The sequence below is a fragment of the Miscanthus floridulus genome, chromosome 12 (assembly GCF_019320115.1).
Source record: "Miscanthus floridulus cultivar M001 chromosome 12, ASM1932011v1, whole genome shotgun sequence".
Classification (NCBI taxonomy): domain Eukaryota; kingdom Viridiplantae; phylum Streptophyta; class Magnoliopsida; order Poales; family Poaceae; genus Miscanthus; species Miscanthus floridulus.
The window spans coordinates 65211840-65283928 of record NC_089591.1 but is presented as its reverse complement, the minus strand read 5'-3'; the positions used below and the strand labels follow the sequence as shown (position 1 = coordinate 65283928).

At 46.2% G+C, this 72089-nt stretch overlaps 3 protein-coding genes across 6 annotated transcripts; 1 reads left to right on the top strand and 2 right to left on the bottom strand.

Annotated features, from left to right (window-relative positions):
* Positions 1-8674: 8674 nt before the first annotated feature.
* LOC136496012 (uncharacterized) lies at positions 8675-11200 on the bottom strand. Its single transcript, XM_066491766.1, has 4 exons — positions 10959-11200; positions 10537-10871; positions 9956-10332; positions 8675-8959 (listed from the first exon to the last, which is right to left on the bottom strand). The coding sequence occupies exons 1-4, from the start codon at positions 11198-11200 to the stop codon at positions 8675-8677; spliced, it is 1239 nt and encodes a 412-aa protein (XP_066347863.1).
* Positions 11201-29302: 18102 nt separating this feature from the next.
* Positions 29303-29710, top strand: LOC136496011 (peroxidase 45-like). Its single transcript, XM_066491765.1, has one exon. It carries the CDS (start codon positions 29303-29305, stop codon positions 29708-29710), a length of 408 nt encoding a protein of 135 aa, XP_066347862.1.
* Positions 29711-42708: 12998 nt separating this feature from the next.
* Positions 42709-56604, bottom strand: LOC136497019 (protein CHROMATIN REMODELING 19-like). 4 transcript variants are annotated; one of them, XM_066492802.1, is made up of 13 exons: positions 55110-56604; positions 54877-54994; positions 54089-54129; positions 47473-47723; positions 47205-47385; positions 45654-45839; positions 45404-45577; positions 45169-45327; positions 44553-44630; positions 44232-44368; positions 43944-44162; positions 43340-43392; positions 43091-43227 (listed from the first exon to the last, which is right to left on the bottom strand). In XM_066492802.1, the coding sequence occupies exons 1-12, from the start codon at positions 56340-56342 to the stop codon at positions 43362-43364; spliced, it is 2808 nt and encodes a 935-aa protein (XP_066348899.1). In that variant the 5' UTR covers positions 56343-56604; the 3' UTR covers positions 43091-43227; positions 43340-43361. The 4 variants fall into 4 exon arrangements, with proteins under 4 accessions (XP_066348898.1, XP_066348899.1, XP_066348901.1 ...); XM_066492804.1 differs by lacking the exon at positions 43091-43227 and adding an exon at positions 43485-43533 and having other exon boundaries at positions 43359-43392; XM_066492801.1 differs by lacking the exon at positions 43340-43392 and having other exon boundaries at positions 42709-43227.
* Positions 56605-72089: the final 15485 nt, after the last annotated feature.

The following is a 72089-nucleotide window of genomic DNA, read 5'->3' as shown; positions in this document are numbered from 1 at the left end:
TCCGCTTTGTTGAGTTTGTGTCCTAGGTCAAAGTCTTGTTGCTGGTTTAGATTATGTTCTTTTCTAGTTTATGTTGATACCTCCACCCGCCGCTATTCCATATCACCATCGGTTTGCATCTTGTGTCCACTAAATCCCTGATTCGAGCAGCTTCCTTAAAACAATCATAACTTTTGCATCCGAACTCAAAACGGGAAAAATTTTATATCTACGGAGAACGCTAGAAAATTTTAGATCTATTTTATCCCAGCATAGCTGGGTTCACAAAAATTAGATTTGCAAAATTCGATTAGAAAAATTGAGTTTCTGAGCCCACAAGTTTTAGTATGCTTTTTAGCACGGTCCTAATTTTTTATAGGCCACATCTTTTATTCAATTGAGCTCAAATTTTTTGTGGTTTATTCTTGTGTGCTCCTTGCTGAGAAAAAAATATCAAAAGAGCAAAAGCAAGAAAAAAAAGATTGGACAAAAAAATAAAAGAAAAAAAATAGTAAAAGAGAATAGAAGATATCGAAAAGGAGCACATAAGGAACACACAATAGCTCTATTGTTCGTGATACCTTTTGCCTTGTTCACATCCGTTGCTACATTTGATACTTGTTTCCTTTCATCCTTGTTTCCTCTCTTGTGTTATCACAACTGGTGATAGGAACATGTATAGGCCAGCAACTAGGACAAGTGCTCTGGACATTTATTCAATATTGCTATCTGTCACTGACTTATGTGCCACATATATATATTTGTTTTTTTCGTGCCTCCCAAGCTCCACATATATACTTCAGATCAGTACAGAAAAAAGGTCCTTGCAATCTTGGTACCACTGCCTCACAGGTATCATGAACCAGCCGCTGGTTGTACCGCCCACTGCTTGCATTGGTAAGAACTTTGTAAGAGCTTGGTAAGACGCTTCCACTTGTTGTCAAAAGTGACACCACTACAACCACGTAGTCATTTGATAGGGATAATATTTTTGTATTGTCTTTTGCTATCTTCTAACAATGACAGGTTGTTCGTATCCACCGACTTATGATGGTATAGGTGCTGATGAGTACATAGAGTGAGAAATTGCCATAGATAATATATTTGCTACTCGCTTTATGTGTCCAAGGAGGAAGGTAAAAAATGCAGCTATTGTTTTGCGACATTCTGCTTTATCTTGTGAGAGTCTTTAGCTCCTTCTAATAAACCTCAAACTTGGAATGATATGAAACTCCTTATGCGAGAAACCTTTGTTAATCCATCTCCTGTTTTGACTTCATTTGATGTGGTGCACCATTTGGAGGAAGAGTCTGTTGTTATTCCTCTTGCTATGACTAACCTTCTGCAGGATAATGTATATAAGCGAGAGGATGACATGGAAGAGAATGAGGAGCTCACAACCTCATATGCAAATTCAGAACCATCGCTTCACAATGCACCTATTACTCCTGCTGAGAACACAGGTAATGCCTATGGTGCTACACTCACGAAAGGTGAAAATTGTCTTAATGTACTAAATTTTTCCACAAACCATGCTGTCATAGAGCAATTGTTAGTGGAACCCTCTCTTGATTTATCTTTGTCCCATGATAATTTGCTTGATGTTCCTTGTGACAAAGATGAATTGGTTGAAGATGCTTCAGTTTTACATGTTTTGGAACTAAATACTTATGCTAAAAATAAACGATTGCTTCCAATTGCCACTGAACAATATGAACTAAAATTGTTGTCTTCTCTAAATACTTTGGGGTATATTGAGTTTGAGACACTATGTGCTCTGAGTAGTTTGGAGGAGAAATTTAATTGTGCAAGATTACCATGGTTATCTAGATGTACATGTCACTTTATTGACAAATATAATTGTAAAGAAGAGTATATGGTGCATCGTGTCTATATTTGTTCAACTCTAAAATCTCCTTTCATTGTGCAAAAATATGATCAACTAGAGGACACCAATAGCGATAATGTTGTCATGTCGAAATCCCCAAGTTTTGTAATGAGGCAACAGGTTAAATTTCAAGAAGGGGAGCAATGTTGGCTACTACCGACAACTTATCCACCAGCTAAGCTCAAACCGAGGATGGGTTGTTGTCAAAAAGGGGAGGATGATGAGGACATGGCACCTTCGGATACGAACACTGATTATAAGGTGCGCTCGTTCCTACATTTGCATAGTGGCTTTGGTTATAATTCACTTGGTTCCACATGTACATGTCACTATTTGATTGTAGGTTCAAATGTGTTTCATAACGGAAGTTCATCAAAGTGGAACTTTCGGTTCGTCGGCAGCCCGACAGTGCCTCATTGGGAAGGTCATAACTCATCCATCCGGAGTGCGATCGAGGTCAATGAGCACTTGATGGAAAGCTTGTTTGATAAGCTTTCAAATAGATCTGGTTCCATCTCAATATCACATCGGCAAGGCCTTCAAATCACCAATATATTCTGTCACTATTTCTGGCGGGAGCTACACTATCGTCATGGGCTTGTTAGACATCCTTGGGACCCAGGCCCAAGTTGGAGCACACCCCAAGAAGATAGAGAATGCCTAAGAGATGGCCTTGGACGTCCTCCTCCTTGGCCACCACCTTAGGAGGCCAGCAAGGACGTCCAAGCCAAGCCAGAGGTCCAGTCCAATCCAAGTTCGAGTCTGCCTCGACAGTCAGGACCAGTCTTCAATAAAACGGATGCCCAGGACGCATCCAAACTCTGTTTTCGATGATCCACATATGGATGGAAAGCTAATTTGATAAGGAAGCCAATCCAAGTGGTTTCACGTTAAAACCTCTTCGGAATCAACGGGAATCATCAAAACAAGTTGACATCCAGAATCTGTCACGGCGCTGCGTCGTCCTCTTTTGGGCCGTTGGGCCTTGTAACGTGTTGGGACACCTTTAGGACGTGAAGAGGGATCCTTGGACGTCTCTTAGGCTATATAATCAGTAGCCACCACCTACATTAGGTTTTGGGTTTTGTTGTAGATCAATCTATCATTGAACAGTCGCCGTTATTGGTTTGCAAGACCCCAACTTCGAGTGCTTAATCATTCATCTGCAATTGTCACTTTAATTGAGTTGCTTTTTATCTTGTTCTTGCTTGTGTTCTTTGATTCACAGCAGGGATTAGCCTTCTTGGCGAGATCAACCGGATTGTGACACGGTTGATAACCAGAGGAGACGTGGTGCTAAGGTTGCAGGGTTTGAGTCTTTATGATCTAAAGCCGGATCGGTGTGTCGATCTCCGAACAAATCGTTGTTATCTTGAACCTAACGGAAGATCGGGATCCCCGTTCCCATTACAATAGATCTACTCAAAATCAGACACGCCTTAACCGCACGCTATGCACGATCAAGATTGATATAAAACAGCCGATAAAACATAACTCATCATTTAAAATACAGATTAGATCAGTTTAGATTAACAAACGATATGTTAAAAAAGATATAAGACCGATCTAGATCAATCCCAATCGGGCGAAGTGATATTGCTGTAATTAAAGAAATAATGGAAGCAATAAGTAATATCGACAGCTTAATGAATCTATCCGAAGGAGCGCCACCCTTAGATAGAGCCGATAACTTGACCTTAATCTAGTTCGAGCAGTGGAGGTCGACCGGATTGATGCAGCCGTACTTAAACTAGACAAGAGTCGATAACTAACTTATACCAGAGTTGCAGTGGAGGTCGACCGGATCGATGCAGCCGTACGAAAAGAGGTATAAGCCATGACGGTACTTACAGACAAGCAGTGGAGGTCGGCCGAATCGATGCAGCCATACTTGCTGAAGAACTCGTCGAGATCTACTCTACTCCTACTCCTAAGGGGTGGCCAAAGCCGAAAAAAGTAAATAACTGGTATTTGATTGATTGTGTGTCTTTTACAATAGCTGGGCTTTGATATTTATACCCTGGACCTGTGCATGACTCATGTCTAAGCACGACTCATCACAATTTTTGACCCTAGAAAAAACATTCCTAATTTAAGATAACTTGGACTCTAATCTTTTTCTTTTTTTAGAGTCCAACATATCTCGTCCTGGCGCCGATCATAGCCTTTGTCGTTATCTGCTGGCGCTATCTGAAAAAAAACCGATTTCAGCTTTGCATTTGAATCAGCTGGTTCTGATCTGCACGCAATTGATTCATTGATGACATGATCTTGGAAGCTTTCGAGTCCCTGTAACTCTTCTTCCAAATTTTGGTGTAAACAGAAACTTTGTAGTTGACAACTTTTTGATTTGAAATCATCTTGTCAAGAAAAAATACATTTGAATTTCCAGAAATTTGAATTTTGAATTTTTTAAATGACCTTGGATGGATAAACAACGAAAAAACGAAAGTTGTAGATCTCAAAAAATTATGAAACTTTGTAGTTGATAACTTTTTGATTTGAAATTATCTTGTCATAGAAAACTACATTTGAATTTCTCAAATTTGAAATTCAAATTTTGTAAACGACCTTGGATGGGGAAACTACCAAAATAAAAGTTCTAGATCTCGAAGTTATAAAACTTTGTAGTTTTTAAATTTTTTTCATTTGAATTCGTTTAGGGTCTGAAATACTCATTTTAAAATCAGATAAACGTAAAAATGGTTAGGACGGAAATCTCATTCGGACACAAACAACTTGCAGGTGGAGTGGTTAGGGGCTGAAGACATGAAGCAGGAGGTCAGAGGTTCGAGCGCTGGTGGCCACGAAGCGTGTGATTTTCGCTTGAAAATTCGTGTGACTTGTGACTTGCGATGCCCGACCGTGTGGTTGTCGGGCCTCTCCCGAATTTAAAAAAAATCCTTATTTTTTTGCCTATTTTTTGGATTTCTAAAAACCACATCAGTGTCGGTTCATAAGAACCGACATGATGTCAACCTCACATCACTATCGGTATGCCACTGCCGTTTTAAAATCTGGTAGAGAAGGTGGATTTTGAACCGACAGTGATATCGAAAACTAGGGTAGCGAATCCAGCACATTAGGTTTAGTATTTCTAGTCCAAACCTTGCTTCACATGCAGCATGTTCGCCTTCGGAAGTAGTTGGATCTCTTGCTCAGGCTCATCTCACCTCACCTTGCCAGAAAAGTGAAATAAGCGGGGTGTTTGGTTCCTTTGCTTGCTAGCCTCATTTTTAGGGAAAAAAAAACATATATTTTGGAGCGCAGATGACGCAGCCGTTCCATAATTTTTTTTGATTCACAAGTTGTTTAGATGATCTTATCTTACAACAAAACGTAGTTCGTTGCAATATTTAGCAAATCGTTCGGTGGAATCGTCAGTTAAAGTCATATGTCAAGACGGACTTGTCGTGGAGGAGGCAACCGATGGATGCATGCGAGAGGCCGGCCGGTAAAAGCCCCGTGTCTGAAGAGTCCACGAGACTTGTAGTGGATATATACTATCTACCACCTGCACGTCCACGGAGCTTTCGATCTCCTTGCCATCGGATCCGTTAAATAATCTTCCCCGGTCGTCATCGTCTATGAAAACGACCTGAATTTCATAAATAAAGCCATATATACAGAAGTGAGCTGAGCGAGGTGCGAGCCGGCGTCGTCTTGGGTTCGACGTCCCATCATCATTGGAATAATGGCAAAAAAGGGTCCACGGAGACATGAGACGAGGGTTAGATGAGAATATGAGATCGATTGGCTTCTTGTTTATTCGATCGAGCTCCAAGTCGAAGGACCAGCAGGGGATACGTACGGTGCTGCCAATCCACGGAATGAAGTGGTTGCCGTCTCGTTTCTTTTGGGTTAAGAAAGACGAGATAGCTAGCTAGCTGCTACAGCTGGAGGAGCACAATGAAGTACGTACGTCCAGGGAGAAAAATCCGCGAACTCCAAGCGTGCGACACGATCAGTCCATGATAGTTACGTGCATAAAATAAAATAAATGAAGTTTATATATGGTGAACGACATTTACTCTCGATCGAAAGGAACCTGAACCGATGGAGACATGTGCTGTGCGCGTGGCATGGCAAGCTATGGCAGGTCGTTGCCGTCGTTCAATAACACAATTCGGTCATCTAGAAATATGTAGTCTTGTTTAAGAGAAAACGAGAGAAAAAAAAAAGGAGTGAGATGCATTGCAAATATGAGGCCAGCAGCATGCACAGTGTTACAACAGTCGTCACATGCATGAACTGGGGGGACCGACCGGATCCCTGTCCACAGTACATTTAACACCAGCAGGACAAGTCGAGGACCCATCGAGCGATCCCAATCCCACGCAGCCCGCCCAGGCAGCCCGAAAAGCAGATCCAGCAGCCGCAGGCGGGATCGATCGACATGCTGGCACGGCAAGTCACGTGTGTGCACGCTACTCCTCCTAGCTAGGTGTACACCCATCGATCGATCGGCTGGCTCAGCCTACCACTACTACTCCGTTGTCTATAGTAGGTAGCTAGCTCCAACCTGCTGCCGCGCGCGCGCGCGCCTCATGTCATGCGTGTCGCCGTAGCCCGCATGCATGGACCATTGCCAATGCATCATCCGCCGCATGCAGGCAAGGCACGCAGCGTCGCAGAGGCGGCCAGGCAGGCAGGCACAGGCAGCAGCGCGTCGCGTCGCGTTGCGCTGCGCCGCGCGCCCCCACGGCCCACGCGCACGGGCACGGTTGCTGGCCGCGCGCGGGCTGCGGCGCTACCGGCCGGCTGGTCGTCGTGATTGTTTCCTTGCGCCCTTTGCGACTCGCGCACAGTAACAGCAGGCGGGCGCGCCGTCCCATCCCGTCCAGTGTGTTACCAAGGAGGCTGGATAACAAGCTGGCTCGGCTGACTCGTTCTGGCTCGTTAAAATAATGAGCTAGCTCGGCTCGGCTCGTTATCCTAACGAGTCAGAAAGCCAGCTCGGCTCGGCTCGTTAAAAATTCGAGCTGGCTCGTTAACCTCGCAAGCCAGGTATAAAAAATACACAAAATATAATATTTGCATTTATTTAAAGTTTGAGAATAATAATAATATAAAAGAAATGCATCTAGACCAGTTACCAGTCAATTTATAGGGTCTAGATCAGTTACCAGTCAATTATAAAGTGCAAGACATGAAGTAATATAAAAACTAATATAAGTTTTGATACTTTTTTCATAGAAGCTTGGCTCGTTTAGCTCGTGAGCTAGCTCGAGTTAACTTGTTATAGCTAACGAGCTAAAATCTTAACTCAGCTCGACTCAAAGCCGAATCGAGACGAGTCAGCCACGAGCCAAACGAGCTCACGACCAATTTTTCGTCCGGCCTTAGTTACCAACAACACCTGCTCGAGACGCCCCCGCCGTAAAACGCACGGGCGGGCGGACGCGCTCGACGGCTCCGTTTCTTGCCCGAACGGCAGGGCGGCCGGGGACGGTGGAGGAGCGCAGTGTCGTGTTGTGTTGGGGAATCGCACCTGATGGGATAGCTGAACAGTTGCGCTTGCGCAGGGACGGCAGGGAGCGGAGGGTACACACGTACAGCTGCTACAACTACTAGGCGCTTGTGACTCGTGAGCCAGCACACGGACACAGCACTTGCACTACGACGAGTGCGCAGGACTGCAGTGTAGGCTGTGCCGCCGTGAATATGTCCGCTCTCGGTCTGGTCAGAGGACGGGCGGTCTGCGCCGCCTGCAAGTATCACCCTGTTCGTTTGTTGCTTTCAACCGACCTAAATTAGTCAATCAATAGTATTTTTCTCTCACAACAAATCAGCATCAGTCAGCTCAAACCAACCCAGAAACCAACCAGCGAACAGGCCGTATATGTTCTACGCTCATTTTTTTTGTGACTACTACTAGTAGTTATTTATACTTTTTTTGTGAGGGTACTCCTACTAATCTTATCTTATCTGCAGTACTTATATTTATACAGGAGTACAATTATTATGATGCATATTTTTTTACGATGCACACACATTCACCTGTATGAAATGAGCACCTCCAAAAGATTAAGACTAACGAAGTCACTATATGCGCCTCACTGTCGATGGACAGGTCGCCAACCCTAAATCCAAAAAATACGAGCACTCAGTCAAGTCGAGAACTCAAATCCAGATAGACAGATTCAACCACAAAGAACCTAACCAGCTCAGCAACTAATAAAAAATAAAAGAAGGGTTAGTAAAAATATATATTAAGAACAAGAGTTTCAACTTAACTTGAGGATAAAAAAATATGTAGCAACTAATGAAATTAATATTTTAAAATCAAAACTAGATCCATTGTGTTATAAGACACAAGCTGCAGCAAAGACCACCATAGTTTGAGCTAAGATTTCAAGTAAATACATATTCAAAATACACAGAGGTGCATTGCAAAGGAATACAAATTGATATCTGTTACTACTTAAAAAAACACGTAGAGCTTTCGTCCAAAGAAAATTGGTGTGCGTGCCTCCGAGTATACGGAGTATTGCCGTATTTGTATCTGTATCGGTGGAAACACCTTCGTCAAATTCGTTATTGTTACTACCTAAGAGCATCTCCAACCGATCCCTCACTCAGCCCCCTATCCAGCTTTTGAGAGTCAAACCATAAAAACAGCTCTCCAACCGATCCCTCATCCGACTCCCACCCGATGAGAGACCCTCATCCATCGCCTCCCATCCCTCACATGTAGGGGACCGCACGAGATCCCCCATCCACGGCGGGAGCAACCGCCGCGAGCCTGCGCGCGCTCGGACATCTCCGCTCGTGCCTACTCTGCGTTGAGAGAGTTGATTCGTTTCATCACCACGAGCGGCGCGGGCGCGGCGAGGGGAGGGCAGCCTCCGACGGCCACGGGCGTGGCGCGGGGAGGGCCACCACGAGCGGCGTGGGCGAGGCAGCCTCTGCCGGCCACCATGAGCGCACGCGGGCGAGTCCGCCTCTGGCGCGGGCGAGGCTGCCTCTGCCGGCCACCACGAGCGGCGCGGGCTCCACAGCTGCCGCCCACTGCGCCATCGTCGGTTGCGCCACTGTCAGCTGCGCAACCTCAAGCAGGTCGGATTTCCCTTCCCGCTGCAGCCGCCGCCACTTCCAATTGATGGATTTTGGCCCAGATCTGCCTCTTGCAGCGGAGCAGGCAACTCCCCGCAAGGAAATCGACCAACAAATATGTGGTAATCTCACGTGCCTTGTTCGAATTAATTCCTATATGAGTAGAACAGAAATCCCCACTCGTCACTTCTCTGGTTGACAGTGCCAAGCTTTCATTGTTTATGATTTCTCATTGTTTTCTCATGCTTATGTTACTTAGCTACTACGATCTGTTTGATGAATTGCAGTAGCACAATCTTGTAGTTCTATGTTTGAGATGTGAACTTGATTAAAATATTGTCAGCATCCTCATGTTTTGAGTAATGCTGGACATCCTTCAAATTCAGATAGCAATGCTATTTTTAGTAGCAAATTCAGATACCAGTGTTGTATGTAGTAGAAAATTCAGAAAACTTGCAATATAAATCTGAATACAATAACTTGCAATATGCTTCTACTTGCAATTTAAACAGATTTTTTGGTGTGAATCTGATGCTTGTGTGCTCCTGGATTCTTTGGCCTTTAGTTAATGTCAATTATCTTTAGCTAATGGTTGGTCAAGTAGTGAACCTGAGACTATGGTCCTTATCTGAAACTTATTAATTGTTGGTCAAGTAGTATCAAATATATGCTGTTGAAATCTGATGCATGTGTTATCTCAGTTTTAGTTAATCGTTGTTATCTGAACCTGGTGTCTTTAAATAGAAGGCACGATACATGGTGCATGCTTAATAAAACGATGAGTACAAGCCTCAATAATAAATTACATAGTACATGATTACAAGCCTGAATAAATTATATAGTGCTAAATTACATAGTAAAATGATGACTACAAGCCTCAATAAAGTACATGGTACATGATTAATACAAGTCTGCATGACGTTGCCAAAGATGCTCAATTAGGTCCTCCTTAAGCTGGTTGTGGGTTTCCATGTTTCTAATATTGTGATGAGCTTGCATGAACTCATGTAGCTCATGTGTGCGATTACGAACTTCACGCTGTGTAGGTCTCACTAACTGGCCAATACCCTCATAGTGGAAGTCGTCTTCTTCATTTCGCTCATCTTCGACTATCATGTTATGCATAATGACACAAGCTGTCATAATTTCTCTAAGTGTTTCTTTATCCCAGCTACGAGCTGGCCCACGAACAATGGCAAAACGAGCTTGTAAAACTCCAAAGGCTCGTTCCACATCCTTTCGTACTGCTTCTTGTGCCTTGGCGAAGTATTTCCTCTTATTGCCATGCGGATTAGTTATGGTCTTCACAAATGTTGCCCACTTGGGATATATACCATCTGCTAGATAATACCCCATTGTATAATTATGATCATTGATGGTAAAATTAACTTGAGGAGCCTCCCCTTCGGCTAGCTTGGAGAAAAGATGTGAACGGTGAAGAACATTGATATCATTGAGAGACCCTGGCAAACCAAAAAAAGCATGCCAAATCCAGAGATCTTTGGAAGCAACAGCTTCAAGGATGATAGTGGGCTCACGCTTATGACCGGTATATTGACCATGCCATGCCACAGGGCAGTTTTTCCATTGCCAATGCATACAATCTATGCTACCAAGCATTCCTGGAAAACCTCTGCGCTCACCTATTGCAAGTAATCTGGCAGTATCATGCTCATTTGGAGATCTTAGGTATTCACCTCCAAACACTTCGACTACAGCTATAACAAACCTTTTAAGACTCTCTAGGGCCGTACTTTCACCAATGCGAATATATTGATCCATAAAATCTGCCGGTACTCCATAACTGATCATCATCAATGCTGCAGTAACCTTCTGCAAACATGATAACCCAAGTTGTCCACATCTATCTCTTTTTTGCACAAAATAATTGTCATGTTGTTCTATAGCTTGCATTATGCGAAGAAACAGAGGACGGGCCATTCTAAACCTGAGCAAAGAAATGAGAATAAAAAAACTTACACATAGAAAAGCATGAGAAAAGAGGGCAAATGAATTGACCAAGATATTTGCAAACCTGCGTCGGAATATAGATTCCCCATAGGTTGGATGCTCCGAGAAATAGTCATTGTAGAGTCTAAAATGGCCACTTTCTCTTTCTCTATGAATATAGTTCCGGCCAGGTATAGAACCTCCCCAACGTGGACTATTCAAAGCTAGATATTGAGTGTGGGCTTGGTGTAATGCACTAAGGATGAGCTCAGGCTCATCATCATCATCCGAAGATGAGGATGAATCTAAGCGAGAGAGACGACTCATTTCTGGTGGAGAAGGAACAACAGAGCAGAGAAGGAGCAAAAAACGAATGAGTTGGTGTATGAACCAGGTGAGTGTGCAAGCATATATATAAAGATAAAATCAGGAGACATTGGAATATAGCCGTTTGGAGTAGAGCCATTTGAAATAGAGCCGTTCGAAATAGAGCCATTGGAAATAGATTTGTTTGAAATAGAGCCGTTTGAAATAGAGACGTTGCAACAAATTTGCTGGAATATGGACTTCTAAAAAGAGACGTTGAAAAAATTATCATTACAAAAAATGGCCATTGGAATGTAGCCATTAATGAAAAGTATAAACGGTGAAAATATAGCTGTTAAAAATAGTTGATTTGTTAGTTACAAGATATACATAAAATAGAGGTGGGAGAAAGTAGGGAGGCAAATATGAGGAATCGGATGGAGTTCATAGCTAAGTAGGGGATGGAATCTGGATGAGGGAGCCCTACTTTCAAGAATAGGGATTCAAAATTTGAGGGTTCGGTTGGAGATGCTCTAACATCATGCGCGCGCCTCCAAGCCTCCGACCTCCAAACAGATAGAAGATAAAGAATACGAATAGGACTGGCTTTCGTCCAGGCTAACATCGTGCGGACTCAGACTCTGCTGCCCCGCTCGTAATAATCTCCAAAGTTTATGGCGCTCCTACGGACTACACGTCTCGCTCTGCCCCGGCCGGCTCGCAGCCCACGTCCACGGCGATCCTTTCCGACACGGACTCAACCACATCCTACTCATTATATAATCAATCAACCCCACAAATATATGATTACAAGATTAAGACCCCGTTTAGATGCAAGCCAAAAACCAAAAATTTTTAAGATTCTCCGTCACATCAAATCTTGCGACACATGCATGAAGTACTAAATGTAGACGAAAAAAAACTAATTACACAGTTAGCCGAGAAATTGTGAGACGAATCTTTTAAGCCTAAATAGTCCATAATTAGATAATTTTTACCAAATACAAACGAAAGTGCTACAGTAACCAAAAGCCAAAAATTTTCGGAACTAAACGGGGCCTAACTCCAGGAGTAGTACTTCCTGCTCGACGTTGCCAATAACGGCCGCTAGAGCTTGACTCCGTCAGCTTCTCAGGACCAGAAAAAACCAGAAAGCTTCCAACCGAGTTAATACACTTTCTAAGTTGAGAGACCGGAACGACACACCCGCACAAGTTCGAGGACCAACCATGAACTTTACTCACTAAATAATATCTTTAATGTTTTATTACTCCTGTGCAACGCACGGGCATGATTCTAGTAGATACAAAAACATATAGATTAGCGATTGATAAGTTTATCACAATTGGACTGTGACTACAAGGTATCTATTATACCGATTGTGTTAGAAAATAAACAAAGATAACAACGTTCAAATTAATAGAAGTAAATTTTATTGGTCATAGGTATTAAACGGTACCATCTAATTTTTATGTCTCATAAGATTCTAACATGTGCGGGAGCACTGGTTATTGATGGACTAATGCAACTAATGCTTATGCGGATCAAATGACAGATCGTTGCCGAGATGCAAATCTTTTCTAGCGCTCACGTGACATAGCGTTCGATCCATCCATACCGATCACCGTGGATCCTGATAACACTGCCCTAGATCTGAACATCATCGTCGGTTCAAAAACTCACTTCACTGTCGGATTTTGAATCGACAGTGGCATACCGACAGTGATGGAGGTTGACATCACTGCCGGTCTTTAAAAACTGAGTGTCGCTTCCTGGCTCCACTCGGCAGTGTCCAGTTGAACAACACTGCTGGTTTGTAGTGCCAACCGACAGTGACGGTTGCTTCGAAAGTGTCGGTTATTGGCTCAAGCCAGCAGTGTTGAGTAAGCCTACACTATCGGTTCATATATCAAACCAGCAGTATTATAGTAAATATTAGTGCTGGTTCATGGATCAAACCAGCAGTGTTGTCGTAACCATCAGTGTCGGTTCATGGTCAATCCGGCAATGTTGAGCAAGCCAACACTGTAGGTTTGTTTCTAACCGACAGTGATGGTTACGACAACACTACCGGTTTGTTGCTAACCGGCGGTGCCCGTTCGTATTTTATTCTTTTATAATTTATTTTAATTTATATTTTTTCGTGGAATCGGGTTTCGCTTTATATACGCTACGTAGACGACAGGTCTATCAATATTAAACATTATAAATGTCACGGTTACAGTTCAAATGTTCTTATCAAGATCTCGATAACTCAAAACAAAAAAAAATGTTATCGGACTTCACAGATTGTGCAATACTTCTCGGACTTCTTACAATAATCTGGCGAGCCGCTCTGGGCCATACTGGTCTTTGTACTTCACGGATTATGCAATGAAAAATACACCATCTTTTTCCAATACCTCGGCTAAGATTAATTTTGCCAGCTCCGATTGTAGTGCGACGATCTCCATGTCTAGCAGCCTTTCGTGTTTATATTTCTTGCGCTAACGTTAAAAAAAAGATGATATCCAAAGAGGAACAGTAAATCATTTTATTGAATTATTAACAGACATAAATGAAATGGGGATTATACACACCAACTTATCGGCTTCTTCCGATTTTCCGCCGATGTAGCGAAGCATTGCCCACATTACATAAAATCCGCATTCATTGTTTCCCACCGGCTGTGATAGGTACTTCCCCTCTATTTCGACAAACTTGAATGGGACCGGCATCCCACCGATACGTCTTCTTCAGACACTGAGCAACATTAAAAGGAGAAATATTAAAAAGCGGTATGTGTGATTAGAAAATAATATGTTATTAGGATCGCTTACTAATTCAGCACTGCCACCAGTGCATCCAGATGATGAAATGATTTTTTCTTTGAGTCCCATACCTCGAGCAGATTTTTGGCAAGATCAACACAAATAAAGACAAAATGGTTGCTGCAATCACAGAATTCTAATTATTGAATAATCTTAACGAAAAAAGAAGCATAAAATTAAAAGCCGAGAACACATACTCGCAGTTGTAGGCTAGAAGTATGTGGGTTTTCTTCTTTATCGTGAATTCGTCGAAAACAACAATCAATTTCTGTTTCAGGTCTTCCACATCACATCCATAGAGGCCTAGACATGTCCTCTCATTGACTCATATGGGGTCCAAGAAGGTTATATAATCACATTTGCTTTTTAGAATGCAAAATTTTGTTATACACCTACATAAAATCATGGGAAGTGCTCAAAAGTTAATAATTTGTGTCTTGAGAGGGTAATTAATTGTAAAATCGTGCATAGGGTACTTACATAGTCCACAGCGTCAACATTTGAACATCGAGAGAGCATTTCTGGTATAGCTGGAACAAGCACTCCTACTCGACATCGAACTTCTCTTCTTCAGGATAATAGAAAATATATGGCGAACGGATAATAACCTCAAAACCAAAGTCATCCGTCTCTATTGCTTGAGCCATGTAATATTCATGTAACTGACGCATATATGTTGTCAGATTTTTATACTCATGATCGGGAACCAAAAGATTGCCCCTTTCATACTTCATTGCCGATGTTGTCGTCCCTTGTACATCATAATAGATGGTCACGACCTCTTCTATGGTTAATCTTGGGTTGTCTTTGACGTACTTCTATATGTTCCTTAAATCTTTATTGTGTATTTCTTCGTCTCTTGTTGTACCGTATTTATTCTGTGTTTGCCTTTTAAATTTGGACTTCAACAAAAACAAAGGTAGTGAGGCACAGAGATTGACAAAACTAACACAATCTTCCTTCGAGATGTGTGCTGTAAATTTTTCTTTCATCAAGATGGTAACGCTGCCACTGAATGGCCTTTTTCTTTTCTATTGGTCCACTTTGGGAGCATTAGCGACCGAATCCAAGGACCTTTTCTGCGACTGCGATGATGTCCTAGATCTTATTTTGGGCTGAGGTGGATGAGGAGGATGACGATGAGATTTATGTTTTCCCGACGCTGATGAAGATGGAGGAGGAGGAGGAGGAGGAGTCTCTTTTCTCAGGGCTGATGAAGATGGATTCGAACGAGGAGGGATAGAAGGAGACCTCTATCTTCTCAGGGGTGGGAAAGTAGCTATCTGCGCGCTCCGAAAGGCCTCAGCGGTGCTCTGGCGTGGGGTGGTGGACGGCATGGGAAGTGCTCCGACGTGGGGTGGTGCACGGGCGTCGGCGTCGAAGAAGAGGAGCGCGGGGCTAGGAACGGCGGTGCGGAGGGCGGTGGATGGGTGCTCTGGCGTGGGGCGATGCGCGGGCGTCGGTGACGAAGAAGAGGAGCGCGAGGCTAGAAACGGCGGCGCGGGTGGTGGTGGATGGGTGCTCCGGCGTGGGCACAGACGTCGACGTCGAAGAAGAGGAGCGCGGTGCTGGGAACGGTTGGCGTGGGGTTGAAAATTGGATAATTTCAACCCGCATCGGGCTTTTATACCAGACCTCATCACTTCCGGTTCTAATTATAAACCGACAGTGATGGGGTACATCACTGCCGGTTGTAAGCCTAAACCAACAGTGATGTAGAAATATCACTGTCGGGCCATTCTTTAAACCGACAGTGATTGTCGTGTAGCAGTTACAACATAAGTAAGTTATCTTTTCTACTTCTTTCGAATACCTCCTACTGGCTCAACGGTTAAAACCCCGCAACTTAGCCCCCGATACCCGTGTTCGAATCCCGGGCGACCCAATTTTTTGGGTTTAATTTTATAATTTATTAAGCAGTCTAAAGGTCAAAAATAAAAAAAAAACCTTGGCACACATTCTATACTAGCGTAGCGGTTAAGTCTCTGAACCTAAGGGCTGGCATATATTTTTTTAATTTTTTATATATCACTGTTGGTTTTTTAAAATAAATCGACAGTGATAACCAGCATCACTATCGGTTTCTTCTCATCAATGCTAGGTTTTTTTAACCGATAGTGATGTTTATATATATTAAAAAAAATCTTTTATATACTGAATAAATAGAAGCACATGTATTCCTATGTCGAAATGGCTTAAAATTTTTTTGGTAAGCTTGTACACTTAAATTAAGATCCCACACAGGATCTTAGGTTTTTCTAATCATTTTTTATTTATTATATTTTCTGTGTGCTGAATGAGACAAAAGAGGGTGAATTTCATCTTGGACCCAATAGATTTTTTTCATCCACCTCTATAAAATTATTATCCCTAGGGCACATTAGAGCCTATGTAAAAGTTTGACATTATTTTAGATTTTTTCGTGGGTAGACTCAGTTCAACTTATAATTAATATGTGTCGTCGCGTGGAAATTCAATTAAACCTTAGAAACTAGCAAACCATCTTCGAAAAATCTCAAACTTGGTGTTTCCTTCACACGTGGTACGTGCAAGCCTGAGAATAATTTTGAGACTAATACAACACCAGAATGCCTATGAACCATATAAACCTTGATAACCTATGTGTATAGTCATTGTTCGATGAAAAGGCAAATGTATCTCTGTGAAGCATGTATACTCCGCCTATGTTGAAATGGCTTGAAATTTTTTTAGCAAGCATGTACACCCAAATTAAGACCCCACACAGGATCTAAGGTTTTTTTTATTATTTTTTTTATTTATTATATTTTTCTCTGTGCCAAATGAGACAAAAGATGGTGAATTTCATCTTGGACCCAATAGATTTTTTCATTCACCTCCACAAAATTCTTATCCTTATGGCACATTAGAGCCTATGTAATGGTTTGGCACCATTCTGGATTTTTTCGTGGGTAGACTCAGTTCAACATATAATTAAACGATGTCATCGCGCGGAAATTCAATTAAACCTCGTGAAGTAACAAACCATCTCCGAAAAATCCTAAACTTGGTGTTTCCTTCACACGTGCCACATGCAAGCCTGAGAATAATTTTGAAACCAATACGACACCAGAATGTATATTTCTAGTTGCCCAACAAATGTTACATAAATTACATGCATGACAATAATTAAACACGCAAAGCCGTATATATTAAAATTAGAATCCAATTAAACTACAACCTTAAAACCTAGCTAAATAAACATTAATTACTATCGGAATCACAGCCAGGATCGATCGGGCCACGCACACTAACATGCCTTTATAGCCATATATGGTAATTGATGTCACGGATTATGTATCCGCTTGTATCGATGAAGTCCAATGCCCGTATGAGTGCACTCTTTCGTGCCTTACAAAATCAAAAGAATGGTCGGCCATAGATGTAATCTACTGAATGACCACTGCCTCTATTAGTAATCCTTATGCAGTAATGGCGTCCTTCTATAGTGAGCTGGCCGATGTTTCCATTATAGATGTCCCAATCGTACCCGAGTTGCTCTGTAGCTTGGCCCAGAACGGCCCACAAGCCACATGCAGCATAGGTAAGGTCCTGTAGCGCAATCTGCATGCGGAGAAAAAGAAAAAATTAGAGAATGTTATTACAATAATAACCAACAAATAACCATGACTCAGGTATAAGTGACCATTTTACCACATCCGCATGGTTGTAGCTCGCAAACCATTCGCTTGCTTGCGGGACAGAGATATCACCAGCATTCAAAACAAGTGCCTTGAAGTGCGAGAAATCAAGCACATCATAGCAAATACGTCAAAATGCCTCTAAATAGATGCGCACGACACTTAATTGCGCACTTATCATGTCCGGGCTCTGTATTCCTATCCCGTGGATATGGTTCCGATGATTTGAACCCCTCACAGGGATGAAAAAACTGAGTTCAAACGTCCATAGCCGACCACTTGCATTAGATGTGATGTTCTTGACGTTGTCCGAGATAAAGAAGAAGCTAAGTGCTGTTCACAGCCAATCTATTGGAGATATAGTCTGTGACATATATGCATGCAACAATGATATTAAACTAATTACACTTATTTGTTAGCATAAAAAAATAAAAGATGTTAGAAAATATTTCATACAATAGCTAGAACAGAGAACTGTGGAATGGCCACATTAGGAGCGAATAGCTCATCGCCAGGGTGGAAACCTGGTTCTTGTGGTGGGAGAGGTTCGTTGTTCATACCACCTGATTGATAAAATAAAAAAAATATGAACATAAAATATATGCACAAAAAATTCTTCCAAATAAAATGTGGCAACATAATTAAATATAGATCAAATGCAAGGAATAAGAATATATATAAATGTACAAAGCAAAGAAACATAAATATAAATATAGATCAAATGAATATAGATAGAATATTAGAGAAGACAACATATCAATACCATTAAAAAATGTAGGAGCCATGACCAAATCACGTAGAGAGAGTGGATGTCTTAATAAGTGAGAGTAAAACATGATAAATGAAACTGAGAGAGTTCATGGGTGTGTGGGATCAATGTATGTGGCCAACAGTTTGTTTTATATAGGGGCATGGACATCACTGCCAGTTTTTAAATAGAACCGACAGTGAAGGTGGCATCATGTGTGCACCATTTTGGTAGACTACGATGCATAACGATATATGTGGTTTGTTGTGAGAGAAAAACATTATATCACGGCAGATAAGACCTGGCTGAAACTAAAATGCATGGAGAGGCTAGCTCCTGGCCGAGGGCCATTTTATAGGGGCTAGCAGTCGTGGTACATTTTTATTTCTGAACTAAAGTTGTCGGGGTAGGTGGGAGCAGTGTTCCAACTGTTGTGGTCATGGGAGCACAGTTGGTATGCGAGGAACATCTATACATCACTGTCGGTTTTAGTTTTAAAAACGACAGTGAATTGGGCTTTCTGTGTCGGTTTGAGCAACCGACTGTGATAGAAGCTATCACTGTCGGTTTTAAAAACCAAAACCTGCAGTGAAGGGCCCTGCCGCCATCTTTTAGTAAAAAAATAAAAAAACACTATCGGTTTGGAGCCTGTCATCGCAGCCTTTTTGTAAAAAATATAAAAAAGTTTGGCCCGCCTGAGATTCGAGCGCGGGTCACGGGGTCGAGAGTGCGCGATCTTAACCGCTGTGTTAGGATAGGGAGTTCGGTTAGAATGGTTTTATTTTTTTCTTTTATCCCATTGTAATGCACTATTAAATAATAAATGCAAAATCAAAAAAGTTTGGCCCGCCTGGGATTCGAGCAGGGGTCTCAGAGTACAGAGTGCATGGCCTTAACCGCTGAGCTAGGATAGGGAATTCACTTAGTTTGCTTTTCTTTATTTATTTATTAATAGAAATAATGCAGTTAGTTTATATTCTAAAATAACATAAAAATTTGCGTCTTGATTATTTAACTCTATGATAATTAATTAATGGTCTATAATTATCAAATAATAGTATTTGTGAACATCATCTTAATATTTGATTATATAGTCAATAATTAAATTGTAGAGATACGCACAAAATATAAATTAAATATTCAATGCGAATTACTGATACAATGTCTGCATAATGATTACATAGTTAACAATAATCTAACTATCTGTAGGTGCATCAATAATGAGTGCCTCATTGTAATCAATTCGTACGTAAGCAGGTTCGTCACCCTCTTGAATGATAGGTAGGGGTACGTTCGCCCTGAATGGAGGCATTTCCTGATAGCCCCTGTAGTCTTCTTCGTTCGTCACTCTATCGACACCGACAATCTTTCTTTTCCCTTCTAGGACTACTTTTAGCCTTCCTTTTGTCTAGTTGTCCCTTGCATAGAAGACTTGCATAACATCTCTTGCAAGGACGAATGGGTCATCTCTGTATGCGGTCTTAGTGAGATCAATGGTAGTGAACCCTTCGCTGTCAGTGTTGATTTTCTCGAGCTGGACCCACTGGCAGCGAAAAAGAGCTGCCTTCAATGGACCGTAGGCTAGCTCCCATATCTCCTCTATAAAACTATAGTATGTCGCCTGCACGTTACCGTTTTCATTGTGAGCATCAAAACGAACACCACAATTTTGGTATGTGCTCTTTCCATCTTGCTTTTTTGTGTAAAATGTGAATCCATTGATCTCATACCCTTGGTACTTAGATATGTACTCGACAGTCCCTTGCCTAAGGCATCCAGTTGATTACCCAACTTTATTCCAAGCAAACGACGTCGCAACCAGCTGACAAATTCCTCCTTATGTTTTTTATCTAGCCAAGCCTGTGACCTGCTCGAATATAGAGTTTGCAGCGATTGTCTGTGCTCGTCGATGTATGACATCACACCCTTGGCTTGCTGGAGAATAGTGAATTGTGCCTGTCTAAAAGAAATAGGGTCGTCTACTATAATAGATTTCTCCCCGTTCATTCCTTTGCCACGTAGTCTCCCTCGTGATGAGATTCTAGAACTCCAACCCTTTTGATGTCCAAATAATATGTGTAGAACTCAATGGCCTCCTTCATTGACCATCCTTTAACCATGCCCCTTCTGGCCTGAATTTGTTCCTAACATACCTCCTAAAAACTTTCATCAATCTTTCGAAAGGGAACATCTGATGCAAGTATATTGGGTCAAGGGCTCTAATTTGGTCAACAAGATGAATGAGCAGATGCAATGAGATATCAAGTCAGCGGGAAATGCATCTCAAGTCTAATGAGAGTTTCAGCTATGTTCCGCTGCAGCTGCTCTAGCGTAGACACATCAATGACCTTTTTGAGATCACGTTAAAGAACGAGCAAAGCTTTATGATTGGGGCGTGGACCTTTGGGGGAGGATACCACTCAGGGCAATAGGGAGCAGCTGAGTCATAATGATATGACAGTCATGGGCCTTCATAGGGCCATAGTTGAACTTGAGTTCTCTCATGTTCACTAGCCTCTTCGGATTTACATAGTAGCCCGTCAGGACTTTGAGTTCATTGAAGAAAGAAATAAGTGCACGCTTTTCTTCCTTCTTCAATGTCCATGACGCAACCAGAAGTTCGAACTGGCCATTCTCTAGCTCCATGGGATGTAGCTCCTTCCTGATTCCCAAGTGTTGCATGTCTAGGCGTGTGGCTAGTGAATCCTTTGATGTCCCCCCCGGTGTCCATCAAGGTGTTAAGAGTGTTAGCGCACACGTTTTTAGTGATGTGCATTGGATTAAGACAATGACGTACACTTAGAAATGGCCAATAAGGTACTTTCTAGAAAATCAATTTTTTTCTTCCAAATGCTCCCATCAGGCGTTGCTACTACATTGTCCCCCTTTCCAAGGACAACCTCCAGTTTGTTGAGTTCTCGAAGTATCGCAGGACCGTCTCGATAGTACCGTTGAAATCTTTTCTGTTCCTACGGTAAGGGTGACCTTAGGTAGGAACCTACAGTGTCCCATATAAACTATCTTTGAGTTATTTGGCAGATTTATCGCATCGGTGTCATCTAAGCACTCGACACATCCAGTATAGCCTTTTGTCTTCTCTTCGAACAACGAACCTTGACCTGATAGGTCGGTGATTGTAGCGATAATTACTCCCTTGATCATGACATGTTCCTTTTTGTACTCGTCCCAAACATCCGCACACCCTTTTTAAACATCTCCACTAGTTCATCGATCACTGGTTCTAGAAACACATCGATATCATTCCCAGGTTGTCTTGGCCCTTGGATCAGTAGTGGCATCTAGATGTACGACCGCTTCATATAGACCTAAGGTGGAAGGTTGTATATATAGAGTGTCACTGGCTAGGTGCTATGATTGCTTCTAACCTGGTCAAAAGGATTCATTCCATCTGTGCTCAAAGCAAACCAAAGGTGCCTTACCTCTCCACCGATGTCATTATAGAACATAGTATTGACAGTCCTCCAGTCATGTCCATCGGCGGGGTGCCTCATCATTGTATCTTTCTTACGCTCATCGCTATGCCAGCGCAATAATTTGGCTGACTTTGCACATGCAAACAGCCTATGCACCCGGAGAGCTATAGGAAAATACCAAACGACCTTTACGGGACCTTCTCTGATCTTGGTACCCTCATCTGACGACCCTTCCTTGTACCGTGGAGCTTCACACTTAGGGCATTTATCCAAGTCTTTGTATTTTTTTCCATGGTATAATATGCAATCATTGGAACACGCGTGGATTTTTTCAACCTCGAGGCCGATGGGGCAGATCATTTGCTTGACCAAGTATGTCTTTTCTAGCAAATCATTTTTTTTCTGGGAGCATTTTCCTTATTATACCTAACAACTGATCGAAACATTTTTCGCTCAATCCGTTTGTCAATTTGAACTCTAATAGCATGATGTCAGCTTCCAATTTGCTCATTGGACAATTCCTATACAATGGTGTTTTACCATCTTGTCTTATTTTCTCTAGCTTTCTCAGTTGTCTTTCACTAAGACATCCGGTCTCTACATTACGCAGCAGCCGAGAAATACCATCGTTATCCTTGGTGTCATCAGCTAGCGTATTCCTAAACACATTATTAACTGTGGCCATAGGTTCTGTGTTGACACCGAGTTCCTCGTCAGCATCGTGGATGGCTACATCAGGCATGTCCACATCATCATTGTTTCCCTACAGAACATTCACACCAACCTTGTCATGCATAGTCCATATCATATAGTTTGGCATGAACCCCCTGGTAATCAAGTGCGATCGTATAGACTCAATTTGATAAAAGTTCATATGATTCTTGCAATCTTTGCATGGGCAGAAGACAGGGTTTCCATTCCTAGCATGGGCTTTGGCATCAGTGATAAACTGCCTGACGCCATGTATGTACCGCTTGTCCGTTCGAGACAGATGCATCCACTCTCGATCCATCTCAGCATAAAAAATACTGAGATAGTAATTACAAAGAATTAATAAAAAATCGAGCTTCATGAACAACAATTGTAGCTCGAAAGTACCATTTTTAAAAAATATTATTGTACACTAATTATTGAAAAATTAAAATTAGTAGCCCCGGCCTTATAAATTAAAAATTATAGTAAAAAATAATTATTGCACAATATTGAAGAACAACTATTCTACTCTACTTCTAAGAACTAATTATAGCATCACATACTAACAATGATGATCTTGACCATCATGGAATAATTAGCTAGGAATTTAAATGTGTTCATAGACACCAACCTTTTGAATGATGGATTCACCACAATTTGAGCCTTGCACAAATGTCCAATTGGAAAAGTGCTCTCTAGAATGGAGAAAGAACTAGAATGAGAATCAAGCAATGTAGCCATCAAAATGAAGCTAATTAAGCAACAAAATCAAAGGAGTGGATGTTTGTTACTAACCTTAAAGCAAAAAGATCAAGTCATTCTTTAAAATCCAAGCACTAGCTTCATGGTGAAGAGCAACCGCAATAATAGAGGGAAGGGTCCAAACGCGCGCCTCTGTTCTTGGGATGGAAGAGAGGAGGAAGGAGAGGACGGCTGCAGCCTTTTTGTGGTAGGCTTATCACCGTCGGTTTAAGCCACAAATCGACACTGATGTTGTCCTTCACTGCCGGTTTTAGCCCAGCCCCAATCATTTTTTTTATTTTCAAGCTCATAACCGACAGTGAAGGTACATTACTGCCGGTTCTCACAAATCCGGCAGCGATAATGCCGACAGTGATGTATAAATCTTGCGTAGTGTGATTACACGCAACGGCGTGCATGCAACTGTATATGCAAGGCAGTATAAACGTTCACATGGGTGAGCTAGACGAGAGCAACAGGAGAGACGATAAAATCTACAGTGACAAGCCGGCAGCAGGCAAGCATGTGCACGAATCCACTAGCCTAGCCCGCCTTCCAGGAGCCCAGGACGGGATCCATCGAGGGCCGCCGGGCGGGGTGTGCTGCGGCCTGCGGGCTGCGGACCAGGTACGCCCATGGACACACAGCACACACGACCCATGCACAGCGTCGCACACCACAGCATGCGTGCGTGCACGGACGGCCATGCACCGAGGTCCGAGGACGACGACGACCTTCTCTTCTCGCCTCAGTGTAGTGTTTTTACCCCGTCCCCGTGTACCTCGTGTCTCCTGAGTAACGGAAGAGGCTGTTCCATACTTCCAACACTTCGCCCTGTTCTCTGTTGCCTTGTGACTTTCGTGAGCTTGCATGCTATGACATCTGCTGGTCAGGTCAGTTACCTCCTCTCCAGATAATTTTGCCTCTTCAGGCTCGAGCACACCTTTCGCGTATGCATGCATGCATGTCCCCATGATAGCTGCGTGGCATGCAGTCCGATTGTTCAGAGCAATTGTGCTGCTGTCTCTGAGCCTGAGTTGTTTTGACTTGCTGAAAGGCTGGCGGTTAAAGACGCCGACGCCTGAGTCCTGATGACTCTAGCTAGCTAGGCAAAGTTTGCACTTTATTTGCAGAATGCAAAGGAAATCGTCGTAGTTTACTCGTATACTCCACATGGTAAACGCATGCACTTGTTGATAAATTAACCTGCCTCATCTCATTCTCATCGTCTCGTCGTCGTCTCGTTTCCATCCCGTGACTTGAGTGGTCCTCGTGTCAGTCCCTCCATCCCTTTCTTCTCTCTCCGAATCCATGTCTGTTTCCCCGAGGTCCCCCAGTCATGGCGCAGACATCGATGGCCTGACGGAGAAGGGCTGCGATCGGCTGCAGTGCCATGACTTGTGTCGGTGTGGGCAAGGGCACGGAAGGCGAAGGAAGGATCAACGGAAAGGAGGAGGGATGCATGGCCGGGCCGGAGAAATCCATTGCAAAAGCTGCCGGCGCTCTGCTTCCTGCGTTGCCTTTGCAGGTCTGCATGCATGTTGCATTGGCTTTGTGCCGTCATGTGCTTGTGCTTGGGCGCTCATTCCGAGACCAAAGCGCAGCTCAAAAGCATAAGCCTGGCGTTTTATTGCTTCAGCGCGCCGGTGCCGGTGGTGCCAGCAGGCCGCGCCGCAAGCTACATGCAGGTAGCTCCGTCGTCCAGGTCCAGGCCTTACTTGCTTGGCCATACCCGCTTGGCTCCACTCTCTTGCACGTATATGTGCACTCGATGTCGATGAGTCTTGCTAGCTAGTCATAATATGTGTAGTTAAGTACTTAAGTGTAATCTATACTATAATACCCATCTGCTTAACCAAATGGAACACGTAGTACACGCTTATGCAGATAGAAACCTACTATGCGCACGCGTACTGGTCGAAGCACTAGCTTCATGCACAGAGATATATGCTGTTTTGATTTGGGCGTGAAGAGATGCATCATGAGTTGACATCGTGTGCAATACCCACCGGAAAAAAAAAACTCATAGTACAAAAAGGATCTACAAAGCAACAAGGTTCAATATGAATACAGATACCACATTTGCATGCAATTCTTGCCCTTGTGATGTATGTATCATACATGACAACTCGATTATTGAACTATTCAATCGTTTAAAATTTCACCCGTCAGCTTATTATATCAACCGAAATGATATTGGTGTTTTTTTTAAGGGAAAAAGTTCAACAATAGTATTTCTAGGTTTTACATACATGCATATAAGTAAATTTATTGTGCTTGACAAATCCACATCAATGTCAAAGGAGTACATGAACTGTCATGGTGGAATAGCCAAATTGCTTTATAAACTTTTACCGAGCGTTGAGTTTCCACCTCCATCTTTTAAATTGCAATTCAATATCTCAACTTTCATTTAGGGCTCCTTTCAAACGTAGGAATTTCACATAATTCAGTTCATTTTCATAGGAAAAAAATCCTGCGTTCCAAAAAAGGAAGCCTTAATGGGCCAATACAATCCCTAATCCATAATGTCTTCCAGGTAGGCATGCTAAGTCAACCAAGATTCACACAGATTTTGAGTCTCTACCTAGGCAAATCCAATACGAATTCAATAGATGTCGGTGTTTCGAGTAAGCATCGGCTAGTAAATTTGTATATTGCGCGTCTGACCCAGATGGTGTGCTAAGAGGACACAATGATTATACTGGTTCGGGCCGAATGTCCCTACATCCAGTTTCGAGCTGCTCGTGTTACTAGCACTGAGTTTGTAGTAGGGGGTTACAAACTGGCGAGAGAGGGAGGTAGCTCCCAAGTCTCTAAGGTTCGGTTGCTCAGTGCTCGATGTCTGATGCGGTGAGGTGAACCGATGAGTCGATCCCCCTTAGTGGGACGCCCCGCTTTTCCTTTTATAGGTAAGGGAAAGCAGGGGTTACAACCAAAGGAAAGAGGAAAAAGGAAAGAGAAATAAGACTCCCGGAGGTGCGCCGTCCTCCTCTTCGCGTGGGTCTCGCTGACCCTGTAGATCGTGGTGGCAGTGGCGTTGTACCGGGGTCCTGTTGGCACTGTAGCCTACGTGCAAGCGTCGTGCGCCATTCTTGTCTTTCGTCCCATCCGAGCGAACGGAATGGTCAGAGGGTCCCCTGATAGAAAGCCATGCGAGGGGCTAGCGGTACAGTGCCAGTCAACTGACGCCAGTTGACTGACGTTGGACGGTGGTCAGGCAGGGAGTTGGCAGCACAGTGACCACGCGTCCGTCACTGTGGGCGACGTGAGTCCCCCGGAATGACATGTCGTGGGGACGTGTCGTGCTGAGATGTGATTGTTTCCTGCACGATGCCAAAAGTTTGACCTTGAGTGGTACTTTCTGGCCCGTAATGGTTGGCAGTGACGTGAGCTTGCGTTAGAAACCGTGTTCGAGGGATCGGGCGAGGCGGAGCCAGCCCTCAGACGTCGGCTGAGGCGGAGCCGACCCTCAGGGGTCGGCCGAGGCGGAGCCAGCCCTTGGATGTCGGGCGAGGCGGAGCCAACCTTCGGGGGTCGGACGAGCCCTTGGGAGTCAGCTGAGGTGGAGCCGACCCTAGGGGGGTCGGGCGAGGCGGAGCCAACCCTCGGGGGTCGGACGAGGCGGAGCCCATGGCCTCGGTGGTCAGACGAGGCGGAGCCTAGCAAGAGGTGTAGTCACGCTTTTGACCGCTCGGATGGATCAATCGTTGATGGTCATTAGCTCCTCCTCTTCGGGTACCCTAGCATTGGTCCCCGACAATAGATCAATAAGAAAAATGACAAACTTCAACAACAATAGGTTTCACATATCCTCAAATTCAATGCAAAATAATCAAACCCAAAATTGAATTCATAAAAAGTTTGTATATTCCCCTCCATGCCATTAGAGCCCTACTTGGCACATCAATACCTAAATCACGTAGGATTAGGGAGAAAATTGACTTAATAATAAGCAAAAGTTGAGACACTTAGACCCTTTTTAGTCACATGTCTAAAGTTTAGCCACTAAACTTTGGATCACTTTATCTCTTGATGCTCCAAACTAATGGTCTTAAATGTTGTCTAAAGTCTAGCCAACCTCACAAAAAGGCCATTAGTTTATTAGACCACACAAGTGAGCTAAAGTGGCATAAAGTTTAGTCCTTAATGGGTAGATCAAAAGGTGAGGGACGGAATTGAGCCTCTTATGAAAGTCGAAGGACCAAACTGGCAATTCTTCCAAGTCAAAATTTGAGCTTAGCTTCATTTTGCTGCTGCCCTCATATGTCCCAATCAAGCATGTATATGCTTTCAACTTCCCTCGCCAGCAGGATAGACGCAGAAGACTGAAAATAGCCACAAAAAGTTCACAATTTTGTACCTAGGGCTTGTTTGTAGGAAACCAATTAAGTATTCAAGATGTGATGGATGAGGAAAGAAGAAATTCTACCCTAGCTGTCACTCTCATACACATGAAAGCTACGTGAATATATATCATGTTGGCTTTAATAATTTCCTTTAAAAACAGTTATATTATAATATTGTCATGCGACAAAACCATGTATTGCTTTGTACCCATAAATTAAGGATGGTTGAAACATTGGGCTACCGGTTTATTTCAAGCTAAGAAATACCTATGATTTGCATACCACGCACCCTGGGGTCCGGTTTCTCCATTTTCTGTAAAATTAGAACTTGACTTTGCATCAAAACCGACATATGCATGACCAAATACCAAATACTAGCTGTTTTCAGTAGCATTAGCCATTAGCATCAGCGCATTAAGAGATGCCCATCTTGCAGCAGGTTAATTTATATAGTACAACGACCACTCATGTGCCAACAACATCTATCAAAACATTTTGCCAACGATGTAATGTGTTATTGTGTTGTGGTTATCAACATACATATCATACTTTGATATAGAGTGCGAGCATGCGATGTTAACAATGGCCGTTACAGAAAACCGGTGACGCACCGTTGTCATCTGTCTGTCCCCTGGACCATGCTTGGCCCCACAGAGGCGGACAGGCCACACAGCGACCACCCCACAGTAGATTCCCTCTCGGGTGACGCGACGACGCGGGGCCCGTACGTCAAACTGTTAGCTTACGAGATGGCAGTCCGGCGGTCCGGCGGGCCCCACATGCCGGCCGTGGCCGGGCTCTCGCAGAGTCGCGGGATGGCCCGGGCGGCCGGGGCCGTACCTCCCGGCATGTCTGCATCACTGCATGTGGCCGTGGCGCAAACTGAAACCCAAATACAGATGAAATAGCACTGCAATCTTACGATGGCATGCATGGGTATTTCTTTTACAGGAAAATAAAGCTACCTAGCTAGGGCCTGTTCGGCCAATATTCAACCTGTTTGTTTCGTCGTAAATGATTATAGATTATTTATTGCTGATTGGTTTTGTGTGGGAAAAAAATATTGTTCCAGCTTATAATCCACGATCGTATACGAGCAAGCGAACAGGCTGATTAAAGCCGGCTGATAAACCGACCTTGGCTGATTGATTGTAAAAGAAAAATACTGTAGATTCTAACTGATAAGCCGGCTGATAAGTTGAAGTGAACGGGCTACTAGCCCCAGGCGCGCGGTACGCCTGGTTCGATCGGGTGCCGTCGTCGTAGGGCCCTGTTGGTGTACGGTACAGACTACAGAGCACGCGTCTCGGCGTCTGCGTTCGTGTTTGTCCATCCGTCAACCGGCAGCCGGGCTGCTGCTTCCGTGCCAAGGCCCAATGCCCCAATGCAAGCCCAAGGGGGTAAAGTTTTCCGCTAATTCATCGATCTTTTTTTATTTTTAATATTTTTTGTAAACTAATTTTAAATCTAACATTATTTATTTTTTTCAAAACTAACACTTTTGGCCACGCCTATTGTCATGGCGCGGCGAAACGCCTGTGTCGCGCCATGCATGGTGGCGCGGCGGAAGGATTACATGGCGACGATCGGGGCGCTGACCGATAACGTGGCAGGGTCTGCCGCGCCATAGACCACGGTGCGGCACTGACGCGCCAAGGTCCACGGCACGGCACTGACGTGCCAAGGCCTATGGCGCGGCAGGACCTAGACGCAGACAGAAGACCAGCCTCAATTGTAATTGAACAGGAGTTGCTGTTGGTGAGGATCGGCAGCGACGCGACCATAGACCCCGGCTTCGCTTCGCAGCTGAACGACACCTGCAACTCCGACCCCAACGCCTTCGCCTTCCTCGACCACTCGCCGGTGGGCTTCGACAACGCCTTCTACCGGAACCTGCAGGTCGGCAAGGGCCTTTTGGGCTCCGACCAGGTGCTCTACTCCGACATGAGGTCGCGCAGCACGGTTGACTACTACGCGTCCAACCAGGGTGCCTTCTTCGGTGATTTCGTGACGGCGATGACCAAGCTCGGGAGGATCAGGGTCAAGACGTCGGCCACCAGCGACGAGATACGCCGGGACTGCCGTTTCCTAAACTAGTTGCTAGTTAATCTCGCCAGCAGTGCTGCCGCGACGCATTGAAATGAATATGAAGCAAATAAATTGAGTCCATGCACAAGTTGACAAGTTGCCACATAATATTTGTTCGACATAAGTTTCGGACGACAATATTTGTTCGACATAAGCTTGATATAACCAACTAAGTCTCAGGAGTGTAAGGATCCCTCGAACGTCTCTGTCTCTTCGGATTTGTAGGCAACACATTGGGAGTGTAGCCAATGTCGGTGCAGTCGTGTTGCCGGTGTGTACGTCTCATACCCTGCAAGTATAAGATATGCACGATTACTTATAATCTGTATGATCGTTACTTCATGGAGCCTACGTATTTAAAGAAACTACCTTTGTTACTACCTGTGAGGCTCCTTGGGTACCAAGCGGGGCACCACCTAGCTGAGACATGCCGATCTCGTCCTGCTGCCAATCGTTCCACTGGTGGTGCTGTATGCGGAAGCCTGGGGGGTCATCGTCGTCGTCGTCCTCATTTGCAGGGTCCTTCCCAGCGCTATGATGTGATGGTGTACGCACTACGGTAGCGGTACCTGTCACCGGCTAAGAAGAGCCGGCTGGTGTCCTTAAAGAGCCAGAAGACGTGCCACCCGACCGCCCCAGGTAATCGGGTTCCACCCAAGGAGTGTCCATGCAGCTCAGCTTCTGAGCTAGCTTCCTACAGCTCTTCTTCACCTTCTACATAAATAGACGTTAAAGTTAGTGCATTTCCCAAATGTATATACACTAAAGAAACATTTTTGGAATAAACAAGTTTATTTTACCTCCACAAAAGCCTCGAGAACGTCTAGCCCTGCCCTCTAGACTCGTGAAGCCGAAACGCTGCTTCGTTGGATAGCCTTGACAATTGTGTCACTTGGGTACATAAATGCGGTTGGACAGTTTTAGTACACATACTTAATACCAAATGGATAACAAATTGTACCATTCGAGTATCTTACCACGTATCTTTGAAGCGGGGCTTTCTGTAGTTGTGTGTCGTCCCTAGTGGCATCGTCGTACACATCTTCAATCACATCTTCCTCGTCGTCCTCATCAATCGCCTCCTCAGTGTATGGGGGCTTGATATGTGTCCTCGTAGACCAATGAAGCCACCACAGGTACTCGTCGAAGGTGTGCTGGTCATGTGGGGGACCCGCATCGACTAGCTACTGGTCCCTGTTCTGCCACAACTGGATGTATGCGTTGTGTGTCACGCGCCAATCCTTGGTCTTGTACCTCTTCCTATGGTCATACCTGCAATAAAACGATTGTTAGTTGTATCATACACACCTCTGAATTATAGCTTTGTTATTAATCGATAACGCACCCATGCAATTCTTGGTTGGTGCAGTAAAGCGGTGGTGGGTAGCCTGTCATTCTTCCAAACTGCCCGTAAACCTTGATGGGAAGTGAATCTCGACCACGTGGAAGAAAATAAGAGGGACGTTGCAGCGATACTCCTCTAACTCATCCCTAGTGACAGGACTGAGATAGTACTAGAGATCTGGAGCATCCCAAGGACACCAATGCACCTGAACATTTTATAATTGAGTTAGGTTGTGATATAGTGTACATCGAACAAGACACATGTATGATAGTAAAGAGAGCGTAACCTGGTGTTGTGTCAGGACGTCGAGATAGTTCGTGTACTCCCTATACTTGCGCCTCGCATTCCCTCTAACTAACTCTGCTTGCGTCCAGATATACAGAGTTGTAGGGAGTGTATCCTGCCCGTTCCAATGCTGCATTGAACACGATAATGAATTAGCCATTAATAATTTCATCATATGTAACTGTCTCGAAGAATATAGTGAACCGAAGTACTTACCGATAAACCAGTAACAAGGGGCCTCCCAATGGGCCATCGTTCCTAACACCAAACCTAGAGTAGGTAGCAGCAACCCCCAAGGTTCGCATACCCTGAGGTGCGACGGCAGGCAACACATAGCTGTTGATACGTCCATGCCAGGACTACGCTGCCCCAGCTGTACGCCGCTATGGTATCCCACGGCTGGCGTAGTATATCAAGAAAGATCCAGCTGATGGTGTTGCCCGAGGCATCTGGGATTAGGAAAGCACCCAGGAGGCGCTAGAGCCACACTTTAGCGAACCTATCGATCTGAGCCTCATCAGCCTGTGGGTCCAAGTAATCAAAGCGCTATGTGATCCACGATGACAAAACACCAAAACTTTTCCTAAAATTTACCAAAGAAAATGAGACCCAGTGGCTGCAAGAAAATGAGACCCCGACACGTGAACACGTGGGACGCTGCTGAGCCCAACACCGCCATCCTCGTCCACATTCATCAAACACTCAAGGAGGAGCCTGGCCTACATACCACCATCACCACCATAGACGACACTATAACACTGGCTTGGTCACTCGACCAAGGGATTATCGTCGACTTCGGCAGGTACTTCTACCTGCAAGCACCATCACCACCACGACTGAACTCGCTAGACTTCCTCCTTGCCATTAGGCGAATGATGAACCAGCACTTCATCGCCAAACGCTTCCACGCTACATCAACCCCGATGTTCCTCTCCACGGAAATCAGCTACATCAACACACACCACAACTCTAGAGACTGCCACCCATCATCACCATAGCTCGAGCCGAGCTTGGGCCAACATCGCCCACCAAGCCATACTACCACCTCGTCGTCGGCTACAACGGCAATCTCCATCTCCACAGCGAGCCCATCATCAACAACACTCGCAATAACACCACCAACACGACGATCAAGCTAAAGTGCTTCATCTTCAGCATACAGGCGATTACCTTTGAGGAGCCTTCCTTCTACAGCAACATCAACAACCGAGCAAGTATGCAGCGTGAGGACGCGCTACATGGAGAAGGGGGAGAGATGTCATATGTCTAATGATAGGCCCAAGGTACCCTATTGGGTCGAAAGTGGACCCAACGCGAACTGTTCATGTGGTACTGTAGCGCGCCCGCCGCCGTCGCGAGGAGTCGGTTTAGATTTGGTAGGCTTCAGAGGTGTCCAAATCTATAAGGATCTTCCTCGTTATATTACTTAAGATGCAAGTCTACTCGAGACTATAAATACAGAGGCATTATAATCATCTGGAATCAAGAAAGAACAGCCTAAAGGCTTCCCTATCCCTCTCCTCTCTCCCTCCCTCTCTCTCTCTCTCTCTAGCGTCTCCCTCTCCTCTCTCCCTGCGCCATCTCCTTCTCCTCTCTCCCCAAACCCTAGCCGCCACCTCTCCTCCACCATAGCCGCCGCCCCTAACCCTAGTCGCCGCACCCCTAGGGCCTCCCTCCAAACAGTGCTCTTACACTTTCCTTGTGTTTCTCACTTCCTGTTGCAGTGTTGCCGGACATTACAAGTTGCAGTGTGATACGACTTAAATTAACTGTCAATTGTTTGATCCGAAAACTACAGTGTCAACCTGTCAGGGATAGGACAACACACACACGCGTACTAAGGCCAGTCTCAATGGGAGTTTCATGGCTCTGTTTCCAAGACTCACTCATATCGGAAACAGTGTAAACAAGTTTCATCCCCATAAAACTCATTTTATCCCATGAAACTATTTTTATCTCTCTCTTTATTTAAACTATGCCACAACAGCTTATTTAATACGCATGAAACTCCTATTGAGACTGGCCTAAGAGCAAACAGAACTAACCCAAAAATGTCCTCTCTGAACGAAAAGAATGTGTTAGCAAGATTGTTTAGAGTGTAATTAATAAGGCAATTATATTTAAGAATTCCAACGAACGTTGTTCCTATTTCTGGGTTTCCTGAAAATGGCGGAAACTATTTTTACAGTCATCGCCGAGCTTCAGTAGCGGTTGACGGCCCGGTGATCAGCCGGCGAGGTAGGGTGCCAGTGCCACTAGCTAGGGCCGAGGGAATTTTGGCTGCGACCGGGGCCGAACAGAATGGCCTAGGCAAATTCAGATTGCCGCGGGAAAATGGGGAACCGAGACATCAAGATTGCTGCAGGAGACAGAGGGCGGCGGGCCGGCCGGAGCTACTGGGCAATATGGGCGGTGGCAACGACCAAGAGGAATGGTGCCGTCCTGTTGTCAGAATCTGAGGAAGAAAATTTGACGTGGACGCTGCCACCGCCCGTTGCATCAATTAGCAGACTAATAATAACATCATTAACAGTTAGGCCTTGTTTAGTTCCCTTCAAAATTCCAAGTTTTTTCACTCTCTTTCCATCACATCAATTTTTAGCCGCTTGCATGGAGTATTAAATGTAGGTAAAAAAATAACTAATTACACAGTTTAGTTGGAAATCACGAGATGAATTTTTTGAGCCTAGTTGGTCCACGATTGGACAATATTTGTCAAATAAGACGAAAGTGGTATTATTTATCAAGTTGAAAAAACTTTCAATCTAAACGTGGCCTTACTAATGATAGAGGGATTGTACTACGGCCTGACTATTTCGCGAATGTTCACCGGAATCGAAGGAGGCGAACAAATTTTCGACGTGCAGCTACTTCCTTTGCTACGGGAAACCGGACTTTACCGAGTGCCGGTCTTCGTCGAGTGCCAAATAAAATACATTTGGTAAAAAAAATACTCGACAAAGATGACTTTATCCAGTGTTTTTTTTTCGGCACTCGGCAAAGATGTATTTTGCCGAGTGCGATTTTTCAGCACTCGGTAAAATGCGTCTTTGCCGAGTGTCTTTTTTTTTGCACTCGGCAAAGATGTATTTTGCTGAATGCCATTTTTTGGCACTCAGCAAAATACGTCTTTGCTGAGTGTCTTTGTTTTGGCACTCGGCAAAGAGGTATTTTGCCGTGTGTATTTGTTTTGGCCCTCGGTAAATTATTTTTTCAAAGCAATTTTTTAGGCCCTAAATGAATTCAAATGAAAAACTTTTCAACTACAAAGTTGTATAACTTCTTAAGATTTACAAAGTTTATTTTGGTCATTTTTTTATTTGACAAAGCGACAATAACGTTGTTCATAAAATCTACATCTCTCTCATATTAGTTTCATGAAAGTAGAAGAGAGATATATAAGATTTGTGAACAATGTTACTACCACTATGTCGGATGAACAAATGACCAAAATAAACTTTATAAATCTTGAGAAGTTATGAAATTTTGTAGTTGGCAACATTTTGATTTGAAATCATCTTGCATGCAAAAACGACGTTTGAATTTGAAAATTTTAAAATTTGAATTTTTCAAAAGACCTCGGATGAAAAAACTTCCTAAATAAAAATTGTAGATCTCCAAAAGTTATGAAACTATGTAGTTGACAACTTTTTAATTTGAAATCATCTTATCATGCAAAACTACGTTTGAATCTCTCAAATTTAAAATTCAAAATTTTCAAACGACCTCGGATGGAAAAACTTCCTAAATGAAAATTGTAGATCTTGAAAAGTTATGAAACTTTGTAGTTGACTATTTTTTTTATTTGAATTCATTTAGGGCCTCAAACAAGTAATTTACTCTCGGTTTAGTATAATATATGATGATAGATAATGGAATCTAGACACAAGTGACAGTGTAGTGCAGTGGTAGAGCAACAGACACGCGAGGGAGAGGTCGTGAGTTCGAATCCCGCCGGTCGCGTTAGCTGTGAATTTTGCGCAAAAAATGCAGCGACTTTGATGGAGATGGACGGGCGCTGGCCGGTGGCGGCCTCCCCCGAAAAAAAATTTGCTATTATTTTTTGGTTTTTTCGTATTTTCATTTTGCCGAGTGTAAATCTTTGCCGAGTACTTTTCCGACACTCGGCAAAGGCTTTGCCGAGTGCCCGATAAAAAGCACTCGGCAAAGGCTTCTTTGCCGATTATTTTTTTGCCGAGTGCCCTTTGCCGAGTGTGGCACTCGGCAAAGCCTTTGCCGAGTGTATTTCGGACTTTGCCGAGTGCCGCAGGCACTCGTCAAAGTGCCGGTTTCCGGTAGTGCTTATTTGGAAAAAATAATTCCACCTCTTCAGATCAGCGAATCAGCTATCTAGCAGCCCAACAACTTTATTTTTTTGGAAAAAATATTTCCGTAACTTTCCCTTTTTGGAAAGTTACAAAGTTATATTCACAACTTTTACGTATAATTTGTAGAACAAACTTCACGTATAACTTATATATATGACCTCAACGTATACATTCAACGTGATAAAGTTACGTACATAACTTATACATATAACTTATTACGTGACAAAGTTATACGTATAACTTTTATGTATAATAATTTGCGGAACAAATTTATCAACATAGTTTTTTAGAAAGCTACAAAAATTATACACAAAACTTTTATGTATAACTTGTTTGTATACTTAGATATATAACTTGATGAATGACTTAGATGTAAAGGTGAACGTACAAGTTATATTCAAGAACTTAGATATACAAATTAATATCATAACATATTAGTAGAAATATGAAAAACTATGTATAAAAATAACTATGTAGTATAACTTATAAATTACATGAACAAATTTATATGTAGAAGTACGTCAACATTGATAACTTATATTATAATAATAACTTATTTGTATAACTTAGATATATAATTTGTTGAATGGCTTGGATGTAAAGTTGGACGCATAAGTTATATATAAGAACTTACATATATAAATTAATATCATAACATATTAGCAGAAATATGAGACTAAAAAGGACAAAACATGGTGCACTAATTTATATTATTCATCTGCAACTTAGTATATGGATACATATATAATCATGTAAAATAGATAGATTAATGTATAAAAAATAAAAGTAAAAAAGTATATGGATACATATATAATCATGTAAAATAGATAGATTAATGTATAAAAAATAAAAATAAAAAGATAAAAGGAGAAAGGTGGACGTACCGTGTAACAGAAAGAGACAACGGGCACTTGCACGTTTCGGTATTGAATGTCTCGGCACTGACGCACTGTGTATTAGAATGAGGCAAGGAGCAACGTGTGGTAGAAAGAGTCTTCTCGCCCAGTCGGATCATTCTCTCGATCGAAAATCAGTGAACGACCGTGGAAATGGAATTGAGGTGTACCCACCCTTTGGACATGTATATGTGCGTGATGACTCGTGTGATCAATACAAGAATCATTCCCACAATCCCTCTCTCTCTCTCTCTCTCTCTCTCTCTCTCTCTCTCTCTCTCTCTCTCTCTCTCTCTCTCTCTCTCTCTCTCTCTCTCTCTCTCCGTGTGTGTGTGTGTGTGATACAAGAATCATTTCCACAATCCCACTATACTGCTTCTGTATCTCTCTTGATTTCTACTCTTAACAGGTGGTAACAAACGTGATTTTCAAGCAACTAGTAGTAATCTCATTAGCATCTCGTGTTGTTTTACGTCTTGGTCTACGTTTCAGAGGTGGATTGCTTGCATGCATTTAGGACGACTAATAAAACGACATGGAAGACGACTTCCGCAATTTCGCATATATATTAGATTAGAGGAAGGAAATTATATAATGGAGCAAAACGAGAGCATATGTAAATAAGAGTTGACACTGAAACACACATAATCACGTAAGCCATATATACCTGCACTGTACAGAGAGGAAACGAGAGGGAGTGGGGTGATATGGACAAGACAGAGGTCCATGACATGCAAGTATATGATATATTCCAATAACAAGACCTTGCCACACAACCGCACACCACGTATGATGTCGCCTATAGCACTATACTCATGCTGCGCGCGAAATAAAAGAGAGGGCGTAGTCGCGTAGAAGAGGGTTCACGGGCGCTTCCAGCCTTCCAAACTAACCGCGCACCCCGCATGCCTCCGCCACGACCCCACGCACGCCAGTGGAGAGATTCCCGCGATGTACATGGCTGCGTGCCCATGGCAATTTTTCAAAGAGCACTAACCAGCTAGTGGTCTCAGAAACACTCATGGGACTATGAGAAGGAGATGGACGCACGCATCCAAGTTGCAAGTTAATGGCAAGTTACACCGGTCGTACATGTGTGCCGCCGATTCGCGGGAGATGTGTATATTGGTCCAAAAAACAGACATGTGGTGCATGCCATCGTATGCGTCGCTTACAAGGACCGCGACACATATCCATGTGACCCGTACATTTCATTTCATCCTCTTCTCGTCCTGCAGGTCCACAGGTGAAAACATGCCTTTTGTACGTATCATGGTTGGAGGAGAGGTATACAACTTTTCTTCGCGTAAAGAATTTAAGATCCGACATTATAATTGGACTATTCACGTGCACCACCAAACTATGCGAGGTGTAGCTAGGCAAGACGACAACGACAAGCATCAATGTGATATTTGCTGGGCGAATGCGCGCAAGCAGTAACACGCCACCGTAAGAAGTTGGAAAGCTAGGTGCCCTTCGTTTGGCTGATAAGCAAAAGTATGACTTATAAGCCAAACGATCACGGTGAAGGTCTTGAAAAAATTTAAACACATCGCACAAGAGAATGTACGAAGCTAGTAGATTCAGGCAAGCAGCACGCAGCAGCAGCAGAAACACTGGACATTCAAGAATGTCCTGCGACCTAAGGCGAGGTCCTCCCGTCGTTACGACAAATAGGACGATTAGCCGATTACTGAAAAGGAGACATTCTGACCCGCACCCGCACACCACTAGGTACACGAGGCTCATGGCCGTTTCCCCATGTCGCTTATGCACAGCATCGCTGAAGTACTGCCAAAGAGAAAAGGCTCGGGCCATTTCCAAAACACCCGGACTGAGAGGGGGTATCAGAAATTCATAAGCCCAACTTTACCCATCAGCGATCAACGACCAAATCACGTCCCTCCACAAGTACAGTTCCATGGTCGGGGGACAATGCTCATTCCATCAATGATGCATGCCAACTGCAACTTACCCAGAGCGTGCTAAGACCTTTTCCTTCATGGAAGAGCACCAGGATGCCGTGCCTCCACGTAACAGTGTTTGTTGTCAGTTCTGGGCTTCTTGTCACTTAGCCAGAATGGCTTCTCGCCTTCTCGGGACAGAGCCATGCTTGGAGGTATGCTATCATGTGCACGGCTAATTTCAAACAGTTGAAACTTATCAGATTCTAATGTATCTACAGAAGTGCGGAAATCATTTTACACAAATGGCCGGTAAAAGTAATTTCATTAATGTTGTACACAAGAACAATCGGCTCACATGAATACATACATTTCTCTTTCTCCCAACAACAACAACAACAACAACAAAGCCTTTAAGTCCCAAACAAGTTGGGGTAGGCTAGAGTTGAAACCCAACAGAAGCAATCAAGGTTCAGGCACGTGAATAGCTGTCTTCCAAGCACTCCTATCTAAGGCTAAGTCTTTGGGTATATTCCATCCTTTCAAGTCTCCTTTTATTGCCTCTACCCAAGTCAACTTCGGTCTTCCTCGGCCTCTCTTCACGTTACTATCCTGACTTAGGATTCCACTACGCACCGGTGCATCTGGAGGTCTCCGTTGCACATGTCCAAACCATCTCAACCGGTGTTGGACAAGCTTTTCTTCAATTGGTGCTACCCCTAATCTCTCACGTATATCATCGTTCCGAACTCGATCCCTTCTCATATGACCGCAAATCCAACGCAACATACGCATTTCCGCGACACTTAGCTGTTGAATATGTCGTCTTTTCGTAGGCCAACATTCTGCACCATACAACATAGCAGGTCTAATCGCCGTCCTATAAAACTTGCCTTTTAGCTTCTGTGGTACCCTTTTGTCACATAGGACACCAGACGCTTGCCGCCACTTCATCCACCCTGCTTTGATTCTATGGCTAACATCTTCATCAATATCCCCGTCCCTCTGTAGCATTGATCCTAAATATCGAAAGGTATCCTTCCTAGGCACTACTTGACCTTCCAAACTAACATCTTCCTCCTCCCGAGTAGTAGTGCCGAAGTCACATCTCATATACTCAGTTTTAGTTCTACTAAGTCTAAAACCCTTGGACTCCAAGGTCTCCCGCCATAACTCCAGTTTCTGATTCACTCCTGTCCGGCTTTCATCAACTAGCACTACATCGTCCGCGAAAAGCATACACCAAGGGATGTCCCCTTGTATGTCCCTTGTGACCTCATCCATCACTAAAGCAAACAAATAAGGGCTCAAAGCTGACCCTTGATGTAGTCCTATCTTAATCGGGAAGTCATCCGTGTCTCCATCGCTTGTTCGAACTCTAGTCACAACATTGCTGTACATGTCCTTAATGAGCCCGACGTACTTCGTTGGGACTTTATGTTTGTCCAAAGCCCACCACATAACATTCCTTGGTATTTTATCATAAGCCTTCTCCAAGTCAATAAAAACCATATGTAGGTCCTTCTTCTTCTCCCTATACCGCTCCATAACTTGTCTTAATAAGAAAATGGCTTCCATGGTTGACCTTCCGGGCATGAAACCAAATTGGTTCATAGAGACCCGCGTTATTGCTCTTAAGCGATGCTCGATAACTCTCTCCCATAGCTTCATAGTATGGCTCATTAACTTAATTCCCCGGTAATTTGTACAACTTTGAATATCTCCTTTATTCTTGTAGATCGGTACCAATATACTTCTCCTCCACTCATCAGGCATCTTGTTCGATCGAAAAATATGGTTGAACAGCTTGGTTAACCATACTACAGCTATGTCCCCGAGGCATCTCCACACCTCGATTGGGATACCATCCGGTCACATCGCCTTACCTCCTTTCATCCTTTTCAACGCCTCTCTGACCTCAGATTCTTGGATTCTCCGCACAAAGCGCCTATTGGTGTCATCAAAAGAGTCATCCAACTGAAAGGTTGTGTCCATATTCTCACAATTGAACAATTTGTCAAAATACTCTTGCCATCGATGTCGGATCTCATCCTCCTTTACCAAGAGATGCTCTCTTTCATCCTTAATGCACTTAAGTTGGTTGAAGTCCCGTGTCTTTCTCTCACGAACCCTAGCCATCCTATAAATGTCCTTCTCTCCTTCCTTCGTACTCAAATGTTGGTAAAGATTCTCGTACGCTCTACCCTTTGCCACACTTACAGCTCGCTTTGCAGTCTTCTTTGCCACCTTGTACTTCTCTATGTTGTCCACACTCCTGTCATGGTACAAGCGTCTATAGCATTCTTTCTTCTCCTTAATAGCCCTTTGGACTTCCTCGTTCCACCACCAAGTATCTTTAGCCTCACGTCCCCTTCCTTTAGTTACTCCACACACCTCTGAGGCTACCTTCTGAATGTTGGTTGCCATCTTGTCCCACATATTGTTTATGTCGTCTTCTTCCTTCCAAGAGCCCTCTTTGATAACCCTTTCCCCCACTGAATACATTTATTTTCTGCCACTGAATACATTTATTTTCTGCCACTCACAGGTGTTTTCAACTTGATACAAATACCAACATAAGCAATCATACTCCAACGGATAAGAAAATTCAAAAATTTCAAGACAAAAACTTAGGCCCAATAAGCATAACATATAGCCTGTGGTCCCAGCCAAATCAAGACATGTGACAGAAGAAATTACTCATCTCAAAATAAATTAACTTCTAGAATTGCCCTAAATCAAATTATTCCAGGTTTGACTAAATTTATAGAAAAGAGCACCAATATTTACAACATCAAATTAGTATCAGTAGGTACACCATGAAATATATTGCCATATAATCTACTTATTTGGTGTAATAAATGTTTCTTCTTCACTACAAAGTTGGTCAAACTCAACATATTTTGACTTAGGGTGATTATAGAAGTTGATTTATTTTGGGACTAAGGGCGAATACTTCTAGTAAGCAAAGCAGATCCTCAGACAAGATTCAGTGGAAAAAAGGTTCAACGTCTTTACCAGCATAAAATGCATTTCTTTGCATATGGCATATGAATATATGATCACAATTTGGATTAAAAGTGAAAAGGATTTTTGTAAAGCACAAGGCATCCCTTTTTTAAGGTCAAGAACAAAAATAGAACTGGTGAGAATTATCAGGATCAGGGTGTTGCAGTAACAAATTCTAAGATCACATTTCAGCATGGGCATTGGAAATCAGGAAGAAAGCATTGTACAATTGCAGTTTGGAAGTAAAATGCAAGCACGATGCTCCTATTATAACCAAAAACATCGCACTGGGTTATTTCTTCATTTAAGGTCAAGAAAAGTTAATGCAAATTCATCAAATCACTCAGCAGAGCTATGAATTGCAGGTTGGGATGTAAGTGGGTACCAAAGCCTCAGCCATGAACTGCAAGTATAGATGCAGGTAATAGGTCAATCTAGACCATTTTTGCCCTTTTCTTTCTTTGACATCTGGATTGGTTCATTTTGATGAGTTTCGTGTTGACCCAAAGACCAAAAAAAAATTGCATCTCTAATTTAAAGTGTTAACTGGGAAGATAAAGAAAGCCAGGATAAGATACACCAAGGATCTCCACAGCCCTCACTCTTGCTGGTGAGGAGAGTGTAGCAGGAGCCAAGGGGCTGTACTTTATCACAGCCACTAGCTCAGCTAGCTAGGATCTCTAGTTTGGGTCGTTTTTTACCTTCTAAACTTTAGTGGGCGTGAATGTAATCTGTTTTTTAGGGGTGTTTGGGTGTGTTGTGACTCTCATATTTTAATGCAATGATACACAGCTCTCATGTGTGTTCGAGAAAAAAAAAAGGATAAGATACAACAAGCAGAGCAGCTTTGAGCAGAACAATATGCCGTGAAGTGAGGAATCACCACCCAACCGCAAACAAAAAGGCACACCTTTCTGTGGTTTTCAAAATTTCTTCAGGGCACAACAGAAATCTTTCTGTCAAATATGGTCCATAACATGCACACCAATTGACTCTTATGAATTTAAATTTAACACATATAATGTTTCCCCTATAGTTCTCTGATAAAGCGGGTGTCAAAGAAAACTGACGGTTAGCAGGGTGTGAAGATACATGTACATGTGGTCAAACTGCACTCTAAAACAAGATGGAACTTGTATCCTGACAATGTTAAGTGTAGGTACGCACTAGTGCAGATAAAAAAATTGGTAGACTAAAGCAAATGTGCAACTTGGAACTATTCTGCGTTTCATTTAAAACATGTTGAAACTTTGGTACAGATGTATTACTTCAGATTTCAGTCCTTCCTATATCGGAGAAAAAGAAAATCAGACTCCATTACAACCTACAGTAACCTTAAACACTGTCATTATGTAGAACCAGAAACACTTTGGAAATCCAGAAGTTTATAGCAGAGCATTCATAGAACAAAAGATGGATAAGGCAGACCAAACGATGGGAGGTCTCCGGAGCAAAAAGGAATCATGGATGCACATCTTAGGACCTCAAGACATTAACCAGGGTGAATGGCCAGCTTAAATGAAGGCCAAAAACCCATTGTTAAAGATATCCCACAGGTAGAATTGAATACCTTCAATAAACTCCAGGATTAGAACTTCAGACCAGGAGAAGAGATGCCAAAATCTCTCCCATTGTCTTCTCTGGTACATCGGTACTATTGTCCAACTCTGCTCCAGAATGAAGAATTGCGGCGTCTAGTACTAGCTTCCGCCTTGCAATCTCATAGATTTTTTCATCAACTGACTCCTTTGTCACTAGCCTGGATAGACACATAAAATTCAGTAACATTCCATAACAATTTCTTGTGGAGCTTGGTATGTAACAACTAAGCTCACTGTATTGCCTTTCATAATTGTGATTATAATGTGTACCTTTCATTTTCTTCATGAGACATTATGATTGTTTTGGATTATAAGGGCATTTCCTATTTTCAAAATCAAATGAAAATTAAATGGCACATAGTAAACTGTAAAAGAGATAATTATTTGGCACAAATGAGCTTTGAGTAAACTCAACAGAAAATGTCGATATGTGTTTGCCTGGGGTTATTCAACAAAATAGGATCCTGCTTCGTTAGAAAGAGTTGCAAACAGCTCATCAAATGCAGCAAAACTAGGGAAACTATGCAATTATCTTTCAGTACATACATCTAACTATAAAATTTTGCACAGGCACACCACAAAATTGAACAGGACAAAAAAGAACAAAGGCTTTTTAATAAAACTAGACCTCATTGTAACTTTACAGAATTTCTATATACAGGGCCATATTGCAGGAAAACATCAGAAGATTTTAAGAAAGTATAATAATAAAGGAAGTACTTTTCATAATCTTTAGTCACTATTAAAAAAATATAAACATGTCTTGGTGGAAAAATTAATAACAATATGGATATGTGCATGATATCAATGAACAAAAAAACAGAAGAAACAGATAGTGAATCCAAATCAACTAGAGTAGTCACTAGAGTAGCACCTATAGATAGTGACAGGTTTCTGTTGTCCAATGCGATGGCAACGGTCCTCGGCTTGCCGATCCATCTGGGGGTTAAAATCCATATCATGTATAATGACTGTGTCAGCTCCTACAAGGTTCAGCCCCTGGCCTCCAGCTCTTGTAGAAAGTAAACACGCAAATATAGAAAGATCGTTGTTGAACGTGTCCACTATAGTCTGCCTTTCTGTTACAGCGGTCCTGGAAGAAAAACAAAATAGCTAATAAACAGAGTTAAATTCGATTAAAAAATCTAAGTAAAGAACATACCCTCCATCAAGGCGTCTATATGTAACTCCTATTACTTCCAGTGCCCATTCAAGGATATCAAGCATTGTGGTCCACTGACTAAATATGAGTACTCTGTGACCATCATTTGCTAGAGAAGGTAAAAGCTCCCCTAAAGCCTGAACACAGAGCAGAGACTATATAAGACGAAAAGTATGACTAGTTTAAAAAATAGCTTAGCTTAGTGTGTCAAATATGGATGACTCTGTTGAGAATATATTGCAAAAAACTCAACATTTCCACTTTTTCTTATAAATAAAAAAGTAGTGCATATCAAAACAGATGTTGGAGAAAGAAATATACCTGACATTTTGCTGATGCAAAAACATGCTCATCTGTTAGAGCACCCTTTGTGCCCACATCACCATATGACAATAATAGCTGCAAGTTAAAGAATAAATAAATACACGATCTATAGAGAGTTAAAAACAAGACTGGCATATTTGGCAGAGCTGCAAATTAAAGAATAAAAACAAGACTCTGCCCACATCACCAGAGTGGTGCCTTAGGAGTGATTCCCTGAAATAAACTAAAATGTTAGGAGCTGAAAAAAAAACTGTTTCTCCTGATTCACTTCCTCCAAAGAGATTATTCCATCAGAATCACTTTCAGCCACAGAACCAAGTTCAGGGGGGCAGGGGGAGCTCTACCAAATACACCCTAACTTTCAGACAATAGTGTATTTCTCATAATCAAAACCATTCTTTGCCCAATGCAAACCATTAATACAACATGTACATACTACTCGGTCCTACATTGAATTATTTTGCACCAGAACCAAATAATAAAACACAGGACAATGGTTGAGTGACGAGACAAAGCAAATGGCAAGACCTAATATAGTTAATTCAGTCACAAAGACAACAGACAATGCAGCAGCTTATAAGGTAGAAGTATAGAAGTCAAGAAAGAACAATACTTGGTGGATATCAAAATCATTGTAGTTCTTTAGCTCTTGGATTGCTCTCTCCAAGGAACATTCGAAGCCAAATGCACCTTTAGGGTACAGCAACTGTGCAATTCGATCAACATCTTTGTCACTATAAATACGCCTTATAAGCAAAGGGTGATTCGCAATCTGTGGAGCAATGAAAGAACATTTGAAAATAACCATAAACATATTCCTCAAATTTTGCATCATAAGATATGCTCACCTTGCGAAACTGTGTAAAATAGTTCGATATTTGACGCTTTGGAATCAATCCAGCAATATTATTGGAAATGTCGTCTGAAAACTTGGAACTACGAGCCTCGCAAGCAGCGCGGTACTCATCTATGGCATTTTTGTAAGCTTTAGACTGCTCTGTGCCCAAGACGACAAACTTAACCTGCAAACGAGATGAATTTAGGCTGAAAAAATAAAGAGGCACAACTAATAGCTGATGTGTAAAAAGAGTCACGCACATGTTGTATTTTAGGAACAAGCTGCTGCATTACATCTGACTTCAATCGTCTAAGAATAAATGGCCCTAAAATGGACTTTATGCGTGAAATTAGTTCGCGGTCTTCTGCATTCAGCAGCTTCTTCAGATCAACATCTCCGATGGCAAATATATCAGGCATCATGAATTCCAATAATGACCATAACTCCTGCATACCATATTAAATCCAAGAACAACTACATAAAAAGAAGTTTTAGGTACATGATACTTCAAGATGAAATAGAATTTTAAGCATTAATAGTGCCTATAAAAACAGTGATTGTGGAAATCTCAAATAGCAACAAAAATTGTATTACATATTTGTTTTTTAAATTTTAACTGGCATTACATGTGCCATGTCGATAGATAGCACACGTCGATGTTATAAAAGAAAAACATGAAACACAGCACATATGAGCAAGATGCAAATAAGGACTTCAAGTGATATCTACTATATCAAAAAAAAACATTATAGCTTTGAGCACACAGATTCAAGTGTAAGTGGACATTGTCATAATGCCCTTCACTTATTCTGGCACTGTAGTGGTTCCTCTTAATATTTTCAGAGGTAGAGGGTTGATAGCAGGGCAGCAGAAGGGGTATTCCTTGGAATGTCAATGTTTTTCTGTAAAAAGACGAATATATATTATGTATACTATACTGTCCTGTTCAACCGGTCCAAAAGGCACAAACGGAAGTATCAACCAGCCCACAATGGTACAAGTATTCAGGCCTTCAGGGAAAAGGGAACACGTCCTTCCTATCACAATCATCGGTCATCGCCAACTCCCCGAGTGGCCGCCTGGTGTTCCCCCTATTGCACCCAAGTTCCACAGCCCTAGCGCACGCGCAAGTGGCAGCAGAATCTGGCGGGCAGCACCCAACAGCGCAGAAAGCAGGCACAGAGGCAAGCAAGTCCGTCAGTTGAAACTTCCGCCCTTCGTCTCAGCCACTTGGGCCCATTCCTGTCCGAGTGTAAGAGGTGAAAGTTCACATCCTCCTCTGGTTAGTATTCTTAGGCCTTAGCTTTTTCTTGCTGTCTTGGACGGCAAAAAAATGTTCTCAGAATACCCTAGTGCAAAATCCTGGATACTCCACTGGTTGATAGGTCATTTGGATGACAGATGTAAAGATGTAAACTCATACATTGACACTGGGCATTTGTTCAATAAATAAGATAGAAAGAAGAAATGGTAGAATTCTACATTAATGTTGTAGAATATCTTGTATTTACATAAAGTCCACAAGTTCAAAGCAACATACAATCAGTATTAGAGGAGTATAGCTTTCGAGCACTATTTTGTTTATTACACGATCTTGAAATAGCTCAAAAGGTGCTACTCAGTGCTAGTAGTTAGAAATCTCTTGTTGAATGGCTGTTGGTGCACACTTTATTACTTTGTGAAGTTTAACTGTGCACATTTTTCTGAATTCTCCCTAGCCATATATTATACATGTTTGTTTCCAGAAAGTTCTGTACAGGATTTATGTTGAATGGACTGCCATCAACCAAACACTTGTCAAAAAGACTTACATGCAAATCATTTTGGAGAGGAGTTCCTGTCAGCATTAGCCTTTGGCGAGCATGTTGCGCAACAGCCATCAGGTTTCTCCATCGGAAGCTACCCTTATCTTTCAGAACATGCGCTTCATCCATCAAAACACAGCTCCATTGCCATCTTTTGAGGGCCCTACGATCATCCTTTTGCTGAGCACTACATAAATGTTTTAAACAATAAATAAATTTTCAATGTTCTGAATATGACATTCTGCTGTGTCATGCAAAAGGAGTCACTCCAAACCTCCGTCTTTCAAAAAGTGAGTAGCCAACAAGGAGGACATTAAATGGAGCTGGACAGCCAGCCTTGCCTAAGGAGCTTAATTCCTTTGAGTAGGTAGTCCTTGCAGCTCCATGAAACATGATGATAGAAAACGAAGGGCACCACTTCCTGAGTTCTCTGTCCCAATTCTCCAACACGGAAGCTGGGCAAACTATCAGATGTGGTCCTGGGTCGTTATATAGATGCCATAATAGAGTAAGATAAGTGACAGCCTGCAGGAACAAAAGAAAAAATTTCAAACGCTAAGAAAAATGAATTGGTGCTCTATTATGCAGCATCCAACAAATGGTGTGTTCTAATCTTCTTCCTGAGCGATGGTGTATACATTAATCAGACAATGTTTTACGGTAACTATGCACAGCGATAAAATATTTAGACAAATAAATCATCCAAGTTTATATTTCAACACAATACAGTTGAATAACACGTATGAACTAGCAAAGATAATACTCCCTCTATTCCAAATCATACGACGTTTTGGCTTTTCTAGATTCATAGATTTTGCTATGCACTTAAATATACACTATATCTAGATGCGTAGTTAAAGCAATGTATCTAGAAAAGTCAAGAAGTCTTATAATTTGGAATGCAGAGAGTACATAATACGCTGTAGAATGCAGTGATGGATAAGTCTCATGTGTGGCTGGTCTTTGTGGGGCTATGATGCTCACATGGTCATGGTCCTTGTGGCTGTTTTTCTGTTTTTAGGACAGCATCTTAGACTAGAGGACAGCATCTTAGCTAGGACAGCATATTAGCATCTTAGACTAGCATCTTAGACTAGCATCTTGGCATATGCTTGGCTGGCTAGCAGCCTATAAATATGTAACCCCAACCCCTTGGGTTGGCATGGCATTTGTGTGAGCTTGTGTGAGAAATAGACAAGAAAATTGCCCCAACTCCTAGTGTCATCCTCTCTCGATGAGAGTAAGAATTCTCCTACTACCAAGAGTGAGAATTCAGCGACTAACAACTGGTATCAGAGCCGTATTATCCTGTAGCCTGAGCATCTCTTGCTCATCTTCTCTCCCAGCCCCACAACAGCCCCAGCTGTTGGCAGCAGCAGCTCCTCCGGCCGCTCCTGTTCACTCCTCTCCCAGCTCGTCTGAAGCAGCCCTCTCCCCACGCAGCAGCCCCCCGGTAGCGCGTCATGTCCGTAGGGCAGTCTCAGCGCTCGGTCGCCTCGAGCACGCGGCGTCGGCAGGAGGCCGAACTTGCCGCGGCAGAGGAACGCGAGCGAGCGGCGGCAGAGACCGCTGCGGCGGCGGCAAGGGCGTCGAGGCTAGCAGCGGCGGAGCTGGCAGCAGCCAGAGCGGAGGCGGAAGCAGCGGCGGCGGCGAATGCAGCGCGTGCGGCGGCGGCGGAGGTCGAGGCTCTGCGCGGCAGCATCGGCAGCTCCATTTCCGCTGACGACACCGCCGACGCGGACCTCGAGCTGCTAGAGAGGGAGGCAGCGCGAGCGCGGGCGGCGCAGTGGACAGCCGCGCACGTCCACGAGCGTGGCGGCAGCCCAGACAGGCGCGGACGCGCTGGCGGCGCTCCTGGAGGAGGCGCGCACGGCGGTGGCGCTCCTGGGGCAGCCGCGCACGTCCACGAGCGTGGTGGCAGCCCAGCCAGGCGCGGACGCGCTGGCGGCGCTCCTGGAGGAGGCGCGCACGGCAACGGTGGCGGACGGGTCGATGGAGAGCGCGGCCTTCACAGGCAGCGTGGCTCTCTCTCCCCGGATCGGTACCGACGGGTCGATGGAGAGCGCGGCCTTCACAGGCAGCGTGGCTCTCTCTCCCCGGATCGGTACCGTGGTTACCACGGGCTCCAGGCTGTTGTCAGGGACGTCGGTCCCGGCGGTGGGTGGCCTACCCTCACCAAGACCAACTACGTCGAGTGGGCTGCGGTGATGAGGGTAAAGCTCCAGGTGCGGCACATGTGGGAGGCAGTCCGGTACGGCGACGTCGACTACGACCTAGATCGACGGGCGCTGGATGCTCTCATCGCTGCAGTCCCGCCCGAGATGCAGTTCTCGCTTACCAGCAAGCGGACTGCCAAGGAGGCTTGGGACGCCATCGCTGCGGCACGCATCGGCAGCGACCGCGCCCGCAAGTCCACACTGCAGGCACTTCGCAAGGAGTGGGAGAACCTGGCTTTCAAGACAGGTGAGGACGTTGATGACTTTGCTCTCCGCCTCAACACTCTGTTGCAGAAGATGGTGCAGTTCGGCGACGACACCTACGGCGAGGAGAGAGCTGTCGAAAAGCTCTTCCGCTGCGTCCCCGAGAAGTACAAGCAGATGGCTCGCTCGATCGAGTCGCTGCTGGATCTCTCCACGATGTCGATCGAGGAGGCGATAGGTCGCCTCAAGGTCGTCGATAGTGATGAGCCACAGTCCCTCTCAGGGCCCATCACCACTGGCGGGAAGCTCCTTCTCACTCGGGAGCAGTGGCTTGCCAGCCAGGGTGACCGGAGGAAGGGGGAGCCTTCTTCCGCGACAGGCGGCCGCAAGCGTGGCAAGCCACGTAAGGCGCGCAGAGACGCCCAGGCCGGGGCGCGAGGACGTGCCGAGGGTGATGCCCGCGGAGGCGCCCAGGGCGGCGCCGCCGGCAGGCACAAGCCGGCACGAGACGACGCCTGCCGCAACTGCGGCCAGCTTGGCCATTGGGCCAAGGACTGTCGACAGACACGACGCGGCCAGGCCCACGTCGCACAGGCGGAGGAGGAGGAGCCGGCTCTGTTCATGGCACATGCCAGCATCGAGCTACCTCCAGCGGCACCGGCCGCAGCGGCTCTCCTCCACCTTGACGAGCCAAAAGCACACGCCCTCCTCGGCGACAGCTCCGGCAACGACAAGACTGACGGGTGGTGCCTCGACACTGGCGCCACCCATCACATGACCGGTCGACGGGAGTTCTTCACCGAGCTTGACTCTAGCGTCCGAGGCTCCGTCAAGTTTGGGGATGCCTCCGGCGTGGAGATCAAGGGCGTCGGCTCCATCATCTTCACCGCCGTGTCTGGTGAGCACAGGCTGCTCACCGGAGTCTACTACATCCCCGCGTTGAGGAACTCCATCATCAGCTTGGGACAGCTGGATGAGAACGGTTCGCGCGTGGTGGTTGAGGACGGAGTCATGAGGATTTGGGATCGTCGTCGTCGCCTTCTTGCCAAGGTATCCAGAAGCGCAAATCGACTCTACGTCCTTAACGTGCAGGTGGCACAACCCCTCTGTCTCGCTGCTCGTCGGGACGACGAGGCGTGGCAGTGGCACGAGCGTTTCGGGCACCTTCACTTTGAGGCCCTGAAGCGGCTCAGTGCCACGGAGATGGTGCGAGGCCTGCCGTGCCTCGACCATGTGGAGCAGCTCTGCGACGTCTGCGTGTTGACGAAGCAGAGGCGACTCCCCTTTCCCCAGCGGGCGAGCTTTCGAGTCAAGGAGAGGCTCGAGCTCGTGCACGGGGACTTGTGTGGCCCGGTGACACCGGCCACACCGGGAGGACGACGCTACTTCCTGCTGCTCGTCGACGACCTCTCCCGCTACATGTGGGTGATGGTCCTCGGCAGCAAGGGAGAGGCTGCGGACGCCATCAGACGCGCACAGGCTGCTGCGGAGGCGGAGTGCGGCCGCAAGCTGCGCGTGCTGCGCACCGACAACGGCGGCGAATTCACGGCGGCTGAATTCGCGTCGTACTGCGCTGACGAGGGCATTCAGCGCCACTACTCCGCGCCGTACAGCCCGCAGCAGAACGGCGTCGTCGAGCGGCGCAACCAGACGGTTGTGGGGATGGCTCGGGCCCTCCTCAAGCAGAGGGGGATGCCGGCTATCTTCTGGGGAGAGGCGGTGGTGACGGCCGTCTACATCCTCAACCGCTCGCCTACCAAGGCGCTCGACGGCAGGACGCCGTACGAGGCTTGGCATGGGCGCAAGCCGGCGGTCTCCCACTTGCGGGTCTTCGGCTGCCTCGCATTCGCCAAGGAGCTTGGCCACATCAGCAAGCTCGACGACAGGAGCACTCCGGGAGTGTTCATCGGTTACGCGGAGGGCTCGAAGGCCTACCGCATCCTCGACCCGAAGACACAGCGTGTGCGCACGGCGCGCGACGTTGTGTTCGACGAAGGGCGAGGATGGGCGTGGGACAAGGCAGTGGACGACGGCTCAGCTCCAACGTACGATGACTTCACTGTCGAGTACGTCCACTTCGAGGGAACTGGGGGAGTAGGCAGCTCCTCTTCGGCAAGCACGTCTACCCCAGTCTCCGAGCCTCCACCGACCCCGGCACCTGCTACTCCGACAGCACCACGCTCTCTAGCCAGGACCTCGGCTACGATGAGCTCTTCGCCGGCTCCACCACAGCCGGCAACGCCACGCACTCCAGCACCGACAGGCACCACTCCGGGCACGTCTACTCCACCACCAGCTCGTGTCGAGTACGGCCCGGTTGAGCTCGCTACTCCGCTCTCTCACGACGAGGAGCGCGTCGACGCGTACCACGACGGTGAGCCGTTGCGGTACCGTACGGTGGAGAACCTTCTCGGCGACCAGCCGGTGCCGGGACTGGTGCCTCACGACCTGGAGGACCTGGAGGCGCAGTTGCACCTTGCGTGTGACGACGGCGAGCCTCGGTCGTTCGCAGAGGCCGAGAGACACGCGGCATGGCGCGCCGCGATGCAGTTGGAGATGGATGCGGTTGAGAAGAACCGCACCTGGGAGCTTGCTGACCTTCCTCGTGGTCATCGCGCGATCACCCTTAAGTGGGTGTACAAGCTGAAGAGGGATGAAGCCGGTGCCATCGTCAAGCACAAGGCTCGCTTGGTGGCACGAGGTTTCGTGCAGCAGGAGGGGGTCGACTTCGACGACGCCTTTGCTCCCGTGGCACGGATGGAGTCCGTGCGACTCCTCCTTGCGCTAGCTGCCCAGGAGGGCTGGCGTGTTCATCACATGGACGTCAAGTCGGCGTTCCTTAACGGCGACTTGAAGGAGGAGGTCTACGTGCACCAGCCGCCGGGATTTGCGATCCCCGGCAAGGAGGGCAAGGTGCTCCGCCTGCGCAAGGCCCTCTATGGCTTGCGGCAGGCACCGAGGGCGTGGAATGCCAAGCTGGATTCCACGCTAAAGGGGATGGGCTTCGAGCAAAGCCCGCACGAGGCGGCCATCTACCGACGGGGCAATGGAGGTAATGCCCTGCTGGTGGGTGTCTACGTCGACGACTTGGTGATCACCGGCACCAAAGATGCGGAGGTGGCGGCATTCAAGGAAGAGATGAAGGCCACCTTCCAGATGAGTGACCTGGGGCCTCTCTCCTTCTACCTGGGAATCGAGGTACACCAGGATGACTCTGGGATCACGCTTCGACAGACCGCCTACGCCAAGCGCGTTGTTGAGCTAGCTGGGCTCACCGACTGCAACCCAGCTCTCACTCCGATGGAGGAGAGGCTGAAGCTGAGCCGCGACAGCACGACGGAGGAGGTGGACGCTACGCAGTACCGGCGTCTTGTGGGGAGCCTTCGCTACCTCGCCCACACACGGCCGGACTTGGCATTCTCCGTCGGCTACGTTAGTCGGTTCATGCAGCGACCGACGACGGAGCACCAGCAGGCTGTGAAGAGGATCATCCGCTACGTTGCGGGGACTCTCGACCACGGCCTCTACTACCCGAGGTGCCCTGGGGCGGCACACTTCGTCGGGTACAGCGACAGCGACCACGCCGGCGACATCGACACCAGCAAGAGCACGAGCGGGATCCTCTTCTTCCTCGGCAAGTGCCTCGTTAGCTGGCAGTCGGTCAAGCAGCAGGTGGTGGCCCTGTCCAGCTGCGAGGCCGAGTACATAGCGGCCTCCACCGCTTCGACTCAGGCGCTCTGGCTCGCTCGACTGCTTGGTGATCTCCTCGGCAGAGACACCAGAGCGGTGGAGCTCAGGGTGGACAGCAAGTCCGCTCTGGCCCTGGCAAAGAACCCCGTGTTCCACGAACGCAGCAAGCACATCCGGGTGAGGTACCACTTCATCCGAGGCTGTTTGGAGGAAGGGAGCATCAAGGCGAGCTACATCAACACCAAGGACCAGCTTGCGGACCTGCTCACCAAGCCCCTTGGGAGGATCAAGTTCCTTGAGCTCTGCTCCAGGACCGGGATGGTTCAACTCTCCCACAAGACGACGCACAAGACTTAGGGGGAGAATGATGGATAAGTCTCATGTGTGGCTGGTCTTTGTGGGGCTATGATGCTCACATGGTCATGGTCCTTGTGGCTGTTTTTCTGTTTTTAGGACAGCATCTTAGACTAGAGGACAGCATCTTAGCTAGGACAGCATATTAGCATCTTAGACTAGCATCTTAGACTAGCATCTTGGCATATGCTTGGCTGGCTAGCAGCCTATAAATATGTAACCCCAACCCCTTGGGTTGGCATGGCATTTGTGTGAGCTTGTGTGAGAAATAGACAAGAAAATTGCCCCAACTCCTAGTGTCATCCTCTCTCGATGAGAGTAAGAATTCTCCTACTACCAAGAGTGAGAATTCAGCGACTAACATGCAGTTGGAATAATACAACAATCATTTAGGATTCATGTTAGGCTACTACCATGGTTGCTTACCTGCACTGTCTTCCCAAGACCCATTTCATCAGCCAAAATTGCTGTTAAAACAAAGAGGAGAGATATATTTAAATGAATTATGAATAATCTAGTTTTTGTGCACTGTGTAAATGATAAAACATAGCAAATCAATAGTAAGTATGATTGTTAGGATATGGTACTCCAACATGTAGCACACAATAACGAGTGGCATACCACTTTGCTTAAAATGAATAAATAATAGAGAAAAAAAACTAAGGTTTGACAGTAATCTTATAAACTGACTGAACTGAACAAAAATGTGTGTGTGTGTGTGTGTGTGTGTGTGTGGGGGGGGGGGGGGGGGGGGGGGAGGGGAGGGCATTCCTATGCCCTATGGAACTCCATGATAGGTGACACCTAAGGAGAGGCATTTAGAAGATAATGTCCAAGTTGATCACTAGTTACACATCTATGTATGCAGTATGCACCCTAGCATCAATTCGACATAACATGCATGATACAACAGTAGGAGCTTCCCCTAATAGTTTCCCTGATATAAAAAAAAATGATGTTGCTAAAAGAACCAGAAGGTACTATTAAAATGTTTTTCAATCAAAATGATTTTCACCAATGTGATTGCTACTCACATAATCTACATCAGTGTAGAAAAGGAACTAGCAAATGCAGGACTGCTTATTGCAGAAGGCAACAGATGCAGAAACAACAGGATGCTCTCTGACAATGATCACAGGCTACACCATTGACAAAAATGTTGTGAGCAATTGAGAGTGCTCAAGTTCAGCTGCTCAATGCATAAAAAACTTCACCTCCGCCAATGCTTTTCCGATGCAATAGGAGAAGGAAATTGACGCCCACAAGTTGATACGGCTTCAGCACAGGCTCAAACCCTGACTTCTCACTTGTGCATGCAGCATTTACGTCTTCCTGCTCCAGCATTCACAAATCCCATTGGTTCAAAACATTTGTTATCCAAAACCCTTAATTTTCGTCTCAAAAGAAAAAACTTAAATAACATGTACCAGAGTAGCATACAATTTACCTGAGTAACAATACGGCAAGTGGAAGCGTCTATCTCGGCGTAGCTTTCACAATCCCGCGCTGATGAACCAAAAAGCTCCTTGCGCAGATCTGACGAGATGCGTGAACACTTGCGCAATGCCATTCCCACCACATCTCCCTCGGGCTCCTCCACGTTTACACTTCTCTCCCCATTGTAGCCCTCATCTTCGTCCTCCTTCTCCAGCTCCGACCAATTCACCCCATCATCATCCTCCACAGCTACAGGCACATCACTGTCATCATCGTCCCCGATCACAAAGTGGCGGCCAGAGGGACGTTGCTGGTGAGGCCTTGGGTCTTGGTAGTCAAAGTCATCATCAGCAAGGTCTTCTTCGTCTTCCTCAGAGATGTCAATGGCAAAACTCGTCAACCGGCGACTGGTAGTGCGGCGTGGGCGCGATGTCCTCGAGGGCGAAGCTGGAAGGTCAAACTCATTGTCCGTGGTGTCGAAGTCATCATCATCACTGTCAGATAGCCCTGTGGTGGCAGCAGCCTTGGAAGGTTTCGGATTGCGGCGAGACGAGCCAAAGGACTGAGGATCCTGCAAATGGGGCTTGTGCTGTGAACGCTTCTGGCCGTGTTGTCTCTTTGCGCTGCGGTGGAGGCTTGACGTTTCTGTGAGGTCGAATTCGTCGTCCTCGCTGTTGGAAAGCCCCACATCAGCGGCGAATTTGGACCGTTTGGGATTATGGCTGAAAGAGTTAACTGGCGGAGGAGCCCGCGAATGGGGCTTGAGCTGAGGACCCTTGAGGGGGCGTTGGCTCTTCCCTTTGCGGCGAAGGCTTGACGTCCTCAGAGGCGACGTAGGACGATCGAAGTCATCGTCTGTGAGGACGAAGTCATCGTCCTCGCTGTCGGAGACCCCAAAGGCGGCAGCGGCATTGGAGGGTTGGGGATTGCGGCGGAGCGATTTAACTGGCGGAGAAGGCCGCGAAGGGGGGCCGTTATGCGGGCGCTTGAGGACGCGCTGGCTGTTCGCGGCGCGGCGGGAACCCCCGTCCGCGCCTAGGTCGAAGTCGCTGTCGTCGTCCGAGAGGACGACAGTTGCGGTGCCGGTGCCGGCGGCGGAGCAAGCCTTGGGGTTGTAGGCGAATGAATCGATCGGCGGCGGAGGCTGCGAGGGCCGCTGGTTGGGGCGCTTGAGGACGCGCGAAGGCTCGAAGGTGCGATTAGACCACTCGTCGTCGGAGATCTCCTCGAAGCCGCGGTGCATCGGGGCGAGGCAGCGGCCACAGCCTGCTGCTACGCCTGCGGACTTTGCTGGGGTCTAGGGTTTTGGGGGCGGCCGGGGCAAGCCAGCGGAGGCGAGAAGCGAGGAGGAGGCGGGGAGCCGGGGACAGGCCGGCGGAGGCGGGACGTGAGGAGGCGGCGGTGGCGGTCGACTGGTCGAGAGGGAGCACGAGAGAATCGGGGAGGGGAATTTTGGCGGCCCCGGGAGCGTGGGAGAACTGGGCGGCGCCGAAGCTTAATGCCAATCGCTTTTTCTGGACAAGTGGAGCACGTAATTTCTAGTATTATAAGAAAAAAAAATATAAGTATGAGATCCATATCGATGAAAGTAGCTTAAATTTGATTAAGTTTATAATAAATAATATTAATATTTATGTTTCTAAGTAAATTTATTATAAATATATTCTATAATTAATCTAATGATATTAATTTTGTATTATGAACGTTCGTATTTCTTTACATAATTTTAGTTAAAGTTCTAACTTAATGACTCACCGGAAAGCGAGAATTATGTTCTTTTATGGACGGATGGAGCGGTATATATATCTTTTAAGCTTCTACTAATAGTAGTATTATAGATTAGTATACCTTTTGAGAGTTTCCAAAAAACATCATAAGTTTTTCAGTTATTTTGACTTTTGGGTTACATTTTGTGGGGCCTATCCGTTGGTCGACGCGCTTTTGAAGGGGGTGTTTGTTCCTGCTCTAATTTGTACTCCCTGTCACATCGGATATTTAGACACTAATTTAGAACATTAAACATAAACTAATTACAAAACTAATTGTGCAGATGGAGACTAATTTACGAGATGAATTTATTAAACCTAATTAGTCTATGATTTAACAATGTGGTGTTATAATAAACATGTGCTACTGATGGATTAATTAGGCTTAATAAATTTATCTCAAAAAATCTTTATTTGTACAATTAGTTTTATAATTAGCTCATGTTTAGTCCTCTTAATTAGCATCCGAACGTCCGATGTGACAGAGAGTCCCCGCATCCATACACCGTGAAATATCTATGCCGTGTGGGTTACGGAGAGATGATTCTAAACTTGTGATCTAGGGCCTTAGGTTTTGGCTTACATCGGTGTCGGGGACTTATCACTGGGGTACCAAAAAAGGAGTTAATAACCGTCAAATGTTAATTGTTCCGAACAAGACAAAAGCGCCGCTACACCTCTTACCCACACGACTGAAGATTGGCTCCGCCTCGCCCGACCTCCAAGGGTTGGACTCTGCCTCGCCCGACGTCTAGGGACAGACTCCGCTTCGCCCGACGTCCGAGGGTTGGGCTCCGCCTCGCCCGACATCTAGGGATGGCTCTGCCTTGCCCGACACCCGACGATCGAGGGCTGGCTCCGCCTCGCCCGACGACCGAGGGCTGGCTCCGCCTCGCCCAACGTCTGGGGGCAGGCTCCGCCTCGCCCGACGTCCCGGGCAGACTTCGCCTCGCCCGACATCTGAGGGCAGGACTCCGTCTCACTCGACGTCCGAGGACCGGGCTTCGCCTCGCCCAACGTCTAGGACTGGGCTCCGCCTCGCCCGACGCCTATGCCCTACTTCTTCATAAGTACGCATGCAGATACGGCGGGGCACTCAACTCAACCGCAATATCGAGGACCATACCCTGCACGCCTGCAAGGAAGTACTATCAGGATGTGACCAGACAGGCGCTTTAAACCCTTCCAGGCATGGCAAAACCCAAATAGTATTGTAGGCGCCGTCATTTGTCTTACAGTGTTGTGGGCGCCGCCATCAGCCCTCAGACATAGATCCTGACATAAGCATACGACAACCACTACAATCCAGGAGGGAACTCACATCATCTACAGTGACTGACGTATGGTCACTACCCCATCTACTCCCTGTAGGGTCGTGGCTCAGCACCCTGGTGCGTCGTGCCGCCCGTGGGGGCAGGATGGGACGTGACCACTCGCTGAATGAAGCCAGAGCATGGCCCTATCAAGATCAGCGAACATGCTATCCTTAGCACCATCTATCATGTCAGCGGGGCTGGCTTAGAGGAAAAGGAAGACCTAGCACCTTCGAAGAACCTTCTTGGCCTCTAGTTTATCTTCTTTTCTCCCATCTATAAACCCATGTTCCCCCTTGATCTATAAAAGGGAAGGCAGGGCACCCCACTAGAGGGATGGATCGATTCCACATACATCACACCACACAGTTAAGCAACATCCAAGCTCTTAGCATCCTTTCGATATTTCCATCAAAAACTTGGGACATGTCCATCTCTCGACCATTTGTACCCCCTACTACGAACCTTTCAATGCTAATAACACGAGCAGCAATAGCAAACTAGATGTAGGGATATTCTGCCCGAACTAGTATAAACCTTATGTCTTTTAGCATACCATCCAGGCCTAGCGTGCAACAAATATAAATTTACTAGTTGGTGCTTACTCAAAACACCGATAGTTGGCGCGCTAGGTAGGTGACCTTTACGCGTTTCGGTGTTAACATCAGGCCATAGATGGCTAGTCACAGAATCAGCTGGGTCCCGGACGCACATGTGCGCTTCGGTGACCAGGACTTCATCATCATGGTGGGAGGAGAGTTGGCATTGGCTCATGCCGCCATCCAATCTCTCCCCTCCATCGGGCTCAACTATGAGAGGCTTGAGCGCCAGCTCTGTGTCTACCTGGGATCCCAGTAGTCTAGGGAGGACCAGTGCCACCTCACCCTTTCTGACACTAATGACATGGCATGGTCCACTAGAGGAGGATCCCTCTCTCTGGGACACCACATACGAAGCGCCCCGATAGCGCTTTCGTTCGATCTCCACAACACTACGGCAACCGTTAGCCACCTTGTGGCACGACGCATGGTCCTGTCGCCCATGAACAATGAGTTCGTGGGGGTGATTGAACACGTCATAGAATCTCTCCACAACCTCCTCACAGAGGAGCCGGGGTCATCCTCTAGCTCTGACTCTAGCAGGGGGAGCCATCACCCCTCCTGGGAATGCTTTATGATGGGTACCCCCGAGGGACACATCGAAAGCATCCCCATGGGGGAGGCTACCCCAGTGGGCAACCTCGGCAATGAAATCAAAGGGGAGACAGTGGCCCCACCTCGCATAGGGATGGAGTAGCTGAAAGCCTAACAGCGAGAGATCAAGGAAGCACAACTCTACCTTGTGCAGGAATACGCGGAGCTCGACCAGGAGATCGAACATCATGGAGACGGTGGGCGTGCACATGCCATGGCCCATGACATAAACCGAAGGATCATCGCCGACGATGAAGCCCTTCCTCGCTTCACCCGGGTGAGCCAGAACATCACCGCCGCGATGGCCTTGCTCCATAGCCTTCTAGAGGCCACAACGCCCGAGGATCGTCGGGCTCACCATGATATTCGCATGTTGCTCGAGCGTGCGGTGGTGCAGCAGGTAGAGAACTCGTTATCTTGGCGACGCAAGCTCGACACCAGCAAATGCACGCTCTCCAAGTGGCCTGGCAGGGATGCATCGATCCACTAGGCACCATAGGGCGGTAGGCAGTGCGCCGCAGTCCTAGTACATTAGTGTCTCGGCCTGCAACCGCGACGCACGTAGCACCCTCGATGCCTGCAGATGTACCTACAGCGACCCAAGAGAAGGAGCCCGCCGTGGCTATCATCCTCATCACGGCAGACGCTACGACAGCAGTGAGGACCAAAGCCTAAGCCCTAGCCTCCTGGGCCCTCAGGCCTTCGGCCATCACATCCTCAATGTTGTTTTCCCACCAAGGTACCGACCACCTACCAATATCCCATAGTACTCTGGGGAACAAACCCCAGACTATGACTCAAAGACTATCGGCTTACCTGCCAAGCCGATGGTGCGGATAATTACAACTTCATTATCCGCAACCTTCCACTGTTCTTGCCCGATTCGGCACGAGCATGGTTGGAACACCTGTCATCCAACGTGATCCAGAGTTGGGCGGATCTGAGGGAGATCTTTGTGGGAAACTTCCAGGGCACATATAAGCACCCTAGGAACCCCTAGGACATCAAGAACTGCCAACAGAAGACCGGTGAGACCCTCTATGGGTACATCTGGTGCTTCTTCTAGTAGTGCAACGAGCTTCCTAACATCGCCGATGCCGACGTCATTGGAGCTTTCCTGTCCGAGACTACCTACGAGTCTTTGGTTCATAAGCTAGGATGCAAGGGCCTATGAACCACCAAGAAACTCCTAGACATCACCACCAGCCATGCCTCAGGAGAAGTGGTCGGAGCAATCTTCGATTGTCTTGAGGGCAAGGCAAGGCGGGACGAGGGTGCCAGCGAAGGCACCTCCAATCGTTCTGCCAAAAGAAAGAACAAGAAGTAATCGTCGCCTCTAGGAGGACTCGCTCGTGGCCACTACTGATCACAAGGGGGTCGGAAGCCCGTGGAGGGCACTCCAAACCATTTTGAAAAACTACTCGAGGGGCCATGCCCAAACCATGCTTTTTTTGGTAAAGCATCTATACAAGGACTGTAGCCTCATGCGGCAGTTCTTGTCCAGAGGTTCCAACAAATGGGAGCAAGGAAAGGACCCTACCCCTACCACGGACGACGCTAAAGAGAAGGACGGTGGCTTTCCAACACCAGATAACTACCTTATGATCTTTGGAGGATTAGCGACCTACGACTCCAAACACCACCAGAAGGTCGCACGTCGTGAGGTCTATACGACCGAACCGGCCACGCCTACCTTCCTCCGGTGGTCAAAATCCAACATAACCTTTGATCGGACTGACCACCTGGAGAGCATCCCACATCCAAGGAGATATCCACTCATGGTCGACCTGATCGTCGGTCCGAAGCGGCTCACCAAAGTACTAATGGATGGAGGCAGCGGCCTCAACATTATGTACGCCAAGATGCTTGATGAAATGGGCGTCGATCGGGCATGCCTCTGCCCGACCTGAGCACCTTTCTAGGGCATTGTGCCTAGAAAGCAGGCCATGCCACTCGGGCAGATCGATCTGCCCATTACCTTTGGGGATCAATTCAATTATAGGATGAAAACCCTCACCTTCTAGGTGATTGGGTTCCTCAGAACCTTCCATGCCATCCTAGGACATCCATGCTACGCGAAGTTCATGGTCATCCCTAACTATACATACCTCAAGCTAAAAATATTGGGCCCCCATGGGGTCATCACCATCGGCACCTCCTTCCAACGTGCCTATGAGTGTGAGGTCAAGTGCTGCGGTCACGCCACAGCAATCGTCGCCTCCGGGGAGCTCATCGCCCTCAAGGAGGAGGTCATCGAAGAAACACCCAATGCCAAGAAGTCGATCGGGTTGTTCAAGCCTGTACAGTGCTCTAAAGAGGTCCTCATAGATCCTAATAGTATCAAGGGCAAAATGGTGCGTGTTGGTACCATGCTTTCCTCCGAATAGGAAGGCACGCTCGTCGGCTTCCTCCGCGCTAACAGAGACATCTTCGCATGAAAACCCTTGAACATGCCAGGCATTCCAAGGGAAGTCACCAAGCACACCTTGAAGATCCACCTAGGCTCCAAGCTAAGTGAAGCAATGCCTGCGTCGCTTCGACAAGGGGAAACGTAGGGCCATCGGCGAGGAGATAGCAAAACTTTCAGTGGCTGGATTCATCAAGGAAGTATACCACTCAGAGTGGTTAGCCAATCTCGTTCTTATATGAAATAAGAGTGGGAAATGGAGGATGTGTGTTGACTATATGGGTCTCCACAAAGCATGCCCAAAGGATCTATTTCCTTTGCCGTGCATAGACCAAATAGTTGACTCTACCTCGGGGTGCGAAACCCTCTGTTTCCTTGATGCGTACTCCGGTTACCATCAAATCACAATGAAAGAGTCTAACCAGCTTGCGACATCTTTCATCACTCCCTTAGGGTCATTCTGCTATGTCTCAATGTCATTTGGTCTGAAGAACGTTGGGGCTACGTACCAGCAGTTGTATACTCAAATGCTTTAGGGACCTCATCAGGCGGACCGTTGAGGCCAACGTTGACGACATCGTGGTTAAGTCCAAACGGGTTGACCACCTCATTACCGATCTTGAGTAGACCTTTGCAAAACTCTGAGCGAATAGGCATCAAACTCAATCCCGAGAAGTGTATTTTCGAGGTCCCAAGAGGCAAGCTACTCGGCTTCATCATCTCTGAGCATGGCATCGAAGCCAACATAGAGAAAATCTTAGCCATCATAAGGATGGGCTTAATTTAGAACATAAAGGGGGTTCAGCGAGTCACAGGGTGCCTCACCGCACTCAGCTGATTCATCTCGCGCCTTGGTGAATGAGGTCTCCCCCTTTATTAACTCTTAAAGAAAGCCTGGCCACTTCAAATAGACATCCGAGGTCCATGAGGCACTTGACATGGTCAAACTACTTCTGATAAAGGCCCTAATCTTGGTTCCTCCAACCAATGGAGAATCCCTTCTGCTATACATAGCGGTCACCACTGCAAGTGGTCAGCGCCGCCCTAGTAGTGGAGCAGGAAGAAGAAGGGCATGCCCTCAAGGTGCAACGCCTTGTGTACTTCATCAGTGAGGTACTATCTGACTCTAAGACCCGCTACTCCCTAAATCTAGAAGCTTTTATATGCCATCTTCATCACCAAGAGGAAGCTGCGCTACTACTTCAAGTCACACCCGATGATAGTCATGATGTTGTTCCCCTCGACTGAGGTCATCCAAAGCTAGGATGCCATGGGAAGAACCACAAAGTGGGCACTCGAGTTGATGGATCAGGGCATTATGTATGCCTCCCGAACAGCGATCAAGTCCCAAGTGTTGGCGGAACTTCATCGCGGAATGGACTGAGGTCCAAATTGCCACCGATGGCCATCGATCAAGAGTACTAGATGATATACTTTGATGGGTCACTAATGAAGAGGGGCATCGACGTAGGGCTAGTCTTCGTATCACCCCTCGGGGTATGCATGAGGTACATGGTTCGTCTCTATTTCTCCCTCATCCAATAATATGGCTAAGTATGAAGCACTCATCAACGGCCTACGCATCGTCATCGAGTTGGGCATCCGATGCCTCAATGTCCGGGGTGACTCCCAGCTGGTCATCGACTAAGTTATGAAGGAGTCAAGATGGTGACATACTGTCAAGAAGTCTGATGGCTGGAGGACAAATTCGATGGCCTCGAACTCAATCACATCTCGAGGCACCTCAATGAGGCAGTCGGCACTGCTTGCTAAGGAGGCATCCGACCGAGAGCCGATGCCAATGGGTGTCTTCATTGGCAACCAACACAAGCCCTTGGTGTGCTACGACGGGTCAGAGCAGGCCCACAATGGTCCACCTGATCTAGCCTCGGGGGCTAACCAACCGATGGCTCCATCCGGGCTCGAGGTCATGGAGATTGAATAAGATCCAGTAATAGAGCCCAACTGAAAGGTCCTAATATGGCTAGAGGGGGGGGTGAATAGCCTATTTAAAAATCTACAAAACAACTAGAGCAATTTGATTAGTATAATAAATAGCGAAATACAAACTTGCTCTAGCTCTACAAGGGTTGTAAGTCACCTATCCAACAATTCTAGTTGCTATGATCTCTAGACACACAATTTGCTATGTCACTACTCACTAAGAGCTCTCACACTTGTTACACTAAAGAGCTCCACTAGATGAACTTAAAACAACAAAGCAAGCTCTCATTTCTAATTACACTAAAGAGCTTGCTACAACTAGTTTGTAAGAATATAAATGAGTGAGTAGAGTGATTATATCCGCTGTGTAGAGGAGTGAACCAATCACAAGATGAATACTAAATCAATCATTGGGAGAATACCAAAGGGCAAGAGACAACCAATTTTTTGTCTAAGGTTCACATGCTTACCGACACGCTAGTCCCCATTATGTCGACCAACACTTGGTGGTTCAGGCAGCTAAGAGATGTTGCACTGAACCTTGTCCACACAATTGGACACCATAAGAACCTACCCACAAGTGAGATAACTCAATGACATGAGCAATCCACTAGAGTTATCTTTTGGCGCTCCTGTCGGGGAAGGCACAAGACCGCTCACAATCATCACGATCGGAGCCAGAGATAATCACCAACCTCCGCTCGACGATCCTCGCTGTTCCTAAGCCATCTAGGTGGTGGCAACCACCAAGAGAAACAAGTGAATCCCACAGTGAAACACAAATACCAAGTGCCTCTAGATGCAATTCACTCAAGCAATGCACTTGGATTCTCTCCCAATCTCACAATGATGATGGATCAATGATGGAGATCAGTGGAAGGGCTTTAGACTAAGCTCACAATGGTTGCTATATTAATGTAAATGGCTAAGAGAGTGAGCTTGAGCTGGCCATGGGGCTTAAATAGAAGCCCCCACGAAATAGAGCCATTGTACCCCTTCACTGGGCACTGCTCGGGGTGACCGGACGCTCTGGTTAGATCGATCGGATGCACCCTGCCAGCAGTTCGATCAATGGATGGTTGCCATGTTATCCCTCTCTTCAAATACTGAACTGCCCGAATCCCAATGGTCAAGTGATGATCGGACGTAGCACAGTGCCATGACCAGACGTAGGACCCCAGCGTTCGGTCACTTCCAGTAAAGGTTCCAGCTATGACCAGATGTAGGACCCCAGTGTCTGGTCATTTCTAGTAAGCCTCCACTCGTGACTGGATGTGTCCGATCAAGCCCGACCGGACTCACCCAGCGTCCGGTCACTCACTACCTCTTCTGTGTGCCGCCATGTCAGTAGGACCGGATGCACCCCGTCAGCGTCCGGTCACTCACTACCTCTTCTGTGTGCCGCCACATCAGCAGGACCGGATGCACCCCGTCAGCGTCCGGTCACAAAGTGACCCAGCATCCAGTCGAAGACCGACACCAGTGACTTCACTGCTTCCACTGACTAGACTGCACCGGTCTAGTTGAGGCCAGCATTCAGGTCCACTCTAGTGAGACCCTATCTTTTTTGTATAGGGTGCTAGTGGCACTGTTGGACTATCCGCACTCTACGGGTAGACACTCCACCGGTGAAAGTTTCTAACCCTTGCTTAAATGTGCCAACCACCAAGTGTATCACCTTGTGCACATGTGTTAGCATATTTTCACAAACATTTTCAAGGGTATTAGCACTCCACTAGATCCTAAATGCATATGCAATGAGTTAAAGCATCTAGTGGCACTGTGATAACCGCATTTTGATACGAGTTTCACCCCTCTTAATAGTACGGCTATCGATACTAAATGTGATCACACTCACTAAGTGTCTCAATCACCAAAACAAAATGGCTCCTACCATTTATACCTTTGCCTTGAGCCTTTTGTTTTTCTCTTTCTTCTTTTCAAGTCCAAGCACTTGATCATCACCATGGCATCATCATTATCATGTCATGATCTTCATTTGCTTCACCACTTGGAATGTGCTACCTATCTCATGATCACTTGATAAACTAGGTTAGCACTTAGGATTTCATCAATTCACCAAAACCAAACTAGAGCTTTCACCGACCCTCTGATCGACTAGAGAATTCTCTACCTCGACTACCTCCTCCAGTGACACACTACCGATGGACAAGACAGAAGCTCAGTGGCTCGCACATCACGCCAAGTCATTTGTTCTTATGGAGGGCGAACTCTACAAGCGGAGCCACACCTGAGATCCTATAGCGCTGCATCCCCATCGAATAGGGGAAGCATCTGCTGAGCGATATCCACGGTGGGGTCTACGGTCACCACACCGCACCTAAAACCTTGGTTGGAAACACATTCTGATAGGGCTTCTACTGGCCCACTGCAGTAGCCGACACCGAGCAGATCGTGCACACCTACGAAGGGTGTCCATACTACGCTCGGCAAACTCACCTCCCGGCCTAGGCACTCTAGATGATCCCCATCACATGGCCCTTCGTGGTCTAGGTTCTCGATCTGGTTGGACCTCTAAAGAAGGCGCCTAGGGGCTACACCCACTTGCTTGTCACCATAGACAAGTTTACAAAGTGAATAGAAGCTCGGTCGATCTCCGCGATCAAATCCGAGCAAGACATGCTATTCTTCCTTGACATCAGTCCATCGCTTTAGGAGTCCCGAACTCCATCATCATGGACAATGACACGCAATTCACCACAAAAAAGTTCCTTCGATTCTACGATGAATACCACATCCGAGTCAATTGGGCCACCGTTGTGCACCCCCAAACAAATAGGCAGGTCAAGCACGCAAACGACATGGTTCTACAGGGCCTCAAGCCCAGGATCTTTAACCGGTTGAACAAATTCGGCGCATAGTGGGTCGCCGAGCTCCTCGTGATGCTCTAGAGCCTAAGGACAACCCCTAGTTGAGCCACTAGCTACACATCTTTCTCCATGGTCTATGGTTCCGAGGTCGTCCTCCCAACCGACCTTGACTATGGAGCACCAAGGATCAGAGCTTACGATGAACAGGGAGCCAAGGCATCCCATGAAGATGCCATGGACCAGCTAGATGAAGCTTGCGATGTCGCCCTCCTCTGCTCGGCCAAGTACCAGTAGGCGCTGTGATGGTACCACAGCTGACGGGTGCAGGACCAAGCCTTCAACGTCATGGACCTGGTTCTCCACCTTGTGTAGAGCAATAAGGACCGCCACAAGCTCTCCCTACCCTAGAAGGGGCCGTACGTCATCATGGAAGTAGTCCAGCCAGGCGCCTACAAGTTGAAAACCATCGATGGCGAGGTCTTCACCAATGCCTGTAACATTGAGCAGCTACATCATTTTTACCCCTAAATAAATGCATACTTTCTCTTATTAGTTTTGTCATTAAAATCCCTAATCTTTTGTGACATCTGCCCCTTGCATGTGCGAGGGGTCGGGCCTCACTTGGGGGCTGGTATGAGTAAATTTATCCTACAAACATTCTCTGTGCCTGCCCTCCTTTCTCATGGAAAATCCTAAGAGCTAGAAGTTTGGGAACAAGCTCTGAGTAAAACTGGGTGGACTACGAGACACCTATGCCCTAGTGGCTACGGTCTCTTTGCTCTCCAGCATAACCAAAATTGACTCACCCGCACTCTGAGCTTTTGCAACCTTAACCACAGAAAGGGTCGGGATGCGCTAAACCTTTTTACATAAAAAAGGGGAGAACAAATCAGAAGATGTTTGCTGTAACAAAATATTAAAAGCTTGTCCATTTGTTATAAGTTTCGTCGCCTAGCTTTCCTGCTTAACTAAATTCCAGCGTGGGATGTCCGAATCCTTTATATCTGTAGGAAATTATTGTTTTAGCAGGTAGCCTGAATCGATCGAACGGCGCGAACATTGTCAGGAAACAGATGGGACGAGCTTCCCCTTACAAACTAATTTCATCATGAAAAGGGACTGATGTATTCATGAATACAAAAAACTGTTCACACGGGGGCTTCCCCACAACTAAAATGGTTACATATGCTGACCACTTCTACTCTAAGTTCTACTGTGGTTGCCACACCAAGCTCTCCATCGGCAACGTCCTACCGCTCCATGGGATCCCTGAGGGAGCCATCGTCTACAATGTCGAGCACCACGTTGGTGACCGTGGTGTCTTCACTAGGACGACCGGGGCATCCAAGGACTACACCATCATGATCAGGCGCAACCCTGACAATGACACCTCGAGATGAGGTAGCTCCTAGATAGGGACGCTACCTGTCGAAGTATGGTCGCCATGGCTGGTGGGTGTCTCCGACGTCTCATCAAACTTGATGAATTGGCCTACCTAAGTGATTGCAAGGGCAAAGCCCCCCATCGGCATAGTCCTAGGCGGCTTCCCCGCCGATGAGGCTCGCCTAGGGAAGATTCACTGGAAGAAGCCTACATATGGCTCCATCCCGACGAAGACCTCACAGATGGTGACAAAGCCAGCGATGTGTAGCACCCTCTAGTGCGCCTCCTCCTTTGGTGGGGGTGGCCAGCACCATCTCATCTACGTTGGATGACCTCTAGCTCGACATCATGCTCTGGATTCATGAACAGATTTGTGAGTCCTTCCCTCCCTCGCATTACCCTCTCTCACTTAGGAGCCGCCACGACGCATGAATGCACTTGGCAAGAAGGAAGAAAGAGGGGAGGCAGTAGCTCAAGAATAGGTGGAGGAATGGGACGAGAACCCTCTCCCTTCCCCTATTTAAGGAGGGGACATAGCAGTTGGAGGAAGGCGAAGGATTGGGACGAAAAACCCTCTCCCTTCCCCTATTTGATGTAGATGGGAATTCGATGGGACAACGCCTTGACCGATGGGATGCGCCTTGGTCGATGAGATGATGCCTAGTCAAACGGGACATGGCCTAGGCATGCCCCACCACTACCGCACGCCGGGTGCAAGAATCAAGGCGCAATCGCATGCACGTGGCTCTCCGCCTTCCCAGGTAGGACCTTGAAGAGCCCAACGATGGAGCCTCCATAAAGGGGAGACCAATGGGCCTCCTAAGTCGATTGGATGGCCTAGGCGAACGCCAAGCAATGAGGTTGAGAAACTAAACGGTCGCCAAAAGATAAGCACCCTTATTTACTTACTTTATGTATCAATTTCACTACCGAGCCTCCGACCCCAGCAACGGTAGGGGCACGGACATCGCTTGGGGGCTACCAAGAGAGTCTACTCATTTAGACATTCTCTTTGCCCAACCCCTCCTTATGTTTAAAAATTAGAAGCACGGTATGCAGGTGTAAACTTTGAGTAAAACCAGTCGAACCGCTAGACCCTACACTCCAGCGGCTACGGCATTTTTGTTCACCGATGTGATCGAATTCTTTGTCCCCGCACCCCAAGCTTTAGTATCCTGCCTTCTCGAGAAGGGTTTAGAGGGGTCTGCCTATGGAATCTCCTTCAAGGAGAAGTTGTTAGGTTGCCCAAGTCAATCGAATGGCTCGCATCGCTGCCGAGAGACAGAAACAAAAAATTGTGGTGCTCATGCAGGTTACACCGGCCCCATCGCAAACCTCGGACCCGAACCCCACACGGACATGTCCGATAAGAGCTTCCCATCACTCATGCCACCAAGGTAACATCACCGACCCTTGCTTTCGTTTACATTATATCATACATTCATCCCATACATCCAAGCATTGCATATGCAATTACTGCATCTCAACGCTTCGTGTCGTGTCACAAAGCGGTAGTCGCCTCATTCGATATGAGCGGCAACTAACTAAGGTTCGGAGGCTAGCCTGCGAAGGGCTCGAGGCCGCCTCATGTCAAACAGAGCTAGGGGAGAAAAACTGAGATGAGCCCCAGTGGCCTTGCCCAACCCCGCTCAGAACCCGATAGGGACATCTCGACCTTTCTCATTCGATTCTAACCTCGAGCCAAACCCACAAAATCTCCGTTGAGGAGAGGCTAACAGGCAACCCGAGCCTATCAAATGGCTTGGACATCTACCAAGAGGTGGGTTAAGAAGTAGTGGAATGCCACATGAGGGCTCTACTAACCCCGTCAGCGGATGACAGACCCAGATTCCACACGAACATGCCCGTTAGCGAGCTCATTGAGCGCGACACTCGAGCCATCGAGGCAAGTGTCGTTAGCTTAGCCCCTCCGGTTGCGGAAACCGAGGACGGGGTGATGTGTGAAACACGGCCGACCCCTATTAGACCTCAAGGGGCTCAAGGGCTCGAGCCGCCCAATCCTAGATCGAGAAGACCAAGGTTTGAAGGCTGGCCCATGAAGGGTCTAAGGCCACCTCGCGTCGAACAAGAGCCAAGGAAGAAAAACCAAGATGAGCCCCAGCGGCCTTGCCCGACCCTTGCTCAAAAGCGAACAGGGACATCTTGACCTTTCTCGTTCGATTCTAACCTCGAAGCTAAACCCACAAAATCTCCGTCGAGGAGAGGTCTAATGGGCCATCTAAGCCTATCGAACAGCTTGGGCATCTACTGGGAGGCGAGTTAAGAAGTAGTAGAATGCCACATGAGGGCTCTGCCAACCCCATCAGTGGATGATGGACCTAGGATTCCACATGAACATGCCCGTTAGCGAGCTCATTGAGTGCGACACTCGAGCCATCGAGGCAAGTGTTGTTAGCTTAGCCCCTTCCGGTTGTGGAAACCGAGAACTGGGGTGACGCATGAAACACGATCGACCCCTATCAGACCCCGAGGGGGCTCAGGGGCTTAGGGGCTCGAGCCGCTCGATCCTAGATCGAGAAGATCGAGGTTCAAAGGCTGGCCCATGAAGGGTCCTGAGACCACCTCGCATCGAACAAGAGCCAGGGGAGAAAACTGCAGATGAGCCTCAGCAGCCTTCGCCCAACCCACATAGAGGTGGATAGGGTCATCTCAACCTTCTTGTTTGATCCAGCCTCTAGCTAAGCCCATAGAGTCCCCATTGAGGGGGAATCTATTGGAAGGCGGGTTAAGGAGCAACGAAATGCCACTCGATGGCTTTGCCGACCCTGTCACTTGTGACGGGACCAGATCCCATTCGAAACATCCCTGTTAGCGAGCTCATCAAGCGCGTCACTTGAGCCATCGAGGCAAGTGACGTCGCTTCAACCCCTCTGGTTGCAAAAACCACAGACAGGGCGATAGTCACAAAACGAGCCGACCCTTGACCGAATCCCCACCACGTATGGGGGCTCGGGAAAGGTTGGACTTGCAAGGGGTGACAAACGCACGATCGCAAAACGATAGCTAAAATCCTAAGGGAGGGGTACGTACGAGTACAAAAGCAGTTTTGCTATCCTCTCTTTGGTCTCCAGTGACATTCGACCCCAACAACCGCAAGGGGTCGGATCTCACTCAGGGGCTGTTAGAGGTATAAAACCCCCTCTTTTTTTGAAACTAGTCACATCATCAAACCTCTTCCTCACGTTAAGGCTAGTGGCAAGGTTTGTGGGAACAAATAACCGAGCATGCCTGGTCAGACTGCAAAAACCCACACCCCGACGGCTAAGGTAACTTTGCTCACCAGCATAATCGAAGTTTTCCTCTTATACACCTCGGGCCCTATGGTCTTAACAAACAAAAGGGTTCGGATTGCAAAAACATTTTTTCTCGAATGCAAAAAGGGAAGAAAGCAAGATCAATCGAACGAAACGAAGTTGTGAATCTGTTTTCAAAATACAAAAGTGCCAACACTTGTCCACAAATTACAGATAAATGTCCATCAGACTCATTCAACTAACTACCCCCTCCGGGGGAGAACCATGTCTTCAACTTTGCTCGCCAGGGTTTCCGCAAAAGGAGTCACCGCCGCTTCTATTTCATCCGGCTCAGAGGGTTCATAGCCAGGCGTGAAACCAAGGCTCATCGCCTCCAAGTCGATGTTGTCATCATAATGCGAGAGGACGATGATGAAGGCTTGGGTGATCCCTGAGCAAAGAGCTTTCTTCTCCAGCTGGCGCACCCGCGCCGAGATATCTACGGCACGGGTCGCGAGCGACAATTGGCTTACAGGGAAAGCTATTTTTTCTTGGCTCGGTTTCTAGATTAAAACAATTTTAGGCTTCATTTTCTATTTGGTTTTGAATTCACAAACTATTTTTATGGTGCACGTTTAGCAAGATCTTTAATTAAATTGGTGAAACAGTAATAAAAGCCGCCTCGAGGAGACTTGTGTTTGAAACAAAGTAAGACGCTTTTGATTTTTCTAGATCATTGATTTTTATTATGTAAGTATATATCTAGATATATAGCAAAATTTATATATATCTAGAAATACCAAAACGTCTTATAGTTTGGATCAAAGAAAGTACTAAATAGCGGTTATTGCAGCCGCAAATAGCGGTAGCGGTCTCCTAACATGTAGCGGACTGCATTT

What these genes read in the sequence shown, in the direction of transcription:
- LOC136496012 (XM_066491766.1), bottom strand. Translation starts at nt 11,200, where the DNA reads ATGAGTCGTCTCTCTCGCTTAGATTCATCCTCATCTTCGGATGATGAT. An exon ending in GAATCTATATTCCGACGCAG is followed by an intron (nt 10,872 to 10,958) that starts GTTTGCAAATAT and finishes TTCTTTGCTCAG; the next exon opens with GTTTAGAATGGCCCGTCCTC. An exon ending in TGAGACCTACACAGCGTGAA is followed by an intron (nt 8,960 to 9,955) that starts GTTCGTAATCGC and finishes ATCAATTGGAAG; the next exon opens with TGGCGGCGGCTGCAGCGGGA.
- LOC136497019 (XM_066492801.1), bottom strand. Translation starts at nt 56,342, where the DNA reads ATGCACCGCGGCTTCGAGGAGATCTCCGACGACGAGTGGTCTAATCGC. An exon ending in ATGATTTTGATATCCACCAA is followed by an intron (nt 44,631 to 45,168) that starts GTATTGTTCTTT and finishes TTTAACTTGCAG; the next exon opens with CTATTATTGTCATATGGTGA. An exon ending in TATAGACGCCTTGATGGAGG is followed by an intron (nt 44,163 to 44,231) that starts GTATGTTCTTTA and finishes TTTTTCTTCCAG; the next exon opens with GACCGCTGTAACAGAAAGGC.
- LOC136496011 (XM_066491765.1), top strand. Translation starts at nt 29,303, where the DNA reads ATGGCGCGGCAGGACCTAGACGCAGACAGAAGACCAGCCTCAATTGTA.